The sequence below is a fragment of the Pteropus alecto genome, unplaced genomic scaffold (genome assembly GCF_000325575.1).
Source record: "Pteropus alecto unplaced genomic scaffold, ASM32557v1 scaffold20, whole genome shotgun sequence".
NCBI classification, from domain to species: domain Eukaryota; kingdom Metazoa; phylum Chordata; class Mammalia; order Chiroptera; family Pteropodidae; genus Pteropus; species Pteropus alecto.
Genome location: NW_006436298.1, coordinates 32,416,102 through 32,488,190, shown reverse-complemented (window position 1 = coordinate 32,488,190; position 72,089 = coordinate 32,416,102).

Below are 72,089 nucleotides of genomic sequence, written 5' to 3'. Positions count from 1 at the left end.
TTTTGGAAATAAAGTAGTGTTTTAATAAATATTTCTTGAATTAAATAATAATCATATTGTTCCCTCATTAGTTATAAAAATTATTGGTAAATATTTGAGTTGGTAAAATGCTTGATTGTTAACATCAGATTTTGTTCATAATTTTTTATCATTCTTCTGACAATGTGATATTATTTTCCAAATTATTTTAATTTTAATTAATTTTGTTGCAGTGGATTTGTTACCAGTTCTGAGGAGGCCTGGAATTCCTGGACCTCGGTTCTTGGCATTCAGCTGACAAAAATTGAAGGCAGATGCCCAGCAGTTTGTAAGCAAGCTGGTTTTATAGAAAGCAAAAGTAACGCTTCTCAGGTGGGAGAGCATGCTGCCAAAAGCGGTCAGTCCTGAAGTACAAGCAAAAGTGCACTCTCAGATGCAAGAGCGGGCAGGCTCAAGAGAGAGCTGCTGCATCGTTCCATTGTAGGTTTGGGGATTTTATCCATTAATCTAACTAAGAGATGGAACATTCATGATTTGGGGTGGTCCCCTCGTGGAACGAAGGGGATTTCTTCTGGAATCAGGGAGACACCCCTTTTGTTGCCATGTTTGGGATTTTTGGAAGTCATAGCATTTAGCTGCACGATAGGTACAGCCTTAACTGTAATGTTAATTTATTATAATGATTATATAATGCAAAAGTGAATTCTAGGTCACACTAGCTGTCCTTCTGCACATGCCTATCGTGGGGACTTTCCTATCCCCTTCATTCTACTTTAGCAGGAAGTTTTAAAACACAAAACTGTTTCACGAAGTCTATTGTTCAAAGCTGTTTTTCATTTTAGTGGCTCTGGGGAGGGGTCTTGATGTAACTCCTAGCTCAAATCGTCCTTTTTAATTTCTTAGAAAATGGAAATTTAAGACAAAATATAACTTTTCAAACACACGGTGGGAAACTCAAAGAAAGAAAGAAAAAATACCATGAGCCAGAAAGGAAAAAGAAATCCATACAAAATAACAAAACAAAACAAAACAAAACAAAACAAAAAAAACATTTGAAGTAACCCTGCAGCAACTCACTGTGGCTAACGCTCCCAAAATTTGATCCAGCAGATAAGTGTTTCCTATTTTGGGAAGAAGAATGTAGCCTTTGCTGCAGAAAGTAGAATTGCTAAAACTCCAAGTGATGGTTGTTAAAGATACTTCTCGATCAAACTCTAATCAGGCTCCTCTAAGCCTTTTTCACTAGGACTTTACTTATTAAAATCTATTGCAGAAAATTGGCATGCGCGCACACACACGCACAGACTTGAAAAAAATCAACATAGTTTCTAACAGTTCAAGGCTTCATCTCTAGCATGACCCCTACTCCCCTTAAAATGCTTGCCCGAGAAAGCTCAAGGCTGCCTAAAAAATTTTCTGTTTTCTCCAGCCAACACTTAAACATATAGGGCCCCTGTCTTCCTGTTTCTGTGCTAGAGTAACATTTAAGTTCCATCAGTACCAGTTAGCAAACCCAGGTGCCCTAGCACATGTGTTATCCTCGGGGCCGATTTGAACTTCCCTTGTTGCCCCAACATCACGGAGGAGGGCATAACAGCACAGAAGTGTAGTTAGCATTTTTCCTTCGTTATTCCTCATTGACACAGTGAAGAATCACACAGGTCACAATTCTACTACCATTGAGGTGTTCTTTGGCCTGACTCTAGGCTGGGCGCCTATTCCTTTGTTCCTCTGTTGCTCAGACATGAGCAACAGAGGAACAAAGGAATAGCTACCTAACAAGACTACTCATAGCTACCTAACAAGACTACTCATAGCTACCTAACAAGACTATTCATTTTTTTGTAAGCATTATTTCCTCATTTTCCTTTCAAATAGAAATTCTATTTTATTTTTTCAAATATTCGCTATTCTTCTACCTAGTTAACTTCCTCATAGGACGCTGATTCAAGCCAACTGCCAAGGTTAAGTCTTATTAGTACAAGACAAATCCCACTATATAGCTAATGATTAGTTCTGGAATAGGAATATATCATAATTAGGCTCAAGGAGATCAGTGGGAAAAAAATTACATGCTCCTAAAATAAAAAAAGATTATCTTCTTAAATTAAATTATGTTGTGTGTGGATACTCTGCCTATATATTAAAGATAACATATATTTATATAATATAATATAATAACACAACATAAATATTTTGCATTATATATTAGTATACATTATATATTAGCATACATTAATCTATCAGGAGAACTATAGATGCATAGGAAATGGCAGCACAAAGAAATAGAAAAGAATTTGATACTGAAGACATGAACTAAATTGTGTAATAAACCTATCTTGGAGGCTACATGATCTCTAGACTTTTTATTATGCAAGGTTTTTTATTATGCTTTTTCGTTACCCACAAGCTATCTCTTCTTAACTGATATATTGAAATTTAAAACTCCTCAGATAGGTTAATAAAATCACATTAGGTAAACTAAAGAGAGTATAAAGATGATGAGAAAGAAAATAGAAACGGATTATCATCACAAGTTAAAATATATAAATGATATTTTACTATATATTACTTTTATATATTATTCCCTTCCTATATTTATATTTATAGAGACTCATATGCAATGTACATGAATGTATACATGTACATACACACATGCATATATAATTATCTACATATAGAAATGCCAAACACATTCACAACAGAAATAAGGGGAATGAACAATTGAAACAAAATGAAGTAGCAAATTTTTACTTATGGATATATTATCAATTTGTACTTTCTTTGCAAAGTATCCTCAAAATTCAAAGCAAAAATTATACCTTGTTTTTTTCAATTAATTTATCCTTCCCTAATCAATGTCTCACAAACCAACAATAGTATATGCCACTTATTTTATCATTTAAAATAAAATAAATGTTGTTTGACAATGGAATATATTCCAACTGATAGGAAATCTACTTTATTATTTAAATTGCCATATAGTATTTCATTGTATAAATATGCCTATTCCTATGATTGGTGAATAAAATCTATATTCTCTAACGTAGATCAGTATGAAAAAATTATTAGGTGAGAAGATTTGCATAGATTCAGTATAAAATCATTTCTACAAAATAAATATGTGTTTATATATTATTTTCAGCAATGGGTATATATCTGATATTAAAACATGGATGGTGATATTTTACATTAAATTCATAAATATAATTACTCTAGGGAGTAATTTAGACAATGGAATTCAAAAGGAAAGCAAAAAGGTATTTGTAATTTTTATTTTATATATAAATATGTGCATAAAGAATAAAGATTTCAGCCTTTAAATATTCTGGCTGATGGATATATAAGTATTCATGACATCATTTTCTATTATTTTCTTCATAATAAATATTGTCAAACAAAAATAAATAAATTTAAAAAGTTACAGTTCTGTTACACAAGTAAATTCTGAGGCCTCATTGGCTTCCTAGTGTACTAGATAGCAGAGTTGCATGGTTGATAGCATACAAATACATTAGAGGTGGAAAGAAGTTATGTAGCTAACTTCAGACAAATAATTTAATATTTCCAAATCTCTGACTCATTATTAATAAAAATGAGTTAATAACAGTGCTTGTCTTATATAGTTATTTATGAAACAACATATGTAAAGTTCAAGAAATATAGAAGGAAATAAACAAATGTTAGTTCTTCTCCCATCAATAAATATCGTTTCTTTTAAGACTCATTCCAGAGGAAAGGAACAGTTTTGCTTGCTTCTATCCTTAGTCATCTGCTTAATCAATTATTCTAAAGATATTCTATGATACTCTGATTTTCTGAGTAAGCACTATTATACTTTAGAATTTTTAAAAAGCCACATTAACATGAATTCAAGAATAATGATATTTAAAATATTTGTTATATTGTATATGACTAGGGTTTCGGTATATTAACTTTTTTGTGGGTGGTAGTATTTGAATACTGTATATCTTTATCTGTTTGTATTCATTCTAGAAATGTTACTTTTATTTAAATTATATTTAAATTGTTAATATTTCTGCTTGTACTATAAATTACATACCTCCTCTTAAAATGAATAATTAAAAAGTAAACAGGGTTTTTGATATTGGGCAGGTTTGTTATGGTAACTTTTTTTCCTGTGAAATGTTGAAGTTAGGGCTTTATGGAATGCCAATAATATTCAATAAGGCAAGCTGGCTTTGAAAATAGCTTTCCCTTGAGAATTTGTCCTTTTTCAGTCTGATATTCTTTGACTGATATTTAATAATATGTTGCCATGGTAGGAGATAAGCGGTAGAAAGTATGTAAGAAGTGGGATCCAATATTGCATATTAAGTTATTTTTTATTCTTATAGACCAATTTTTATTTATGGTTTGGTATATAACTGTCACATCATATATCTTTCAAAAGAGGTAATATTTTGACAAGGCAGGAAATTGCATACCAAAATATATTTTACCCACATACACATACATATACACATACACACTCTGTCTCTTCTTTACTTGAAAATTGATCACTTAGAGAAGAATACTTAATTTTCAAACATTTCTATTAGATGCCGCCAAATAAGTAGAATTTTAAATACAAAATATACGCTGTATTTGGGAAATTTAGAATTGTAAATTCACTTCCTAATGTTTTAACACTCACTGTAGTCTGTATCCCATGGCTTTCTAATAATTGTAATCTGCTTTGCCCCCTGTGTTAGAGATATAATTATGTTAACAGCTTTTCTACACAGGAACCATACATTGCTATTATAAAGCTAACTTCATTTAATTAGCATCATGTAGTAAATTAGCAGTTATAAGGACTGCTGGGTACAAAGGAATCTCGATTTTCTCACCATTTACTTAATCCTCAGTCAATGTTAAGAGTAATACTCTCTTAATTTCCATAGCAAAATCACTATCATCCTCCTTAGATGCTGTGATTCAGCATTTGTATAGATTTGGAACAAACAGTTTCTCCGGATGCCCCAAAGTTAGGATTATTGAAACCCCAATCCTGCTCCTTGTTGGAAAGACACAAGAATGCAGAGAGACGATGCCCATGTGAATAGTCTTTCTTCCTTCAAAGAAACTTTTTTTTTTTTTAAAACAACTTGATAAAAATAGTAGTATTAGCTAGGGAGGAAATGGAAAGTTAGAATGATTCCTTTTAAAAGGAAATTCTCAAATTTATCAGCATTTTTGTAAGAAAACTTTTTTATAATTACTGCTCATATGTGTGGTCAAATAATTTTCGACAAGGGTACCAAAACCATTCAATGGAAAAAGTCAGTTCAGTTTTTTCAACAATATGCTGGAAAAACAATGTGCACATGCAAAAGAATAAAGCTGGACTCTCATGTAGTACCATATATAAAAATTAACTCAAAATGTATCAAATACCTACATGTAAACCTAAAACTATAAAACTCTTAATAGAAAACATAAGGCAACATTTAACCACATTGGATTTCGCAGTGATTTTTTAGATATGACACCAAAGGTAGAGGCAACAGTAGGAAATATAGACAAATAAAACTTCATAAATTTTTTTTAAAGTGTACATCAAAAAAACACTATGAACTGAGTAAAAAATGCAACACAGAGAATTGAGAAAAATAATTTGCATAGCATATAACTGATAAAATATTAATATCTAATTTCTAAAACTTAATATCAAAAAGCAAATAACCTGATTCAAAAGTGAAGAAAGGACTTGAAAAGACCTTCAAACAAGATATGCAAGTGGCCAACAAGTACATAAAAAGATATTCAGCATCACTAATCATTTGGGAAATGTAAATCAAAACTACAACGAGATATCATCTCACACCCATTAGAATGCTTACTATTAAAAAGAAAAAAAAAAAACAGAAAACAAATGCTATTGAGCATGTGGAAAATTTTAACCCTTATACACTGTTGATGGGAATGTAAAATGGTATAGCTGCTATAGAAAACAATATGGTAGTTTAAAAAATAAACATAGAATTATCATATGGTTCAGCAATTTCATTTCCAGGTATATACTCATAAGAAGTTAATTCAGGGTCTCAAATAGATATTTATATATCCATGTTTTCATAGCGGCATTATTCACAATAGCTAAAATGTGGAAGCACCCAAGTGTCCATCAATGGATGAATAAATAAGATGTGCCATATACATAAAATAGAATACTATTCAGTCTTAAAAAGGAAGGAAATTCTGACATATACTACAACATGGATGAATTTGAGGACATTATGCTAAGTGAAATAATCCAGCCACAAATACAGAGACTATATAATGCCAGTTTATGAAAAATTTACCATAGTTCAAATAATAGAGATATAAAGTAAAATGGGGCATGCCTGGGCTAGAGAATGAGAGAAATGGGAGTTATTGTTTAGTGAGACAGAGTTTCAGAGTTTCAGTTTTCAGTTTAAGATGAAAAGTTCTGAAGAATGATGGCGGTGTTGGTTGCACGAGAATACAAATATATTTAATTAACTGTACACTTAAAAATTGTTAGGATAATTAATTTTATGTCACGTGCAGTTTACCACAATTAAAAAATGAAAAGAATATGTGAGGCATATATGAAGCAGAAATTGTTATAAGCACCTTATAATTAACTAATAGGGAGAGTGGTAAAACTTGCCCAAATTCACACAGCTGGTACATGAGAAAGCTTGACTTGAACCCAAGCAGTGATCATAGAACCTACACTCTTATCCATAGTATCTTTTCTTGACAGTGTAGGTAAGGACAAAATGCCCTTATATAAAGTTTAATTTTTAATTTTTGATAAGGGGAAGTAGAACAGTAGAGCTTAAATCTTTTATCAAGATGTCTCCTTGTAACCAGAAGAGATTTGAGCTGTTCTCAAAATTGCTAGAAAGGTTCAGGAATGGACATTTAAGATGAAGAGACTGGTAAGAAATGGATGAGCAGTGATGAGTAGCCAGAATAATGGTTGTGGAATGAGTTGGCCCTATGCTTTCAGATGGAGTATTGATTGACACATGAATCTAGGATTTACATCTGAATCCCTATCCGAAGTCTGGATCTGCTTTGTGCCAGCTTGGTGCTCAGTGCTTTCATAAGTGTAACTTAAACTTCATCTCACAGTGATTCTGTGTTAGAGAAATCATTATCTATTTATTAAGGTTGTTTTATATGATCAAGAATATTCCAATTTCAACATTTTCTCAAAACCATTTTTACTTTTTTATATTGCTAAGTAAAAGGCAAAGCATTGTCAATTTTGTTGAACTTACCTTTTCTGCTTTTATTTGGATAAATTTGAGTAAGAAATGATTTTTTCCTGAAATTTTGATCGATTTAACTCAATTAATTAAAGAGAATATATATTTATAATTAATTATTTTTCTTTATCATTATACCTTATTCTAATTTCTATCTTCTCACAGGAAATCCTCTTAATAAATCTATACCATATCTTTTAATTTGTACATGTTCTTATAAAAAATGCAATATTTTTTCTGTGCATGCATTTTTCTCTCTGGAAACAATTTTCATTTAGTTACAGAAAACAGAAATATTCTTTACAGAAGTAAGAGGCTGGACAGGGTTTATAGCAAGTTACTTACATCTTGGTAAACCTAGTTTACCTATCTTCATTCTATATAGCTCATAAAGTGTGCTGTTTTTCCATTGATGGGCCACCTGGTATTTATTACTGTGGTCAGTCTGACACCTTTCCTCTTAGCCTGTCATTCTTACCCAGAATCTGTCAGTGTATGCCTGGTATTTGTAAAGCTTATTTTTCTTCTTCAGGTACCATTAATGTGCTTGCTTTTATTCAACAAGTCAAATAACTAAAACAATAATAATTGATACATTTAAATTTGAAATTTTCATCAATCTGTGTAAATGTTTGCCTACCATTTGTCATGATCAGTGTGCACAGGAGCTAGAGGGAAAATTGTTCAATCATCACAATTAATATAATACTATTAAGCCACTGTCATATTTGAGTTTGTAGTATGCTGACTCTCAGAAGAATAATTATCTGTAAAATCTATGCAAGAAAAAAAGAATAGCACATTACTACTGGATTCATGCTGACCTTCTACATTAGAATAAAATAGGCTTATGATTTATTTCAATACCAATTAACCAGAACTTATGAGAAACTGCTAGCCAATTAGGAAAATATAGAAAAGTGACCTTAAAGGCTATTCTTGTTCTTCAGATATAACTCAAAATACTGTTGATAATTTATAAAAATCTGTTTTATGATGTAGTTAATTTAAGTTTCAAGGTGAAGTATAAAATGGAAATTATCAGTCGTACCATTCCGATATAATGCCTTACTTTTAAACTACCTTTGTAAATTGATTTTTTCTGATTAAATAGTACTTTATAGTAAACATGTTATTATATTTTATATTTCTTAATTTTAAAGATACAGTAATACATCATAAGGTGAATTACTTGCAAATGACACAATTTTGTTAAGCTCCATTGACAGAAACACCATAACATTGTTATCAATTAAGTATTGAATTCGAATTTTGATTTAAACTTTTAAGTCCAAAGAATTAATAATATTTCTATTAAATAAGTAAAAATATCCCTATCAAATTGAATAAAGAATATTTGTTTCCTATTAGAAATAAATTTAGAAGTAATAAAAGTGCAGTAAAATATTTCCTCTATATATCTCTAACTCAGTTTAACAAATGTGGCTGATAATGGTTTATAATATTACCTGCATCAGTATGGGCTTATCTAAATCATATAAATAATTGTAAAGGTAGATTCTGTCATCAGCTAGAAACATGATAAAAATCCCTAAAGGGCAGAAGAGTTTCAGAAACTTCACTTATATAAGGAAACTTTGATTTCATCTTAAATACATCCTTTTCATTTATAAAGTGTTGGGGGTAGAATTTTAAAATTTTTACATAAAATATTAATCTTGGAAATATAATTACTACATTTATTTTCTTGTAGTTGAAATATGAGCATTTTGGAAAGATTATGTGATAACCAAAATATTGATTTATGTATTTAGGGCTTTCTCATTTATACTAGTAATCTGATACCACTAGAATCTCATCAATACCCTGATAGTAACAATAAGATTTTTAATGCCCAAAACCTATTTGATCACTTCCTATATTTATCTTCCCTTCTCTTCCCTATTGTCTCTTACCCTTCTTTCTCCTTTCCTCTTCTCTCCTGACCTCCCCTCCCCTTCTCTCTCTCTCTCTGTAGCTAAGACTTTTTAACTGCTGTTTCTCCTAATTCAACTCTTGAGAGCCTAATCTCTAAAACACGTATTGAAATTCTCACAGCTCAAATTTTGACGTATTTATAAAGCTTTAAATAGATATAAAAATATTTCCCTCACTTTCAATAGATTTCCCTACCTCTAGCATAATAAGCATTGAATTTTGCTCAATTATTTATATATGTGCCTATTCCTATCCCCTAAGAGACCTCTTGGAAGACAGGGCTAATTTTCTAGTTATGATTGTATCCTTAACCTTAGAACAATTTACTGTACTTAATACTCTATACTTAGTATGAGTGCTTATTTTGTAAATGATCACTTGTATTTTTTGGCCAATTTTTTCAATTGTTCAAATAAGTTAATCTTGTTCTGTGTGTGGGACCTTCAAAAGTAATAAAATAGGGTTTTATAGACCAAAAAAAAAAATGCATTTTATCCTTTAGAGATGCCTAGTCCAGGTGGGAAGATAATATATCTAGGAGATGCTTTCCAACACATATTTATCTGAACCAAGAATCTCAGAATTACATTTGTCTTCCCAAACTGGGGACCTTGGGAATCTCTTATGTGCCACAATAGTACCAGGGAGGTATCTGAAATTAAGTCTATCTTCTCTCACATATCTCCTGACATAGGTGAAATGCCACTGAATTATTTTCATCTGCGAGTAAAGATATAAAATATCAGACCATATAATGAGAATAATAGCAACTATGATAACAACAAAAGTAGCAAACAAAAATAAGATTTATTGATGGCCTTCCATAACTAAAGTTGCTGACAGACATTAAGCATTTCTTGGGATCATGATTTATTTTTCTTTGTGTGTGTGTAAATCCCACATTCAAGCAAAATTCTTGACAGCTTTGTATGAGTATCAAATTTTACATGGTTAATTTATAAGAAACACTACAGGGAATCTGCTTGGTCTTATTTGAGGATCATGAACAATAAACACATAGCTAAAATTTACATTCCAAAGGTAAAATAGTTTTGATAATAATTATCAATGAAGCATAGTAGGAAGTGAAAGTAGGTTTTAAATGGAGTGATAGAGAAATAGCCATCAGATTCTATTTATCAATTATTTGTTGCCTGTCATTCAATGTACTAAGTATTAACCTTTTAAAACATTTCTCATTTATATCACTTTATACTCTATGAAGAAATATTATTATCATGCCCATTTTATATAAGAAGAACTAGGTAAACAAGGCTAAGAAACCTCTACCTTGTGACTCAGCAAGTAGATCTCTGGATTAAATTCAAACCCAGTTCTGTCTGCCTGATTTAAAAAGCTATGCTATTAATTACTAACTCTTCCACTTTTAGCAGTAAGGTGCCTTCTTCACTACTATGCCAGAAGTATTTGCTCTGTACTTCCCCCCTCACTGGGAATTTGGCTGTTCTACATTTATTAGTTGCGTAATTTTTTGGGAAAGAATTTGAAAGGTAATTGCAATTTTGTGAGAGGACAGAGGAATATCTCTGTTGGAAAGGAGATAAGAATATATGAAGACTTTTTTCCTTTTCTTATTTATTATCTGAATCGTATTCTTTATTTGAATCATATTCTTTATCTGAATAGGAAAACAATCTAGAAATAACAGCTACCGCATATTTATCACTCACTGTGTGCCAAAAATTGTGTTAAGTACGTTAAATATATTATCTCCAATTGTTAAAACGCTGCCTCAAAGTAAATGTCACTTTCTTGTTTTACAAATAAAGGAAACGAGGCTCATAGAAACTAAATGATCTGCCTAACAATGTTAGAACTAGGATTAATAGTTGTCAGACATTGCATATAAACACATATAAAGAATAAAATGCTCATGTACTCTCTGGCAAGGTAGAGGAAGAAAGACAGACAATATTGAGAGATGGAGGAATCTCATGTAGAGGTAGTTTATCACTATTATAAACTAATGCTGTAGAAATGACAATGTTTCTCCTTGAATTCGGAGTTTCTATTGATGATGCAGTGACTCATTTTAAGGGATGATACTAATACACCAATTGACAGTAATTCCTACCAGTTAGTGAACACTTAGATTATATTCTTTACAGCATACTCTCCATTCTTTAATAAGTCTTGTGAGGTAGGAGAGGAATGCATTTCTAACTGTGGGTTATAGAGAGAGTAACAGAGACTTAGAAAATTTCAAGATCTTGCCAAAAGTAACGCAGTTAATTTGTGAATAGAGTAAAGATTTAAATGCATCACTGGTTAATACCTTGCCCTATACTCTTATCTAAGGAAAACATCCTGTTGATATCCTGTTAATAACATTCCAAAAGGTAAATGCAAGTTAGACCCAAAGTAACATGTCTGGCCAGAATATAGAGACTTTAGAAACTAAATGAAGAGTATCTAACCCGAGCTAAACAGATTTCAGTTGTACTCAAGAGCTGTCACAGACATTAAGATCCTGTGACCAAGACAAAAGCTGTATCTCTTGGAAATCACTGGTAAGTTAAGAAGGACGAGCCAAATGATTTTGTGACTGACCACCAAGAACACTGCTTAGCCCTGCAGCACATGGATCAGAGAAACTGCTAGCTCTAGACCAACTTTTAGGTCTAAGAATGTCTCCTATTAGTGACTTGGATCGTGACATTAGAGGCCACCCTTTCCATATTTGTGAATGATGAGTTTAGGAGAATTACCTAATATAGTTCATGACAGTGGCAGAGTTAAAATATTTGATAGGCTTGACAGATAGACTAAAATCAGTAAAGAAGAATTCGATAGAAATAAATATAAGATTATAAGAGTGTCCATTTAGATTAAAAACAGGTTACATACATGTGAGTTCAGAGTTCTATTTTGAAAGTAGCTCAGTGAAAAAGACTGATTATGTTGGTGACAAAAGCCAACAATGAGACACATAAAACTTCAAAAAAAAATTTCTAGGATGCTTTAATAGCCCTGTTAAATGTATATGGCAGTGTTTTTCAAGATGGGAATCCACATCCATTATTGAGTCTTGAATCAATTAGTAGGTCCTAAAACTTGTTTTATTTCTTATAACTAAAAATAAAACAATAGGATAGAATAGATGAATGGAATAAAAAAAACACAATATTGCATTGTTCATACAAATAATTAAGAAACAGAAAGAGGGAGAGGGAAGGGGAAAAGAGAAGGAGGAGAGAGGGAGCAGAAAGGAGGAAGAGAGAGAGATTAGATTATTAACTTTATGGAGGATTTTTAGTTCCAATTACTTCTGAATGCCCAGTACATAGTTGAACACATGGCACACTAAACAAATTTAATACACTGAATTATGGTAAAATTTTTTTACAGTAGATATTGTTTAAAATATTTAAGAGCCATACCTTTCTGTCAGCTCTGCATGATCAAGACACTGGGGCACCTGAAGACTTTGTAAGATATATTAACAAATTATGGAAGCTCTAGATGATGGAACCATCTAATTTAGAAACCATACCATTTCAAACATTATAGAAGTATTGACATTTAGCTGGAAAATAGTCTGGGACCGTGACAGATGTTTTACATACATAAAGGGCTTTCAAATGAAACAATAAACATTTAAACAGATATTACACTAGGAAGCACACTTTAAAAAATGTATTTATATTCTAAATATTGTGGAAATACCAAAAAATAAATTTTTACAAAAAATATTTCCAAGAGGGAAGTTGCTCTCAATACTTTCAGTAATTGAATATCTTGATACTGACATTTTTAAAGCACGTAAAGTCCTTCATTTGCAAGGAAGACAGATACTGTAATTTTTTACCAAGTTTACTTAATATTTAGTTCTACTTTTCTTGACAAAAAGATAATTTCCATATTTTTAAAAAATAATGAATTAAAACAATTGGTTAGTTTCTTGATTGTGCTGGGAAGTGTCACTGGTAGTGAAAAGGAATTCAGAAGACAATTGCATTACGGTAATAACATATTAACGATATTAATGTAACCAACTTTTGTTCTCTCTGAGAGAGATAGAAAAATGGTCCAAAAGTCTTAATTGTAAGGATCATATTTATAATGGAATGCCACTTATTTTCTTTTAAACAGAATCAATTACTCTTTGTGCGATAGCTTACATTAAATTAGACGTTCTTTTTAAAATCAACCCAAATTCTAATTATATGGTCAGTGAAATAGCTAAGCTTATTCTGGTCATTAGAATATAAGACAGCCACAAAATTGAGTGATATTCCTGGGATGACTAATAGATCTAAAATTCAACAGCTGCAACTCCAATGATAAACTATTTTGCAAGTAAACATAAGATTTATTTTGGAGTCAGAATTATATTTTATTATCATCATTTATTAGAGTATATATTTTATCATCGATTTTTACAAAAACCAAACTAATACTTTTTAATGTTTTGAGAATTTAGATTTTCTTTTCTTATTATAAAGGCAATATGCAGTTTTTGTAGATAATTCAAAAATAGAAAAAGTTAAAAGGATAAAAATAAATTATTTATATCATTATTCAAAGCAAACTCATTAACTTTTCAGTTTATAGTCTTCGGTTGTTTTTTACACATGGATTTTTTAAAATTTGGGATTATATTAAAATTAGTTTCTTACATATGTACTCTGTTCCATTGACCTGATAGATAATTTTAAAAATACTATTTTTGTAACTTTATAACATATGCACTATTATTTTTAGTAGGGGAAGTTTTACATTATTACTATTTTTTTCTAAATACAGTTAATCTATCTCTTCTATCAGATGAAATTTAGCATTATTTTGGCAAGTTATTAAAACAACCTCTTTGATATTTTACAGGAATCTCATCTGTAATCTGTGGGGGGAGGGTATCTTTATTTTTTTTATTTCTATCCATAATTATAGTGTTCTATCTCAGATATGTTAAAATAAATTTGTTCCTTAAAATGATATACATGTCCAAAAGAATCTCTCATTATATTTCTTGATAAGTTTATTTGTCAACAAAATATGACAAGATCATATATTATTAAAAATCTAATTTTCCCTCAAGAGGAAAAAAAAGAAAAATTAAAGTACCGTTATAAGATAAGTAATTAGATCTAAATATTTTGAAAACTATGCACAACTTTTGGCTAGATAAACCCCTTTAGGAATTTATTACTCTGTAAAATGTAAATGATAAAAGAAGGTATAAAATTTATTATAGTCTGAAAATCAACTTGAGATATAGACCACTTTTACTTATAACTTTTACTGCTATATTGTCATCTAATTTTTTTATTATTATATATTTTTTAATTTCTATTTAAAGTGATCTTTAGTGTGATGTAACATTTTTAAATTAGACATTATTATATATCAAACACAGCTGAATATTAACGACAATATATTGCTCAATATATTAGGTGAAAACAGTGATATTGTGGTTTGCAAATATTAAATTATAATTTCAAGAAATCACAGAAGAAGACACTTTTAAAAAGATTTGAAAAGAAATTCACTAAAACTACTCATAAATTAATTTTAGTACAGTACAGGGCTTTGAAAATGAGTAGCAATATACCTTACTGAATTTAAATAGAATTGAAAATCATATATTGTTCATAAGCAGAATTGCTTTGAAATAAAATTAGGATAAAGGACAAGATTATTAAAATGAGAATAAAGAATAGTGCTTTTTAAAAAAGTAATTCATAAATATTTAAATGTATATATAACAAAATACTAAGTATGGTGAGTTCAATAGAGTTATGTATTAATTGTCAATATCTCAAATAGTTTTGGATAGACTCAACAAGCAAAATAAAGGACTGAGCAACAGAAGACATCAATTTCTCATTTTAACAGGGTTTACACCTGGAATTTCAAGAAAGCAAATGGTAAGGCATGCCTGGCATTATTTAGTAGAGCAACATGTTGCAACAGAGGTGAAAAGGAGCTCAGAACATGGTCTTGACTGACTAATGTACTCAGAAACTTCTGCATGAAAAGAACAAATATATGGCGATCTGTAATGCCAACGGGATGATAATTCAATAGTGAGGAGAACCAGATATACTACATCTAAATTAGTACGTACAACACTAATAAAAAAGAAAAAAAGTAAATATGATGAAATTTCAGAGACTGGGCTATGAGAAAATGTTTGCTTAGTATGTCTTCTATGCTAAGCATTGTTTTAAGAGCAGGGGATACAGTAATAAATGAGATAGCGAAAGTCCCTATTCTCATGGAAATATTTTTGGGCAGGCATGGGTCTGTGGAATGTGGAGGGATTTGAGAGTGGAGAATATAGCTAATAAACTACTAAATTACTACTTCAAAGATGAAACAAACAAACAAAACAAAAAGATGCAAGATAATTTTATTTTTCTTCCTTTTTTATTAATATTTTATTTTTCAATTATAGTTGGCAAACAATATTATGTTTCAGGTGTACAACATAGTGATTAGATATTTATATAACTTATGAAATGATCACCCCAATGAACCTATTAGGCACCATACATAATTATTACAATATTGTTGACTATATTCCTTATGCTATAATTTATATCACCATAACTATCTTGCAACTATGAATTCATACCACTTAATCTCTTCCACCTTTTCACCTACCCTCTCCCAACCCCACTCCCATCTGGCAACCAACAAAATATTCTCTGTATCTATGAGTTTGTTTCTGTTTTGTTTATTTTGTTCTTTAGATTCTACATGTAACTGAAATCATAGGGCATTTGTCTTTCCTAGTCTGATTTACTCTGCTCAGCACAATACCCTCTAGGTCCATCCATGCTGTTGCAGATGGCAAGATTTTATTCTTTTTCTATGACTGAATAGTATTCCATTGTATATATGTATATCACCTCTTCTTCATCCATTCATCCATTGATGGACACCCAGGTTGCCTCCATATCTTGGCTATTGTAAATAATGCTACAATGAACACACGGATTCATGTTTCCCTTCAAAGTAGTGTTTTGGGTTTCTTCAGATAAATACCCAGAAATGGGACTACTGAGTCCTTCTTTGTCTCTTGTTATAGCCTTTGTTTTAAAGTATATTTTACCTGATATAAGTGTTGTTACTCCAACTTTTTTTTCATTTCCATTTTCATGAAATGTCTTGTTCTATTCCTTTATTTTCAGTCTGTGTGTGTCTTTTGATGTGAAGTGAGTCTATTGTAGGCCGCAATATAAGGGTCATGTTTTCTTATCCATTCAGCCACCTTATATCTTTAGATTGGAGCATTTTAATTCATTTATACTTAAAGTGATTGTTGATAAATAATGTAATTATTGCCATTTTGTTATTTATATTTTTAATCTTTCTTCTTCAACAACTTTCTTCTTCTTCTTCTTCTTCTCCTTCTCCTTCTCCTCCTCCTCCTCCCCCTCCTCCCTGTCCTCCTTCTCTTTGTCCTCCTCCTCCTTCTCCTCCTCTCCGTCCTCCTCCTCCTCCTCCTCCTCTCCGTCCTTCTCCTCCTCCTCGTCCTCCTCCTCCTCCTATTCCTTCTCCTCCTCCTCCTCTTTCTCCTTCTCCTCCTCCTCCTTTTTCGATAAGTCCCTCTAACATTTCTTGCAATACTAGTTTGGTGTTGATAAACTCCTTCAACTTTTTCTTGTCTGGGAAGCTCTATGTTTCTCCTTTGATTCTAAATGTTAGCTTTGCTGGGTAATCTTGATCTAAGGTCCTTGCTTTTCATCACTTTGAATATTTTGTGCCAATCCCTTCTGGCCTGCAAAGTTTCTATTGAGAAATCAATTAAAAGTCTTATGAGAGCTCCCTCCTAAGTAACTAATACTAATTGCTTTTCTCCAGGTGCTTTTAAGATTCTCTGTATTTAACTTTTGGAATTTTAATTATGATGTATCTTGGTCTGGGCCTCTTTGGATTCATCTTGTTTGGGACTGTTTGCACCTGGTGGACTTGTATGTCTATTTCCTTTGTTGGGTTACAGAAGTTTTCAGTCATTATTTCTTCAAATAGATTTTTAATCCTTTGCTTTCTCTCTTCTTCTTCTGGTACCCCTATAATGTGAATGTTGTTATATTTGATGTTGTCCAAAAGGCCATTTAAACTATTCTTATTTATCTATTTATTTATTTATTTGGATATTTTTTTCTTTGTTGCTGTTCAGATTGGGTGTTTTCTGATACATTAGCTTCTAAATTGCTGATTCAGTTCTCTGCTTCATCTAATCTACTGTTGATTCCTTCTAATATATTTCCTTTAAGTTATTGTATTCTTCATTTCTGACTGGTTCTTTTTTTGTTTTCTATCTCCATTTTTATGTTTTCTATCTTTTTGTTAAAGTTCTCACTGAGTTCATCTACTCTCCCCATAAGTCCATTAAGCATTCTTATAACCAGTGTTTTGACTTCTGTATCTGGTAAATTGCTTATCTCTATTTTGATTAGTTATTTTTTAAGAGATTTATTCTTTTCTTTTATTTGGAAATGTTTCTTTGCCTCTCCATTTTGTCTGCCTCCCTGTGTTTGTTTCTATGTTCTAGGTAGGGATGCTATGTCTCCTGGTCTTGGTAGAGTGGTCTTATGTAGTACGTGCCCTATGGAGTCCAGTGGTGCAATGTCCCTGGTGCTCCAGGTGTGTCCTCTGTATGGGTTGTGTGTGGCCTCCTGTGGTAGTTGAGCTTTGTTTTCTGTTTGTAGGTCAATGGGAGGGATTGACCCATGGCCTGATTGTTTGTAAGGACTGGGCAGTGTTCTGGGAGTAAATTAAAGTTGTGACAGTAAATAGTGAACTGAGTCATAGACTATATACTGAGCCTTCTCAGATGAGTATTTAAGTATATTATGTATTATAGTTGTAGTAATTCTTCAGAATATATTATGTAGAGTCAGGGGCATATGGAAAGAGAGACACTTGAAGTTTTGTTGAATCTAATAATAAACATGTTAAAATATTAGATTTAAAATATCATCGATCAATGACCTTATTTTAAATATTTCCATTTTTTAATAAATCAACTTAATACATATTCCTCCTTAGTATGATCTAGGCACTAAGGTTCTTCAAAAACACAATGGCACGAAAGCTCTTAGGGAATTCATAAATCACTAGATGTGAATGATTGCTAATGTTACAAAAAAAAAAAGTAGACACCAAGAGATAAATATATATAGTATCTCAGGTTTTTAAGTGAGTCATGATAAAAGGAATCTAAAATATTTCATATTTGTTTAGAATGGAATATGACTTCTAAAACATTTTCAAAGTGGGATATATGGACAATTAGGAAACACACTAAAAGTTAAGCATAAGTTTTTGAAAGATTCATAAAAATCAGTCACGAATGCTTAACTTTGATATGTGAACATGCACATCAAATCAGCATCCACAATATGACTTTTAAAGCCCCTATATATTTTATAAAATTGATTTATAAAATCATTTATAAAAATGATTTATGAAGTTATACTTGTTACTAAAAGTAAAGCATAAACATAGACATTGTAGATGCCAATTACTAATACATCTTAACTTTTACTTAATTATATGTTCTAATTATGCAATTTTATGTTCAGTATTTTTACTAATTAGATAATTAGAATATGACTAGAACTTGCTTCTATTTAATAAATGGCCTTAATTTATTTTAGACATAAAAAATGTATAATCATTTAAGCTTTTCCTAAATAAGGATAATGATATCTTAGAAAGAGATTAAATAATATGATAAAAGTAATTGTCAAATTACCAATTAAAGGTAATATTTTCCAAGGAATCTGGATCCAATTTCTGTAGAAACACAATGATTAACTGTACTCCAAATGCATACAACATAGAAATTCTTACATTCTCTGTAATATTATCAGTGATATTATCTCTGTAAAGATTATCAGTCACTTTGTTGTATTCTCTTGGAAACATATTATCAAAATTGTGATGGATCAGACCTCTGAAGTCAAGAAAGAAGATAATGAAACAAAATAACGCTTTACATTTTCTTATACAGATAAGTCGATTTGTTACTAATATACCTCCTTTCCTCCACTAGTTAAATTCCTGGAAAGTATGGATAAGTTAATTTTCATGGAACACTGAACAGTGTTAAATATGATAATAGAAGAAGCTCCTGAAATGTAGTTTCAAATTATTTAGGCAACTGTTATCAACTGCTGGTGAATTCATCAGGTTAATTGTTGATCAGATACTTTATATTAGATGGATCAGGCTGACAGCTCCTGAATCTAATAATCATTCTTAAAATCACTAAAATTGAGACAACCACACACCATGTATTATTCAAAGTGATACAATACAAATTACACACACTATAATATATTCTTGGGGGAAAGAAAATAACAACCTGAATCTAACTACCAGTGTATAGGCAATAAGGAAGATAAAGATTATTGTTAAACTATGCTATGAAGTTGTAATTAGCCATATCCAGAGTTTGAACAATTCAAAGGAGTACACAAGTAACCTCAGCTAGTAAATGACATAAAAAAAACATAAATGAGAAATGGTTATAGAGTAAAGGAGATTTAAGACACATATTAACAAAATAGAACATGCAAAACTTATTTTGATCTGATTCATCATCAATTGTAGAAGACATTTAAAAATATTTAGGAGACATTATCAATAGATTAAGTATTAGATGATATTATATAGAATTATTATTTTGTAAAGTATTATTTTGGTTATGTTTAAGCAAAATGTCATTTTCTCTTGAGATACATACAGAAATATCTATTGGTAGAGCGATGTGAAGTCTGAGATTGCTAAAAAAGAAAACTGAAGCAAACAAACATATAACAAAAACAAAATTTGTGTATATGTGTAGAGGGATAAAAAGGATAGATAGAATAATGGCAAAATGTTAATAATTGTAGTAGATATAGGAGGCAGAAATAAAATTGACCCTGTATCACCATCACTAAAATGTGGTCCAGGTCTTAATTCTAGAAACTTGTGAATATCTTGTTATATGGCAAGGAATAGTTAAGGCTGCAGATAGAGCTTTGCTCATCAACTGACCCTGAGATGGAAAAATGATCTTGGAAGACCCTGCAGAGGTAGCAGGTGGGGAGGATAGAGGACACAAGATATGGGAGTGAATCAATGTACAGTTGGTCCTTGAATAATGTCCTTTCATTATAACTTTGATCAGATGTATTAGGAACTTAATTCTTGTTTATATCAATTAACCTATGGTAAAATTGGTTTCATTATGTACTGTTTCATTTAAAGTTGCAGATCTATCAAGGACATGAAGTGAGGACTTACTGTAATCCTTATAAATAAAAAAGGAAGGCAGAAGAGGGAGAACTGGGGAGATGGCAATATGAAAAAGACTTGGCCTGATGTTGCTGGCTTTGAAGACAGAAGAATAACACCATAAGGCTGTAGACAACCTCTAGAAACTTGAAAGGCAAAAGAGATTCTCTTTCAGAGTCTCTAAAAATAGAATACAGCCCTTATTTTAGCTGAATAGGATCAATTTCTGACTTATGAACTCTAGAACTATAAAATAATAAAACTGTGCTGTTTTAAATCACCAGTTTTGTGTTTTTGTTTTTGTTTTTGTTTTTTTACAGCAGCAATAGAAAAATAATGTACTAGGTTATGGGTATATAGGTTTCTTTATTCTTCCTACTTTGTGTTTTTTTTTGAACTTTCTGTATTAAAACTTTAAAAAATATATTAAGATTCTGAAAAGAATTTTTTATTATCAATTTTTTAATTAAAGTCCAATAGCAAACCTTACTTTAGGAACACATAAAACTTAAGTAATGTGACTGATTATAAAAATGCCCTTCATATATAATCAGAGATGTTATAATGTGATGTAATCATTTCAGTAATATGGTATTGTTAAAGAATAGGAAAAAAAGTGGGCAGTAACTTCATGACAAATTTGTGATGCACATTTGTATAGGCAAATATATCAAACTGTATTGAAAAACCACATAATGAGATAATCAATTAATAGATCAGAGGAGATGGTACGTATTTTTTATGCCATTTTTTAAAAAATTGAGCATTCACTGTTAATTTTGGAATTTTGGAAGCGAGGCATAGTTAAAACAATAAATTCCTCTATAAAAACCACATTTTTAGACCAAGAAATTAAAGGGTGATACTTATTATTTTCTTAAGCTGCAATTTAATGCTACAATATTTTATTTAATGGAATTATAGTCTCGTGAATATTTTTATCTGTCATAAGGAAAATTGTGACTTTTTTGAAAAGCGAGGATTTTTTTTTATGATCTGAAAAACAGTTCCCTATGTTCTCAAAGAAAATTAATTTGATTTTAATGCACTTTAAAAAAAGACTTCATAGTACAATTCAATGAAATTTGCAAAGGGCATAATATTTCTTTTACCTTAATACCTCCATTTCACATTTCGTGTAGGAGAGGAAAAGAGGTGAAAAGAGATCATTTCGATTTCAGTCATGAAAAATTGATATGGCACACTTCTCATTAGTATTGTAGAATTTGGTGAGACTTTTATGACAAAATTTCTTTTATGGCAAAAATTAGAAAATGGTTAATAATTACATTGAGCAGGTAGGTAATTCCCTCACCAATGAGGTAAAGAATCAACTTGGGTTATTTCATACCGGTGTCTTCATAACTTGTACACTATGCTGATGGCAACAAATGCAAGTGAAGTGATATTGCCATTATTTCTAACATTCTTTGTAATTAAGGTTTAAGGGTGGAGATAAATATGTGAGTGGCTACCTCACAAAAAATATTTAATGCTTGTTTTTATGTCTGCACTAATTCTGTCCTGTACTTATCTTTTCTAGGGAATTGCTGGAGAATTGAATTACTTTGCTTCTGAAATTAACCCTGAAGGGCTACACAATTCTTGGGCAGGACTGGCTGGTAGCTTATTAGCATAGAAAAAGATATCCATCGAAAGAAACTTCAATTTGCAAATAAATCACTGATGAATGAAGCTATAAAATGGTGAGAAAGGCTACTTCCTATCCATGGGGAAACACTAGGGCCAAGTGTGCTGAAGTTTTATGCTAATATAAAATTGGTTCCGGTAAAGTACCCAGTTTTATAGCCTAACAAATTGGTGCTAACTTATTTAAACAGTCTAACAGCAGAAAAAAAAAGTGAAAACCGTTCAAGGAACATCTGTTTAGAAGAAAAGTCTGGAATCTTTAAAAATGCATTCCACATAAGATGATGAGTAGGAATGAAATCAACATTGACTTGCCCTCAGAGGTATGATTTTAACGAAAGTGGCAATAAACAGTGACTTGTAAATAAGTGTTCTCAAAGATAACCAAAAGAAAGACAACTGCCCTGAAATCTAGCAACAGTGGTAATATTAGGTAGCTAGTCAGACATGAGCGACAAGGAGGAACAAAGGAATAGGGGCCCAGCCTAGAGAATGCCCAAAGAACACTCCAATGGTAGTAGAGTTCTGGGTACACACATGCGCAGTAGGCAAAGTCATTGCATAGTGTCATTCTGGCGTCAATCAAAATGACCTCACTTGCCAATCACCTAGGCATGCCTTTGGAACCACCTATCACGGGCCAAATATAAGGCAGACATTTCTACTTCCAGGAGCTTTTTTGCCCTTCTGGACTTCCCTGTCTTTTGTTCTTTTGGGTTCCCCTTTTTGCCCCTTTTGACCTTCTGGGTTCTCTCTCTTTTTGGTGGCCTTTTTACCCTTTTGCAGCCATTTTGGCCCCTTTCTGTTGGTTACAGTGCTGGGACCATGTGCCTCCTTGGGCATACTTTGTCTTTCTCCATGTGCCTCCTTAGGACATTCTTTGTCTTTCTAAAATATACTTTTAATAAAACTATTAAATCTCAATGACCTGTGATTCTTCACTGCATCATTTGAGGAAGAGCTGAGGAAAAATGCTAACTACACATTTGTGCCATCATTATCCCTCACCCTACCCCCTGCCGTTGGGGTCACATTGAACTCCAATCGGCCCCAAGGGTGACAGCAGGATCCTAACAGCAAATGGAATGCAACCCACACTTCTATTTGGCCATATTTTTGGAGGCCTCAACCTGATATTTGCCAAACCAAGTTCTCAGAACACAAATGAAAACAAACAAAACAGCAATAGCTGACACTGGGAGAAGAAGGATCAATAACTAAATTTCTTTTTCTTTCTCTTTTTCTTTTTTTCTCCGCCAATCTCAATTTGAATAAAAAGAGACAACATAAAATTTTACCCTCTTCTCTTGACCAGGCACCACGGAGATCTGAGAGAGATACTTTCATCCTTTGCTGGCTTCTGCCAGTTTTGCCAGGTTCCCACCTACAGGCTTCGGGGAGTGGAGAGTCTGTCCCAGAGGGTCTCATTCTAGTTATCAGAAACTGCGGAGAAGGAAAAATAAGTTTCTAAACTCTTTACACTAAGTGCTTGGCTGAGACTCCTTTTTTTTAGGGCACCTCATAAACAAATAAGCTTACCTAATACAGTTAAAATTTCTCCACTATGGCCACTGTAATTAGAGATTATCTTTGATAAATTTAACCTACCTGTTCAGACTTAAAATAAAATTTTGTTCTCCTGAAGCTTTGCACTGAAATTAGTCCAGTTTACAAAAGACCCAGTCTGACCCCAGAATCAGTCCATTTTCTAAGTGAAAACCAGTCTGACCCCGGAACCAGTCGGATTTCTAAATCGTACCCAGTCCAATTCAGGGAACAGTCCAACTTCTAAGTCATTTCTAATCGGACCCAGTCCAATCTTGGAAACATCTGGTTTTAATGTCTGACCCAGTCTAACTTTGGTGGTTTCTGAACCCTGTCTGGAAAAATAAATGCTCAAATAAAGTCTGAAAACTCTTAACGCTAAAGCTGCAGAGCGCAGTGCTTAGATCCAAGAAGGAATTACCCACCATCTCCAGAGGCAGTGAGAAAATGATGAACTCATGCATTCTAAAGGTAATTAAGCCTGGGGGCAATCAGGGGCCTTCTTTGGTCGCGCTTTTGATACCAGAACTGTAAAAAGATAAACTGAGGAATATTAAAAAATTTGAGTTCATTTGAGCAAAATTCTTTTTGAATTCGGCAGCACTAAACTGGAAGTGGTTAAGAGTGCACCACGGACAGATGCTGGGGGAGACACTATTACAGAGAAAAGTCAGAAACAAAGTAAGAAAATTATAGCTTCATTATAGCTTAAAGCCTACTTGACTGATTGTGATTGGTTATCCTTAGCATTCTACTTTTATAACCTTGAGGCATTTACAGGCTTAGACTTTCTTTTGCTTACGTTGTAGGCCGTCAGGGCATTAGAGCCATCTCAGTCTAATGGCCTCCTTGTTTAATTAATTTAACAGACCAAATTCTACATTAGTTCCCCATCACTGACTTTCAGAGCAAGATTCAGATTTTTGCTGCAGGCAATTCTAGTCTGAGTAAATTTGTAGCAAGCAGCTGAGGTAAAAAAATTTTAAATATCTGGATAGGTGATTATAGTGGCTATATTTATTTTTTGTTGTTGTTGTTTTCTGAATTTGGTCATCTTTTAAGAAACAAACAAAAAGTTAAAAAAAGATCTGAGTCCAAAACAAAACAAAAAAAACAGTACTTTTATTATAATTGTCTCGGTTGATATGTCGTAATTGGGACTTCTCGTGAGTGAAATTAAAACAGATCATTTAAAATTGCATTCTTAACTAGTTTATTTCACAAGAATAGAACATCTCATTAATAGAGAGCAGAGGAAGAGAAAATATTTTTAAAACTGGTACTATCAATGTGCTAGTATTACTTATTCAATTTTTAACAAGAAATCCCATATCTAGGCTTTACACAGTAGCAGTCAAAATGATTCTAAAGAAGCAAACAATGATTTTTCTCAAAAAATATGACTGACACACATATAAAGAATGTTGTGATCTTTAATTTTATAATTGCTTTTATATAATAGAGGAGTATTTTAATATCCACAATGAAGGCTGTCTTTGTTGAAGGTAAATTTGATGCATATTCATATTCATATTCATATTCATATTCATATTCAAAAGTCTTTTGGAGTCATATCTACATTCGTGTTTCAAACAAACTGTTGTTTCAGTGTTGGCTCCATAATGGAAAAGAATGAAACTTTCTTGTTTATCTTTCAAAATACAGAAAAATTAGGAAAATAATTCAAAAATTAAAATTTATTTTCTTGTTGATTTTTATAAATTGATCAGTTGAGGTATAATATTTTTTCACAAAAATATGTTAAGATATTATAAAATTATTTAATAATAAAAGAACTGACTGATTCTTCTACATCCTTAAAAATAAGAAGATGACCATAGCTACCTAGGGAGTACAATGCATAAATGTAGAAAATATAGAAAAACTTGTTAAATCACACGGTTGCTGTCTATTTAATTATTTTTTTTTCTTTCTCTTTTTTTATCACCATATTTCTCTCTGTGTTGTTATTTTTAGGTATCATATCTTTTTATATGTAGAAAAGACCACTGTTCTTATGATGAATATTCTGTAAATTAATCTAAAAACTACTTTTTTCATTAAAAATACAGAAGGATCTTTAAAACTATAAACTCATGAAAGAGCAGATCTTTGGTTACATATTCATGCATAGATATTTTCCAACTGGAGCTCTGGATAGGCATAAATTTTTGTTATAACCCTCTACTGGCAGTAGATACTTCTCTGCTGGCATTATTTATGCATTTCAGTTTTGACTTTCCACTTTCATAGACTCTCAAGTTCTCAATTGTTGTACCCATGTAGCCATTAAGAACCAAATTCTTTGAACAGAAAGGTTGGAGAAGACTACCAGGTTAGCCACACATATGTTCAACTAATCATTTTGGGTTTTGGCTTCCTCTTTCTTTTTAGACCTTCGGAATTTTTTTTTTTACTTTCTTGTGAGGTCATTCATGTAAATTGTAAGTGGTTTAGGTAGATGAAAAAGGCAAATGGGCTTCAAATGTCATTTTGAGTTTTATTTAATAAAAAATATTGTGTCTTAATTTAGGAATACACTCTCACAAATTCTTAATGAAACCCTTGAGAGTTAGGCACTGACTATCTATGGAACAATATCTATAGAACTAAGACAAGGAGATGATTACTTGTAATTTTACCTCCCTCCCAAAATAACATAAATATAAAACCTTTTATGGATAGTACAAAAATGAGTATTTGAATTCTTCTACAGTTTCTAATTTTTATTTATTTTTTTTAATAGAGAGCCTAACCTAGGTGGGAAAGAAAGATAACATGACAAAGAATAACATCTTATAATGACTACATAAAATTTCCCCAAGCATTTTTTAATTTTCTATTTTATTTCCGTTTTCTCTTAAATCGCTAATCATTTAATTTTCAAAAGTCACACTTGATCGATACTGAAGTCATTTACTAGCCTGATAGTCTGAATATCACATGCCACATTATACAACTATATATGCCAATATAATGAAAATCTTAATAAAACCCAATTAAGCTGTCTGTGCTGTAACTCTTCAGGTATCTTGTCTCTATTTTAAAAGTCAATCTCATTTGTTAAGCATTTATAAATTTGAAATAAACCAATAATATTTAGATAGTAGGTATTTTATTGAGATCCTGGGAAAATAAATCAATTCTTTTCTCTATATTCTTAATCTTTTTCCTATTCCCCCACACCCCCCTCCCTTTTTATTTTTTTTAATGCACTACCCTCTGTTGCATAAATTTAGTTAGGTTATTTTTTACTATTGTCTGAAATATGATATTCACACAACAATATGTAAAACATATGTGTAGTTTAAATAATAAGTATTAATGAATATCTATGTAACCATTACCCTGTTCAAAAAAGAACATTTCTAGCACCCTTGAAGCTTCTGTATGTTTCCTCCCAAAATATTTCTTCTTGCAGAAATGATCACTCTTCTGAGCTGTTATAATAATTTCCTTGCTTATCTTCTTTATTTTATTATGCATTTGTTAACACGATTTTTTTAGTTTGCTTGGTTTTAGTCTCTACATAATTAACCCACACTATGTATAATTGTGTGCCTTGCTCCTATGCAAATATTGTGATTATATTTCATGTTGTTGCATACTGTTTGTCAGTGTTCTCCAGAGAAACAAAAACAGTAATATATATTTATACACACACATATATATATACATACATATATATATGTTTATATATATTCTTTATCTAGATCTAGCTCAGTATATAGAGAAAAGATATATAAATTCTATTGCATTTGTTTCTCTAAGATCTCAATATTGGCAGTATGTAACAATATTAAAAATATAAATATCTGTAGTTTGCACCTACGGTATCCACATTTTCATCCACACTTAGCATTTTTAGATCTGTTTATATGTTTGCTAATCTAGTGGGTTTTAAATAAATCTAATTATGGTTTTAATTTACTTTTCTCTGATTACTAAATGAGTTGAAACATTTTTCACATATGTTTGAGAGATTTTGTTTTCTTTTTTTTCTGTAATTCCTAGTCTTAAAAATTTTTATCTTTATAAAGAATATTTGATAAAGCATATTTGGTCAAATTAAACTTGCCTTTCAAATAGAATCAATCTATAGAGTTTGCAGGCTTATTTCTGCTTGCTCTCAGAAAATTTGTTAATAAATTTGAACTGATATTCCATATACTTAATGGATAAAAATATTGAAGAGTTTGTGTAGAATAAGAGATTTATCTAAGTAAACTGAAGCTATTTTGTGAAATTTTCATGGTAGATGTATATTTTAATTTAGACTTGAATCTTCTAGTAAATAAAAAAAAATATTTTTTATTTAATATTAGCCAGGTACCCAGGACCATTTGAAGTAGTTGGTAAACTATGAAAAAAGTCCTAAGACCCTGGTCTTGTTATTCAGTGTGCTAAAAGAGATGAGATTATCACAGACAATTACAGTGAATCATAAAATAATAGTAGAAAATATTTTAACTTTTAAATATGTCCTGTGAGTATTATAGTATTTCAGAGAAATGTTTTCTCTGTGGGCAAAAAAGATAAGATGGTAGATGTCTTTCTCTTTAAGGAGGGGTAAGATGTAGACTGTCAAAAGAATATCAAAAAGAGTGAATAGTATAGGTGGATAAAGATGAGGCAAGAGAGATTTTGGTAGAGGAGAAACATTTACTAAATATTCCTTCAAAGCAAATGCTAAGCTTGACATTCATGGCATATACATGAATCCTAGTTCTTAAAGTATTTTAAATGCTGTTAATTTTACTTGGGGAAATAATGGTGTTAGATAAATGTTCGTCTTTAGCATAAGGTTTGATAATACTATAGCTGGAATATTATCTCTAATGTTTTAAAACTAAATATCTACTTTTTATGCTTAACACAGATTTTACAAATTATTTTCTTATGTTCATACAATCCATTATGAAGGAAAATAGTGGCAATTATTAAGTTTGTTCAATGAATCTAGTTAATTAAAGTAGCAAAGTCTGTGTGACTAGAATTTTTTGGTGTTTCCTCATTAAAAAAAAATGGCATTTTCATTGTATAAGCAAAAGTTTTGATGTGATAACCAGCAACTTCAAATTCTCAGTGATTTACGACAACGATGTTTTTTTGAATTTTTTTTTTTCCTGGTTGTTTCCCCTGCAGAAATGTACCCTAGTCAAGAGAGCAACTCTATTCATTGGAACTTGAGTCATAAGTGGACTCAGGCTGATAGGGCAAACACAATTTGGAATATTGTTGGTCACTTTGTCAGAGAAAAAAAAGAAAGCACTGGAGACTTGTATAACCAATTAAATATTTGTCCAAGAAGTGTTACAAATCGTTTACCCACAAAATTTGTTGGCCAGAACTCCTCAATTGGCCCCAAGCAATGATAAGCATCAAGGAATTGTACTATGTGCCTGAAAGATTTCTGAGAGTCAGAAACATTCAGTGAGTGACACTAAACTTCACCCATTTTAATTGCTACAACTTTACAGTATATAACAGATATCTTTAATAATAGATAACTTTTCTAGTTATTCTCTTTCATTTATCAAAATTTCATAAGCAATTAAACTTTGGAAACATTGTTATTAAGTAAACTCCACGCATTATGTGGATTTCCCTTGTTTCTCTCGTATGCCCTTTTTTCTGTTCAGGATCCCATCCAGGATACTACATTACATTTAATCTTTGTTTGTTTAGATTCCCGTTTTCTATGACAGTTTTCAAACCTTCCTTCTTATGTTGATGTTTAATTTTTTTTTTTTTTCGTAAAATGACCCTTAGTTTGAGTTAGTCTGATGTTTTCTGTCTCCCTAGACTGAGGCAATGGGGTTTTAGGGAGAATACAAGTGTGAAGTGCCATTGTCATCACATGTCCTCAAAAATTTGCACGATCAAAATAATTTATCACTGAAAATGTTAGCCTTGATCATCTAGTTAAGGGAGTGTCTTCCATGTTTCTCCACTATAGTTATACTGCTCCTGCTTTTTCTATACTGTACACTTTGGAAAACTCATGGAGATTTAAAAGAAGTTTTTTCTTCAGAGGTTTAGAAAAAAAAAGCATGATGTCTAAGTCCTTAAAGCACAGAATAAAGCAATTAAGTTATAAATATTAAAGTCAAATTCTTACCAAAGGGCAAAGTGTACTTTCTCAGCTTGGAAAAGAAATAGTGCCAGTTTTATATCTTAAATGGAGGGTTGTCTTTGTTTCATTGAATGTTCATTATTTCTGTTAAGATTTAGTTTGTTATGTCTTAATAAAACTAATTGCTACACTTAAAGGACATTTAAAATTTTAGTGAAAGTGTTCTGGAAACATTCACTGAAAATTATTGAGGGAGAGATTAAAAGAAATTATTACATAGAAGAGCCAAAACAGTAAAAAATAAATAAATGTATTCTAAAAAGGCAAGTCATTTAAAGATCAAAGAACTACAGAGGTAACTATTTTAGTGTGTGAATAGAGAGATGAATTATATTACTAGAATTAAGTTTGCTTGAACAAATAAATATAAACCACCTAAGAATCTCAATTCTTTGGTTCTCCTAGAAAGCTTTTTATAAGCTCTTCATCCCAGGTAATCAGAACATTTTTAACTGACTTGAATAGCAAAGACTGATAGGTATGCAAGAATAAAGACAGACAAATTAGTTAAGTAACCCTAGAAATTGATACGATTTCTTTCTTGGGATAATAACATTTTTCAATTCAGAGATTCCTATTCTGATTAATTAGGAGAATATTTTGAGTGGATTCTGGCAGATTAATTGCTAATTAGTTTGGCTCAGTAAAACTTGCCACCTAGTACAGGATATAGTGACAGCCTTTATATGGGGTTATAATCATTAGGAGAGTAAAATCGGTGGATTAGGTCTCTGCTTAAATGAATATTTTTAAGTAAATTTTTCTCCATTTTATCACATGTTCTGTTTAAATAGGAATGGCAATGTGAATTAAAAATGGTAACTGCATGTTGGGCTTTATTACTTTATATAAAGTATTCCAAACATTTGTCCATCCTCCTCATATAAATTAATTAAAAGAGCTGTGCATTTGTATTTATTAATTATATTCTATTAAAATGGATCTATATTTGCCTATAGCATATTTCAAGTTAAAACAACATTGAAACTTTAATTTTATTTTTTCAGAATCATGGTAGAAACTAAATTAACATTTGTAGTGAAATCAGGAAAAAGAATTTATTTATTTAAAAAATGCTAATAATATTTCAAAAAGATGATTTTTGAAAGAAAATGGCCATGATCTTAGTTTAATCCTATATTTGTCGCACTTGGTCTCCCTGCTGTCGGCACCACTCAATGTCAATCTATTTCCCATCAGTTCTGTTGTTTTAAATCCCTCATCTGATCATACCACATCTAGACCAAAAAAAAAAAGTATATGTATATGTATGTATGTCTATACACACACATACCTACATACACATACATACATACATACATACATACATGCATACATACATATATATTCAAATGCATTCTAACTGCTGAAGAATAATTTGAATCTTATAGTATATTTTACAAGGCTGACCAGTCTGGAACTCAGTTCTTCCTAGGTGAAAACTAGGCTTTGATTATGCCAATGTATTTACTGTGTCCTGTTTTTCTCATGCTCATTGTGCTTGCGTCGATGTCGTCTACACTCACAGTATCTGTTTATTCTTCATTCTTTAAGATCCTCTTAGGCACCTCCTCTATAAATTCTTCCCATATTCCCTAGGCACACCTTTTTGGTATGTGAACTCAACTGGTTTCTAATTAATGTGCACCCTATTGTTTGGGTCCTGCTTGTTTCATCATTTTTCTTTTATGCCAGAATGTGTAAGGAATTTTGAATTTTGCATTCCTCAGCTCAAGTGACTAGCATAGTCCTTGCCAAAGAGTAAACCACTCAATAAATATTGACAGAAGAAAGAGATGTGTAGCGATTTTAATTGTGGTGAGGAAAATAAATACCATCAAGAAATACCTAAATAATTTCATCTTATTAATAGTGTAAGAAAGATTTTTTCTCAATTATTTAATATGATAGATACTGATATGTGTGACATTGTCCCTTTAAAAATTTTCCTTTTGCTAGCCAGAATATTGCAAGAGAGAAATCCTTATCTGTGGATTTATTTCCTCTTTTTTCTCATTTTGGAGAAGTCAGTTAACAACTGGTGCCTACATGCCTAAGAACTGATGTTACAAGAGCATTTAATGTAATACTAAATAGAATACTAGACTATAAAAAGAACAGAGGTATCAGCATTATCTCTTTTAAATTATGAATTCCTAAACAATACTTCCTGGAACCTATTAGAACCATCAAATCTCGATATGTGAATTCCCTTTTTGAGCTGCTACTTCGAGTTTCTTCTTCTCATTGCCATCCTGACATATACTTGGAATTCAGGATGTTTTCCAGAGGCCAATTTTGAGTCTCTCGTTATGACTGGATGTATACTGAGGATGGTAAGGATCATGTGTTAGTCAAAGAAAATCTGTTGCTGAAAATTCTAATTCCAATCACCCCATAATTGCCTCACCACAGCTTAGAAAACAACTAGTCTACTCTTTGGGAATTAGAAGGATGGTTAGTGTCTAAGCTTTAATACAGAGTATGGCTTTATAAATGTAATTATGAAGGAGAGAGAGAGAGAGAGAGAGAGAGAGAGAGAGAGAGAGAGAAAGAAGTATCTTAAAAAGGCTTATAGGCTTGACTATTGACATGTGGACTGAAAGCAAGTAGAAAAAAATTAACTCAAGCTGCAGAACTTCTAGTCAAAAGAGAAAGACTGCAAAATTTAAAATGATATTTGAGTACCTCTACAAGCCAGAGGCAGACCGAAGTGAGTATATTCTTCACTGCTGTTTCCAGACATGGCTCAAGAGCATAGGAGAGGAGGAAGGACCTATCAGAGGGCAAAACTAAGGGCCATGGAGAACAATAAGCTTTGGGGTGACCTTTAGGAAGTAGAAAAGTTGAGTTAATCAAAGACTATTCTCTCTCCCCCAAATTTAGCATTATCATTGCTATAGAAGAGCAACTGTTTTTTGTCTCTAATCTTTTGCTCTCTGAAGGAAGATTGGTTGTATGCTTTATTGGTTCCTATTCCACTATTGTACAGTGTGTATGTGTTGGAAGTCTGTGTGTATGCTTTTTAAAATGTAGATCTCTGTATCAAGAAGATTCTCATCTGGAACAAATGCAAAGTCTGTATCAGGATCCTGGACTTTGAGCCTTATGCCATGATTTGATAAGACTTTTTGGTGTCTCCTTAGGAAGCAAATGAGGATATTTTACCTAGAGAAGAACAAGAAGTGAACATTTGTGGTGAAAAGTTTTGCCTATGTTAATTACAATATTTTTTAAAGATAATATTGTTTTTATTTTTCACTTATAGTTAGAATACAATAGTATATTAGTTTCAAGTGTACAACATAGTGATTAGACATCTATGTAACTCACAAAGTAATCACCCCAATAAATCTACTGTGCCACTAACGCCAATTATTGCGATATTTTTGGCTATATTCCTTATGCTATACTTTCTATCTCTGTGACTGTTAGTAACTACCAATTTGTACTTCTTAATCTCCTTCCCCTTTATCACTGACTCCATCAAACCCCCTTCCATCTGGTAACCCTCAAAAAGTTCTCTGTATCTATGAGTATGTTTCTGTTTGTTTATTTTGTTTTTTACATTCCACAAATACATGCAATCATATGGCATTTGTCTTTATCTAACTTACTTCACTTAGCACACTACCCTCTAGGTCCACATGCAATACCTTTTCCCATCTCCTTGCTTTTTGTCTGTGAGTGTCTTTTAATCTGAAGTGAGTATCTTGTTGGCAGCATATGTAAGGGTCTTGTTTTCTTGTCCATTCAGCCACCCTCTCTATTGAGCACTTGAGTACTTAATTCTTTTTCATTTGAAGTACTTGTTAATAAAAATGTAGTTATTGTCATTCTTTATTCATATTTTTGCTACATATTTTTTCTTCTTTCTGAAGTCCCTCCAACATTTCCTGTAATGATGGCTTGGTGATGATGAACTCCTTTAGCATTTTCCTGTCTGGAAAGCTCATATCTGTCCTTTGACTCTAAATGATGACTTTACTGGATAGAGTAATCTCGGTTGTAGATCCTGGGTTTTCATCGCTTTGAATATTTTGTGCCAAGTCCTTCTGTTCTGCAAAGTTTGTTTTGAGAAATCAGCTGCCAGTCTTATGGGAGCTCCCTCATAGGTAAGTAACTGCTTTTCTCTTGATGCTTTTAAGATTCTCTTTTTGTATTTAACCTTTGGCATTTTAATTATGATGTGTCTTGGTGTGGGCATCTTTGGGTTCATATTTTTGAGAACTCTCTGAGCTTCCTGGGGTTGTATGTTTATTTTCTTCACCAAGTTAGGGAAGTTCTGCATCATTATTTCTTCAAATAGGTTTTCAACTTCTTGCTCTTCTCCTTCTGGTATACCTATGAGGAGAATGTCTTTACATTTGATGTTATCCCATAGGCTCCTTATATTATCTTCATTATTTTGGATTCTCTTTTTCTTGTTGCCATTCTGAGTGGGTGTCTTCTGCTATTCCATCAGTGATTTGATCCTCCACTTCCTCCACTCTCTTGGTTCCCTCTAATATACTCTTCATATAAGATTTTGTATACCTCATTTCCGACTGGTTCCCTTTTATAATTTTTATTTCCATTTTATGTTTTTTACCTCTTTGTTAAAGTTCTCACTGAATTCATCTGCTCTTCTCCTGAGTTCCTTGAGCATCCTTATAACCAGTGTTTTGAACTCTGTATCTAGTATATTGCTTTCTTCATTTTGGTGAATTCTTTTTCTGAAGCTTTGTTCTGTTCTTTCATGTTTTTTGTCTCCCTATTTTGGCTGCCTCCTTGTGTCTGTTTCTATGTATTAGGTAGGGCTCCTAAGTCTCCCAGTCTTAGTAGAGTGACTCTATGTAGTAGGTGTGCTGTGGGGCCTCTTGGCACAGACCTGAGAGGCGTCCAGCTGTAGGCCAAGCTCAGTCGTAGCCTGAGTATCTCCAGGGCCACCTGGTAATAATCACCAAACAAGCCACATATGGCTGCCATCGTGCTAGGCTTACAGGTGCCTCAAGTGGTCAAATCTGAAACTGAGGCCAGCTGTCACTAATGCAGGGTTTGGGGCTGCTCAGAAAGAGGATCAGGGCACAGAGGCCAGACACTTCTTCTTTGGGTTTTGTGAGCTTTTGAGAGGTTTTAGGGCCAAGATAGTCTGTTCGTATGGAATAAGACACTGGAAGCGGCTTGGGTGGGCCCACAAGTTGGGAGAGGTGGAGTTTCAGGGAATATCCTGGGCAGAGCGACCTGTGTTATCCTGGTTGATGGCACCTGCGTCTGCAGGCTGGGACAGGGGTAGGCTCAACAAAGAAACAATGGCTTCTGCTTATACCTCCGTCCAGAAGCGGTCTGCCCCTCCAGTCCTTGCCCTGAAGTCGGACAGCTCAGCGCCTCCCCATATGTTTCTGGCACCCCTCGAGCAGCTGCCCCAGTGCTAGTACTGGAACTGAGAGCGAGTAAATCCGTCAGCAAGTAAGTCTTGCCATGGGCCCTTTAAGAGGAAGGTCTCTGCTTCCTGCAGTCCTCTGCAACCTCTGCTGGTTTTCACAGTCAAGAGGTTGTGGAGACTTCTCTTCCCAGCACTAGAACCCTGAGCTGGGGAGCCCAATGTGTGGCCAGGACCCCTTGCTCCTCAGGTGGGGGTGGGGGCTCTGCAGCCAAGATAGCCCTCCTGATTCTCGATGGCCACTCGCGGTTGTGTGACTGGGCCATTTCGCTCTCCACCCTACCTACAGTTTTGAGGTGACCTGTTATTAAGGTGACCTAGCGGTAGGGCTTCTGTTTAGCCAGAACTCTGGTGACTCTGCAAACTGGTTGCTCTGTAGTTTTGTTATAATTTTGGTGTGGTCACTAGAGGAGGTGTGTATAGCGTTTATCTTCTACGCCATCTTGAATTCTCGATCAGATTATAATATTTTTTCCAATTTCTTACTGTACTTTTTATAAGAGGATTGTATGACTCTCTCCATTGCCAGGTGAGGTATAATACCTCCCTATGGAAGAAGCATATTGCCTCACCCCACTGACTTCTGGTTTTACAGTGTTACTTATTCTGGACAGTAAGTAGGATGTGTGCAGAAGTTATCAGTACACTAAACAGAAAAAATAATTTGAGAGTGACAGTATGGTTCAGCACTCCTCCCTTTTCCCTTTTGTCATGAGTATACATACTCCAAATGTAGGCTATTGCCTGGTGCTAAAATGGAAAAGACCATTGAAGACGACCAGGTGGAGACATAATTGATTGCAGCTGCTACCGTTTTTATGTAACATCAACAACAAGAAAGTAACCGTTGTTGTTTCAAACTATTAAGATTTCGATGTTGTTTATTCCAAAGCATAACCTACCAACAGCTGAGCACCGTCTTTGACATGTAGTACCTGTCACAGTTAGATACAAAGTTCCTACTAAACAAATACTTAATATGTGCCCGGATGAAAGGTATGCAGATGTCTAGTCATTCATCATAAAGCATCTTGTTTGAGAAAAGCCTCATTATAAATGAAATTTGTCTTCAATACCTACATGAGTATTCAGGTGACTTCAGGAACCAAATCTTTTAGAGAACTAGAATTCTTTTGATGGAAAATCAAGGTTGCAAAAATAAAGATGCATTTGAAATGTAGATATCAATTATTCCAACCATATGTCTGAATGGATGAGAATTCATATCAATGCAAAATGTCTAATAATTTATCTCCTATAAATCAATAAGGCAAAGGTCAACCATTTCATAGAAAAAAATGGCAAAAAGACTTAAAAGGACTTAAAAGTTACATAAAAATAAAAATAAAAATTTAGAAGATATGTTTTCAAATATTAACAAATTTAACATATATAACAAATTGTGATAATCCACTTCACTGGCAAGCATTAGAATAAATAGGCAAACTCATATATTGCTGATAGAACTTTTCAGGATTGTATTTAGCAATGTCCATCAAAATTAAAAAAACAAAAACAAAAACATAGCTTCTAAGCCAACAATTCTAACTCCAACAATTCGTCATACAGATATACTTACATAAAAGTAAAATGACTTGTATATAAGGATGTTAATTACAATATTATCTGAAATAGTAAAAGAATGGAAATAATCTAAATTTCTATCAACAGGAGAGGTAATGATATATCCATGTAGATATTATAAAGAATTAGTAATTTTATGGTTTATCATCTGGAAATATACCCAAAACATATTGTGTGAAAAAAAAAGATGAAGAGGAGTGTGCAGTATGATGTCCTATAGATCAAATTAAAATACACATTTACCCGAATATATATGATATATACTTAGGGTGACCACATTTTAGTTTGCCCAGTATATTTCTGATTTTTGCTTGTCCTGGTATAATTAACACTTGCATACCCTTTCACTCTCAAAAGAGTCTCAGTTTGACAGATAAATTAAGATATACATCTTATGTTTAGGGGTCATATACCTAAAATATTTTCTGAAGTATGCAAAGAATTACAGTGAGGGCAGCCACCAGGACGGCTGTGAGTCTGGGTTGGAAAGAACATTTAATTCATTCTATATATCTTTTATGTAATCTGTTATAACCATGTGCATAGATTGCCAATTCATAAGTTAGTATAAAAAATTTTGAAACTAATTTCTCAAATTGATCTCTAAAAGATTGTGTAGAAAGTAAAATTATTGAGAAATATAGGAATACTGATTAAAATTACAATACAAAATCATACTGTGTAATGTGAAGAGAAAGAAGCAAATGGAATTATCATTAGACTATTTATGGGAACAACGATCGAGAATTGCATTCTGCTGCTACAATGCCAAGTTGTGGCCCTAAAGCAGAGTATAATTTTCTCACTGACCTCTTGATGTTTTACAAAAATAAGATGTGTGAGATAGTTATAATGAATTCCAGTAATTAAATAGACTGCTTACTCATAAATAAATCTTATATATTTTCTGTCCTCACCAAGACATAGTATCTATTTTAACATGATGACAAAGCTCAGAGGACTTTTTTCTCAAAATCCAATCTATTTTTTTCTTCAGATCAGAAGACTATCATAAAAGCAAGTATTGTGAGACAAGCTTCACTAATTGTTTGTTAGAATATAAGCTCTGTTATGGAAGCAATTCTTCTTGGCTGGTTCACTGTGATGCCCCATTAGCTATAGTTGTGCCTTGCATATTGTCAGTATGTAATAATTATCTGTTGAATAAATGAATAGATGGATTAATTAAGAAAAGATTATAGTTTCACAAGTATTCTTATACTGTAATATTGGTGTGTAAATTGCATAAACTTTTTTTAGGGTGAGGCAGAATGACCAAATTTAAAATCGGTATACTTTTGAACCAGCAATTTTATTTCTAGAAATTTATACTGTAGAGATACTGATGCAATGCACTAGAATTTACACACACAGATACACACTCAAAGAGACATTACTAGAAATTATAAAAATGACATAAATTTTTAGTCATTTTTAGGGAAATAGAGTCAATTATTTTAATTTTAATTCATTTTATAAATGAAATATGTAGACAATGAAATAAAGTAGATATATATGTATGTGATTGAATTAATTTATAAGAAAGAAAAGTGGCACAGAGAGAGGGAGGATGGGAGGAGGCTATCAGCAAATGATCCCGATTACCACAATAGAATATGAAAACATAGCAATGAAATCAATTAAATATCTTTTATAAGTATGACTTAAAAGTTAACTATAAATTTTACACACATTTCTAAAATGATTATCCATACAATATGTATGTTTATTTGGTCATACATGTGTTTCCTTATTACTAAGCTCCACAAAAACTGGTACCCTGATTTTTGTGTTCACTTCTTTGCCACTTGTTCCAATTCATATTAAACACTCAACAATTATGTGTTTTTTGGATGATGTATCTAAAACTAAGATATCAAGAAATATGTCAAAGTTAAAGATCAGATATGGAATAATATCATATATTCTCTGTCATATGAACTAGATAGATTTAAAATAAGAGGGTTGAACAAGTTTCTCCTAATAGGTCTACACATTTAAAAATATTTTGCTATGCCTTATAATTAGGAAGAGGCTCATGGCTCAGTATTTTGCTGACATTTGAACTTCTGCTGCTTTATTTTGTACATATGGAAAGGTACAGGTAGACTTCAGCTTCTTTTGTGCTCTTAACACTTCCTCTGGCAATCTAAACAGCACAGCTATAGCTATCTCCATGCCCTGTGTATTAGGTAATGCTATTGACTATGATCATTATACAGATGTGTGAGTGTGCAAAAATCAATATCTAACAAACATCTTCTGTTTCCTGCCTCATGAACATAAAATGACTTATTTGGTTGGACAGTGCAACTCTTATTTATGCACACTATGTATAATTCTGTTTATTTGTCTCATTTTATTAAGTAGAACTTACATTTCAAACTACTGATATCCACACCTCTTTACTGTAATGTAATGTAAGGCATAAGTTCAATTTGCTTTTCAAACTATTTATCATGTCCCTGAACTTGGTAGTGATTGTGACTTTATAACTGATTTTTAAAAATAGTTTCTTTGAAAAAAAAAAAAATCCCTAAAATGCTTTTTGGTGATATTGTTAAATTAGTAAAGATCTTGAAGTAGTTTTAGAACTAAAATGTTGCATAGCTTTTATATAAGATTATTTGTGGGGACTAAATTTCACTTTACTGACATTTATACAAACAATATTTCCTAGAGTTCTTCTGCTGGAATACACAGAAAACAATGAGTGACTCAAAAAGCCAGAAGCTAACCAGAAAAATAAGAGCCTTGAGTGATCATCCAGCTTTCTGAGCCAGTGCTTCCGGAACAGCCATGGTGAATTGACAGATGATAAAGGTATGATTGGGTTAAAAGTAACCCAAGTGACATTTTCCCACTATTTTTAAAGCCTTAGAAGACCTAAAGCAGAGTATAATTTTCTCACTGACCTCTCGAATTGAAATATTTATTTAAAAATTTTTGAACTCTCTGAGTGAGAAGAAAATATAATTTAAATATTCCTTGACCTGCTGCTTTCAAACAGGTTAAAAAAGCACACCAATATTAAGGTGAAAATCTATTTCCAAATAATTATAGTCCTTGGGCTTGTGAGAGGGTAATATCTGGGAAAGCATTAACTATAATAGGGGTGCAACTGCCATTTGACTGACACTCAGATAAGACTTGAAGGACTTTTTCAAGGGTAGAAGATTCTATTTCATAAAAAGTTGGATGCCCCCAAAGGAGGAAAGAGTAAATGTTCCTGAGAAGATATTTATTTGAATATATTTTCAGTAGGGAATTATAAGAGAAATCATCACCCTATTAAAATTAACTCTATACAATAAAAATAATATAGAGTTTTTACAATTTTTCAGGCATTTTGTACATATAAAATCTTTTAATTCTCTGGAAAACCATATGATATAATTTTACAAATAAAATGACTAGGGCTTAGAAAGTTAAGAAATTCCCGAAGAGTCTACCTCTAGTAAATAGTAAGGCTCAGATTCAAATACAGGCAATTGGATGGAGCACAGAAAGTTATAAAAACTAAAAACTTTTTAAAGTTATAAAAACTAAAAACTTTTCTACTAAAAGAATTTTATTTAAAATTCTGAATATGTAAGTGAAATTTAAAAATATTGAGTTCCTATTTTACCTATTTTTTGAAGTTTTCACAATTATAAGAGGCATTTATTTTGATGATAAAGTATTATTAATGACACATCAGTGAAGACAATTCCAAATTATCATGTATTTCACCTCTTAAGAGGTATACAGTCATTAATCCTGAAATACAGGAAGCTGGTTGATTAAACAGATGTTTTTGTAATATGTTCTATGCACAATTTTTCATAATTTGTGCTGTAGTTAATAAAAAAATCAAACATTAGATATAGTAAGGGCAGGTTTTTATGTTTTGTACGTAATAAAAACTAATTACTTAAGGAAAAAAACCAGCATCCTGACTGATATACTTAACATAGTACTTGCTGTATAGAATTTGGTTAGTACATGATTATTTTTTACTATACAAATTAAATCTAAGTTTGCATAGGCATAGATATAGCTATAAGGTGTTTAAAAATAAAACTATGCTTTGAGACATTATACGAAAGTAGGACAACTAAGCCTGATGTTCATATGAGGTAAAGTAAGTATTTTTAAGAAAATTTTTCTGCACATTATATTTTAAATTTACTTTATGACATTATCATTTTGAATATTGATTTTGTTTTATATTAATCACTTATTTGTAATATGAAACTATCTTTGAACTAAAAGATGCAAAAAGAGTTTGGTAAATCAAATGCTCTATCATAGTTGACAAATACATGAAGAAATATATAGAAGTCAAGGTACAGGGCTCACCTCTGCTAATCAAAGAATATATTAGAATATATATCCTAGTGGAAACTATTTGGGGAGAAAAAAGAAATATATATGTACACATATATACATATAGATAGATCGATCGATCGATCAATAGATAAATTAGACTCTTTAGAGGTTTATGGAAGCTATAAGTGATTTGTGAGATATTAGTTCTGGAGAGACACACACAGGGAGACAGGGACCTGGTCATAAAGATGTCTATTTGTTAGAAGGTGACAATTAGTTAAAAGAAAAACAAAATAGATTAAAATGGCAAGATATTATGACAATTATTATGAAAAAGGTAAGTGACTTCCTGTGTTAAGATAGAGAATAGCTCTGTGGACGTGAGAAGACCCATGAAAGCAATACATCAAGAAGATGTTGAGGTAAGATTAAGTTGTTGGTACTTTCTTACATTTCTTTTTCATATGCATAACCTACTACATAAGAATTTTTATAAGCTGCATAGTTATGGAAGAAAAGAAGACCATATGAAAGTTTAATTGAAGGGGGTTTTAATAAGCCTTGAAAATGGTGCTTAATTTCTCCATATACTTGACTTGTATCCTCATGTAAAAGCACAGATTCCTAGTCATGTCAATGTTTTAGAAACTCAATATATTATGTAATGGATTATAAGGATATAAATAATATCATAAATAAAACCAATCTAATTATATCACAACAGAGGCTAAGAATCCATTTGTAAACTACCAAAAGATCCAGCTGAAGAGACATATGTTTTCCTTAAAATAATGAAGTATAGAATGTGTGAAATTTATTTTGCAAGCAAGCCTGAGATTTTATGTATGTCAAACTTGGGAAAGGCTATGTTTTTCATGAGAGATATAAAGAATTTCTTTTAAAAAAATTAGAAGCAGGAAAGTTTTAAACTTATTTTAGTCATGAGTATGCCATAGCTAAATTAAAATTCATAGTTTTATATCTGGTATTCAGAAAGAATGTTTCAAATTGAAGGACTTTGAACTATTTGTTTAAGCATGGATCTTAAATCACTCAGATTTTCTTGGGTAATGTAAAACATAATAGAATTTACAGATGTTAGCCTGAAAATTAGTAACTGTCTATCCTATTAATAATGAGAACATTTGATGACCTAGATTCCACTCAATGAGAAAATAAAAGAAGCAATGAAAACTAGATTTACCCCTTGCCTATGCTTTATGTAAATACGATTCACATTACCCAGAACTTCAAACTCTTTTACAAAGGAAAACTAGGATTGGATCTATTTTGTAAGCAGTAACACAGGTAGCAGGGTTAAATCTAGAAGTATTAACCTGTGTGTGTTTCCTATATTTCCCTTCCTATCTCCCAGCATTTCATTGGAACCTTAAACTGTTTTCATCCTCTTACCATATAAGAAACAAAAAATAAATACTTAGAGGAAGCATCAGTCTAAGTGATAAACTGAAAGATTCTAACATGTACTTGGAAAGCGAGTTTTTCTCCATCCAAAGATCACAGGAATTCTAAATTAAATACAATATTTACCCATTAAATAAATTAAATATTACAGCGTTTATTATTTTTTTTTTCGGTCCATCTAGAAAAAAATAGTTTAGTGAGGGGAAGGAGACTCTTGGCATAGGGGAGATGCAGAATGCAAGAGTCACTTTACATGATAAAGGACACAAGTTCCAGAATGTTGTTGATTCTGGATTCCTATTTATTCACAGCCTCTGGACTAGTTGCCATCTAACAGTTTGAGCCACTAAGCTCATTTGAATACGAGTAGGTGGGCCTGGATATTCTGTATAGCAGTAGGATATGGGAGAAATATTTTTCTAATTTCATTCCAAGGAGAAATTGAGTGAACTAGTTTGTAATTTCCCTGTAAGCTAGGTCAGTATTGGACCCTCTGCTATTTAATATATACTGTTTAAATTACCTTTTAGTTGTAAACATGTGTGACCTTCATTTCACCACAGTGTTCAAATGTATTTTTTAAAAATATAGTTTAATTTTCTAGGCGATCTGTCATACTCTAGTCCTCTAAATACTCTCCTTAATCCTGCCCCCAAGGGGGGAACAATTAGTCTCTTAAAAAAATACCTAAACTCATTCTTGTGAATAAAAATTAGCAAAGGACTCTTATTTAATATTTTTATGGCATTCACTATTGGTTTGAGACTTTCACAATGTAAAGTATCAGCTTTGAAAAATCATATGAGAATGCTACTAGAAGATGAGTTACTTTTTCAGTTACTGTTATTGATATTTAAAATGATAGTATATTTATGTATGTTCAGCTCTTTGGACTAATGATACTTATATTGTCCAGGGAAGTTAAGAAGGAGCATTTGTAAGTTTTTATAATTGGCTCTAAATTTCACTTGTAGAAGAATTTTACACTTAGGCATGTTTTATTTAACATCTCAGAATGGCAAGTGAGTGAGTATTCCTGTATCACTAAGATATCAATGGATCTTATTAATTTATAGCCACATACAGAGAGGAGTGACTTTGGACAGACTTTAGGTAGTAGGAAATGAAGAATGAATTTTAATAGCAACTTAAATATCATACAGGATTTAGTCTTTAGTTATTATTAGTATAGGAAAATATCTTTTCTCAAGTCTTTCTATATGTAAGAAACCTGTTATTATGTTTTGGTGTGATCTTCTGAAAACAATATAGTATATGACCCTAAATTAAAATATATAATTACAGTCTCTGATTGGGTAATCTCGTTTCAAGAAATTTGATTTAAGGAAACAATTATCCAAAAGTGGAATGCTGTTTGCTCAGCAGTTTGTTCAAATTTTATTTTTAAAACAATAAAATTGAAAAATTGAAACTTTTATGCCTAAGGAAGTTTTTAAGGGTTATGATATATCAGCTAAAAGACATGTTATGTAGATATTAAAAATGACAAATATGGAGGAGAAAGGAAAATGTTTATGTAAAAGCACAGAATTAGACTTTTTAAAAATTGGTATTTTTAGCATTTACATAAGGTTATAGTGATATAAAAAGACAAACATATTTGAATAAAGCCAGCAAAATGGTATTGAATATGAATTGTATTTGATTGTATTAAATATTATTGAATATATTGTCCTATATTGAACACATATGATTTGAGACTAAAACAAATTTATGTCGATTTCACCCCTTTGGAAGTAAGTCTAGCAGTAGTGTTAGAATAACTATTATTGGTATCTCAGTTTTTTCAAAAATATTTTAATGTGTATTCAAAATGTTATTTTATATTTAAATAATAAATTCTAAATTTAATATTTATCCATTAAATAAATTTAATATTATAATATTTAATTATTACTTTTTTCTTCTGTCCATCTAAAAAAATACAATTTTATACATCTGGCTTAAATCTTTTGTTCTTAAAGAGGCTAGGCATGCAGTAGGAAACTGATAAAGATCTTGTTGACAAATAGAAATTGCTAGGAATTAAAATTAGCCCACTTATACTAATCAATACTTAGAAGACATTGAGGTATACACATTCATTAGAAAATCATTACTGCACATAAAAGATGTATTTGAAGCCACACTAATATAAAACTTTAAAAGATATGTTTATTGCACATCTTAATAGGTGAAGAGAGATAAGGAAGGAGTCGTTAGAGTAGTATTTGTACCGTGTGGTAAATAAACCATTTTAGTCTCTTTGGTCTATCACATTTTCTGCAGATGGAGCTGCTTCTGTTTGTGGTCAGGTAAGGGGAAGAGAGAAGAAACAATTTTCTTTATCTATGGTTCCCAAATTTGAAATTAGAAATGTATGATTCACTTAGATTTTTGTTCAACCTTGTTGTATTCTTAACAATCTCTTAACAATGATGTTTCACACCATTACTTTTTGTTGTTTACATTTAAGAATTCATAATGTATCACATTTTACTGCTATTACCCTTATTTAAGATATAAATCAATGGCTCAAAAATGCTTTATTTCAGTTAAGGGGACAAAGTAGTGTGAAAAATATATTTAGAATAATGTATGTAGATACTGAGCACATATTTAGAATGTGCAGACCATGTGCTGGAAAAACTTCAATTTCATAGAAACAGCCATCAAATATAATTTTAAAAAATAGGAAGTTTAAGGCTGAATATTTTAAAACTGAATTTTATTGGGCAATTTCATTATGTCTTAAAAATGTTTCTCAAAGAATAAAATAAAACCACTACAGATTTTTCATCATTTTTCCTTACATTCAAATGATTTCTCTGGACTACAGTTGATATTTATCCAACAAACAACAAATAATATTTTCTAGTGTATAGATTGGCATATTCTATGTTTGTAAGGAGGTCTTATATATTACATAAGTTTACAATAATATAATTATTCCAAATTACATAAATTTTGTGATTCTGCTACTTTTTATTGAAAAACAAATGATTAATAATAAGTCATTAAATGGGGAAAAGAGACAAAATTACAGACATTTTATAAACAGTTTTACTCTTTGGAGGGAAAAGAGATTGAAAATCATATTTTTTGCAGCAAAATATATAAGGCCAATTCTAAAATTGGTTACAAATACTACACTCAGAAAGAAACGAGTAGCCATTGGAAAACATTACAATATTGACAGTGTTATAAATCAATGACATATGATGTGAAAAACATTTACTGTTATATCATCTATTTGCTTTATTTTTAGATGATTGATATCACTAAAGTACTAAGTGTGTGTGCACACAAAGCATATCTATGTGTCATATGTATATACTTATGCATATATTAATGCATATATCTATATTTGAAGAAGTATTCTACCCATTAATGTAATTCTATACCTTAAAAAGAATTGGGTTTTCATTATTAACCTATGTAGTAAATTGAAAGAGAATAAAAAAATGATAGAGTTGTATGAGTAGTAAAGAAGCATTTAAATGTATAGGGAGGGTTTCTCAGTATTCTAAGTATTTTTCTTTTAGAAAATTAAGTAAACCTTACCACCCCACATCATTTGATAGCTATTTCCATATAGGTCATTATTTGGCAATTCATGATAAACTTCTACAAAGAGATGGTGATATTCATGCTCTTTATTTCTTCACCTGATCTTATACCTCCACTAATTCAATTTTGCTTCAGGCACTGTATTGCCTCTGAAACAATTCTTGATAAGGAAACCAATAAAATTCATTATTCTAAACCCGTCAGGGATTTTTCAGCATTTATTTGAATTCTTCATAGCATTTGAAAATACTCAGCCATTTTTTACCTTCTTAAATAGTATTTATTTGCTTCTCACTGAAAATCTTTCACTCCTAATTTCTTAGTATATTGTCATATTTTAATGCTTTTAATTTTTTTTTTATTTAGCAATTTTATCTCTTTTAGTTAATGAGGGAATATCAACTAATTTGCTGTTCCCACCAAAAGAGGTTTCACTGTTATTCACTATATCCTTTATGAAAATTACTTTATTAAAAATTGGCTTTCATGAAACATCATTATCCTCATTTTCTATTTTTATCATTTGCTATGTCCTGGCTTTTTTGTTGGCAAATACTTCTTTCTCCACTCATTTGTTTTTTTTAGTACTTGAAATTTTGTCTTAAATTATCTTCTCTTTCATTCTATTTGGTCTTTCTAAGATATTTCATCTAAGCTCATAGCCTTGTTACTTATATACAGATGACTCAAAAGTATCTCCAGCCCAGCCTTCATTTTCTGCTCTAGAACTGTACATCCAATGGCTAACTGCATTTTTAGGTAACAAGTCAGCATATCCCAAAATGAACCCATGACCACTCTTAACCCATAAAATTCTTTACCTTATTCCTTAAAACAATAATATGAACTACTATCTGTGTCATTAGGATAGTGAAGAATCTAAGAGGTACCCCATATTGTTTCTTCTTTCATATCCCAATATCTAATTTATCACTTTGCTCTGTAATATCTCTTAAATAGCTCTCACATTTCTGTTTTTCTTCAACTTTATTTCCTTCACAATTCAAGTTGGTTTACTGAAGTACTTATTTAGACTTGTCCTTATAGACATTCTTGCCTTGTCAAAGACATTTGCCATATTACAGAGTAATAGTTTCAAAGCAAATCTGTTTATGTTGCTTTTTTTCCTGCTTAACCCCATTATTCATCTAATAGTTTTTATTGAGTGCCAGGTATGTGCTAAGTATTGCTCTAGGTACAAAGGACACCTAGGTGAACAACAACAAAAACTCTCAGCTTAATAGAGCTTACATTCTAAAAATGAACACATAAATATAAAGTAAAATGTCAGGTAACAGTACATATTTTGAAGAAAAATTAAGCGAGGTATATGGGAAAAGAGCAAGAAGTGTCGCTATTTTATTTCTGGGGGCTTCTCTGTTAAGGCAGACTTTGATAAGACTGACACTGAAGTGAGAAGATAATAAGGAAGAGTGTCTCAGACAGGGAGAAAAAAAAACAAAAAACTGCCAGCCCATATGATTGGAGTAAAAAATATAACAGAGTAGGAGTTTAGGTCTTAGAGAGCAAAGGATGAGGGAGGATGGTACAGGTCATGTAGGGTTTTTTAAGCACAATGTTTTAAACCAATGCAGTGTGAAATCCTGATTGATTGAGAATGGGGAGCAGCAACTTCTTGTTGATATTTTTTTAAGCAGTCTCTTTGACTGTTTATAGATCAAAGATAATAGGAACACAAGAATGAAAGCAGTGAAACAAGTTAGGAGGGTATGCAATAATCCAGATAGAGAAGATACAGATTTGACATAGGTCGGATCCATGGAAGTGATAAAAAGGTGGATGGATTCAGGATATACAAATTCTGACAGTGAAGTGCATAGGATTCACTAATGTAATAAATGTGTGCTGTGATTGAAGGAGAGGAGGCAAGAATGACTATAGAAACTTTTTCAGAGCAATCAAGTGAATTATTATAAAATTTCTTGAGATCGGAGTAAAACATAGTTGGGGAAAGATTTAATAGTTTTGTATTGAAAATGCTGTTTAAGATACCTAGTAGACATGCAAGGTGAATTGTTGAATATGTAATTATGCTTATTCATGTAGAGCTCAAGAACGAGGCTGAAATTAGAGACCTAAATTTGGCAGTAAATAGCAAATAGTATTTCAAGCCATGGAACTAGATGTGATCACACATAAAATCCAAACATATAGTAAAGAAGATGTCACAAGACTAATTTAGCAGGAGCAGCCAGGTAGGTAGCAGGAAAGAAGACTTTTAGTGCTTTCCTAATATGTACCCATCGAATGAATACATAAACAAATTAGTTTGCATTAAATTGTAATCCACAGTGAGATTTGTCAAAGAGAACAAGACCTGTTTCTCAATTTTTTGTTCCCTATTTTAATGAAAGACACCACTACTGATCCAAGTTAGCAAACCAGAAACTTAGGACATCACCCTCTCAGATGAAGTCCTGCAACCTTCCCTAAAGGGGAAATCTTTCCATAATATCTCTGTCCACATTGGATCCATATATATAACTATTTGACAGAGACACTGAATACGTGTATCCATTCCAAGTAAGACATGACATATAATTATGAGTTAGGATTTTATATGATAAGAAATTATCTGGACATACAAACTTTCCTATAACTATAGCTATTTATCATTAAATTAGAGCCGAATGCATTGTCATGCAATGAAAACCACACTATTCCTATTACTAACTTGGAACTAATATTAATATTAACTATTTTAATATTTTGTGTTCCACTGTAATAAATCACCTTTTTCTTAATTTACCTAAATGTTATGGTCCATGTGTGTTTCAATGGTCTATTCAATGGTCTACAGAAGCCAAGAGTTTGAAAAATACTGCATTAATGAGTAGCCTGAATTTATAAACCAACTATTTCAATACATCCTAGTAGTTGGTATTTAAAATATTATTTATCTGTTCTGTTGGCATATACTCTTTGATCTTGGAAAAAAAGCAGTGTATGTTAGTTGAGGAAGATCAATGACTCTTTTTCAGGGCCCAAAGCCATGTGTACCTTCTATCTAATGCTAGATACAGTTGATTGCAAAAAATAACAGGTCACAGCTGAATCATGAAGATTATTATAACAGTTATTCCTGTTCCATCAAAACATATTTTTAATATAAATATATTTTAAAAGTTACTCTAAAAGGTGTCAAAGCCTCTTTTAAAATATCTTGTATGTAGTAATTTTCCCCCTCTGTGAGAAAGAAGTTTGTTTTGTTTTTAAACACGAAAAATCGTAGACTTATTTCTGTAACATTAAGAAAAATGAGAATAAAAAGTCAAAGAAAATATTCACATATATTTGGATTCAGAGTCTCTTCCTTCCTTAAAAACAATCATAAGAATGGTCATGAAAAAAATTTCACCTGAGCTTCTTTGATAGCATGCTTTAATGTATTGAAGTCATATCCATTTTTTAACTTATAAGCTGTTTTTGATTAAGCAGGCTTGGAATTTTTTTTAAATAAAACATATCTTCAGATCTTTCTATTCTTAAAGCTGAAAAGAAATATCGACAGTAACTGAAGAGGGACATGCAGCCCTATAAACTGCTAAATATTTTATTGGATTTTTATGTGATAAGAAAAATGGTGGGCATGATAAGCAAACAGAAAGAAGCTGCATCACATTCTCTGTTCAATTTAGTAATAAGTATGTTTAGGAAAGCAGTATGAAAGAGAGTCTCTCAATTTATGCAACTGATTTACATCTTCCCTAAAAAGGCTTCCTAAGGACAGAATCTTTTTCTTTCATTTTTGGTGCCTTCATGACTCTGCCAGGCCTGCTTTAGATTAGGTTTACAAAGATAAAAGCATATTACCTTAATTGTCAGACACAAAGGAAGAATGAAAGCAGGAATTCAGTTTCTTACATTCTCCTATATAGAGGATCCAGGCAGCTGCTAATCATTATATTTCAAGTACTGGAGAGAGGGAAAGAAAGGAAGGAAAGGAAGGAAAGGAAGGAAAGGAAGGAAAGGAAGGAAAGGAAGGAAAGGAAGGAAAGAAAAAAGAAAAGAAAGAAGAGAGAGGGAGGGAGAAAGGGAGACAAGGGAAGAAGAAAGGAAACAAGGAAGGAGGGAAGGAAGAGAAGGAAGGAATAGAAAAAATATAATTAAGGAAAAAATCATAGCTCTAGCTTGTCTGGTTCATTATAATTATCTCTTCACTGGAGTCTCCTGGTTAAAATAGATGTCAGATTAAATCTATTGAGCTTCTTATATCTATTATATTATTAACCATTCCTCTTCTGTTGGCTAATTTAGAATTTCACTGAAGGATCTACAAATAAGGCTCTAGATCTAAGTGATAATAATTCTAAACTGCATTAGGGACCTAATCTGCTTACTCTCACTTCTTGGCTTAATAGTAATTTTAAAAAGTGACTTTAACTTCAGAAATGGATTCTTAAATTTAAAAAGCAATGGTTACCACCAATAGAATAGCTTTTGGATAAGTGGATAATTATAATCTTTCTAGGAACTAAATTAATTAGCTGCCACAGTTTCCTAAGGAGAAGGCTTTGTACTTGCACATTAGAAATTTATTTGACAGAAGAGCCATAACTAAGCAAGTTAGGCTACTTGGGATCATTTAACGTGATGTAATAAAATAGAACCATGCAGTGATCGACTGATTTCTTCATGTTAGAAACGGAATTCTGAAACTACAAGAGGAATAGAGTTTGAAAGGATACAGGGCTTAATATTCCTACTAAATTCATTTTACTTCATTTAGTGGAAAAAGTAATTTCAAAATTTGTTCAAAATAATATGAAAATTTAATTGTTAATAGGTAAAGACGAAGCAACATTCATATTTTGAAGAACAAAGACATCAATGCAAGTGAAACACTCTCCGTGGCAGCTCTATAGCCTAGGCTTTCAAAATCTTCATTGTAGTATGTAAGATTGGGTTGAAGAATTTTATAACACTCTGTAAGAATACTTCCAGTCCCCATGTGATACATATTCGGCAAACACACATATTAATTTGAAATAATTTAGTTTAGAATTTAGTTTAATTTAGTTTAGAATTTCAGGATTAAATAGTCCTTTTAAAGTATAACTATGGGATTGTAGAGCTGCTTCATTTTTGAACAGTGATTCTAGAGGCCAAGTGATAGATTGTCTAGAGACTTTAAGAGAAGTGAAATGATTTGACTCCTCATAAACTTCATAACAATAGTTTATTAATGTGATTTTGCATCTGTCTGTGGAGTATCTAGTGTGACTTGACACAATCACTTACCAGCTGTGACCTTAAGAAAATTACTATACTTCAGTATTCTTTTATAAATAGAAATGATGATGGTACCAATTTACTGTGCTGTAAGGATTCAATAAATTAATACATGGAATTGCTTAGAATCAATCTTAATACATGGAAAGCACTTAAAAATATGTAACATACTATTGTTATTATTTTGTTTGAATATATATATGTGTGTGTGTGTGTGCGCGTGTGTGTGTGTGACTCATATTTTAGAGAAAAAAAACACTTGAAGCTTTGTAGTTATACTTGTGATTACAGTTTCTGTTGTGTTTGGGGGGCAAATCTGGCACTGGTCCTTTTTTCCCCTCTTTTTCACTCAGTCTGTTTCTTGCTTAAAATGGAACCATTTTTTAAAACAAAACAAAACAACAAACAAAAAATATCATTTCTAAAACTTTTATGTATAAAGGATGGGAGAATGTAAACGAATATTTTGTGAGACCCCTATGATCCAGGCTCTGAGTGTATCTCTTTGGATATTGAAGTACCATCAGTCTATAGAAGATATGCATGTATCTTCGTCCTTCGTTATCTCTCTCACAGATAAGTTTTATCATCTGAAGCTTTACTTCCCTATTGATTCATTTTCACGAAGTTGTTTGTCTTCTCTGTTAAGCAAACCTTTATGTAGCTATAGCTAATCAGACTCATTTGCAAACAGCATTCCAGCAATTTTCTACTTTCTATTTGAATTTCAAAACTATTTCTTAGGTCTTTATCAACTATGAGTCTAGAAATTAAGGCTTACATTACATTTTGAAATTGCCCTTTAGTATATATTTTTCTTCATTAAAATGTTTTCTTCATAATATTGGCCTCAGGAGATGGCACATATTTTACTTAACCAGACCCAAGGGGGAAAATAAGCAATATGGTGCATGTCAGCTATATCATATTAAATTTTATAACTTAACTGGAATCTCTTTACTAAAACTATTGCCACTATTCAATTCATTCACACTACTACACTAAAAACTAATTCTAATGTTTAAATGATAAATTTTGTACATTTTATTATACTATTAAAATTAAGATAATCTCTGGATTAAACTAGCAAAAAGCCTTTAAATTACATTATAAGAAATCAATTCACGGATGGCACATGCCAAAACTGTTAGCGTAATATTGAAATTATATTATTTTGATTTTATCAAAAACTAATAATTTTTTACCATGTTATAGAACTATGGTCTACTCAAGGACAATTTTTATGTAGATTGTGAAAGTACTATTTTAAGAAAAGTTATATTACAACTTTTTCTTAAGTTAAAAATTATTAAAATATCCTGCTGGACAACTGTATTTTCAAAAGTTCCTAATTTTTAAAATGCTACCTGGGCTCATTTTAGCACATTTCAAATCTTTTGACTTAAAGTAGTCAGAATATTTTGAAAAACATGTTTAATTTCCAAAGTAAATGCATTAAGATATTATTAGGGCGGCAATCATTTACATTTTTTTATCTTATTTGTTAATTATTATGTTATACTTTATTTTTACCATTTCTCTTACATATAAATAAGTTATACTTTTATAAGGCTAATCCATTTGGGAAATTTAAAAATAAGAAACAAAAATTCAGCTGGTTTTAAAATGAATATAATGAGAAAGATATCGAAGATAAATTAAAAGAAAAGCAAAATCTAATCTATTCAAAATCTTGTTACAAAGACCACAATTGTTGGTCTTTATCCTAACATCACTAAGAAACCAACAGAAATACTTAAGCAATGAGTTAGTTGCCTTTTTTAGAACTGTGTTAAAATATTACTATTATATGTCAATGGTTGATTAGAAGGATCCAAGAGGATATACAAGGACAGTCTTTAGATCTCTCTATTCTTAAAATGGAGAAGAAAAAGTGACAATAATTGAAGGGGAGCATGTTATTGACATTGATATACATTCAAATTATTTAATGAGTGCTTTTGTGTTTTAGGTCCTATTCTAATCACTTAGAAGTGAGATGAAAATGACATGATGTACCAAAAACTCAGTAATCAATCAAAAAATAGCCAATTCTAATTTCTACAAGTGAAAAAAAATATATATGATGGGATAAAGAACAGTAGCTTTGTATGAGGATACTTTATGTGGTGAAGTCAGGGTCAGGGAAGGAATTTTTGAAGAGATGTCTGTTGATCTGAGATTCAAATTCCCCAAACTTGAAGTGTTAATAATTTATGGATAATTCTCTAGAAATATCAAATATATAGGTTTTGTTAATTATTTTGGCATATTCTGGTATCGAAATAATGCCATTGTGTCTTGAGTTAAGTGAATAAAATCATCAAAGTATAAAAATGGAAGTTAAGCAAAAGCTAAATGTTCTCTAATTTTCTAGATAGGACAGATAATTCCCTACAGACCATGAACACAGAAGTCTTCATTTTAGTCTAGGAAGGTAAGGTTTTAATGGAAATATAATGTTTGATATATTTTTAAAAGATCACTCTGTCCAATCAATGGAAAATGAGAAGATTGGGGTGTGCATTGATATAAACAAGGAATAATGAAATTAGGAAAATGAGTTGGAGCCTTATAAGCAGTACAAGTAAAGTAAGATAAGTCAAATTCTTAGAATAGGTTAGTAGTATTAGAGAAGATAGGAAATTATAACTTCTCATATCTTTTGGAATTAGTATCAATAGAATATATTCATACAGTGATTATTTAACTACATCAGGGGGAAAGATTTGATTGGACCTGGTAATTTGTGCCTATGGGAGACTTTCCTGAATAAGGAATTGGTGTGCTATTTGCTAAGACAGGAAATACTAAGGTAGGGATTCTGATGTCAGTTTCAGATATACTGAGTTTTAAATTCAAGAAGAGATTCTACATAGGCAGTTAGATGAAACCTAATTAGAGATACATATTTGGAAGTGTTTGGCATATGGTTGGTAATTTAGAGCATTTTAGTAAAGAATATTGATTGAAAAAAAAAAGATCACCTGGGCTCAAGCCCTGAAGCAGTCGATCATATCAAACACTGGTAGAGGACTTGGAGACAACAAAAGCGCCTGAGATATTTTGGGCAGAAGAGTGGATGGCATACTAGAAGAAGTAGTATAGAGTTATGGAAACCAGTAGGAGAAAATGAAATGAGTGGGCAGCTCTTCTTCTTGTTGCTGAGTGGTCAAGTGAAAGAAAGCAGAGCCTAGTGTGAAGATTAGCTTTTGATAGGAGGAGGGGACTATTGCAATTGTATCAGATGGGTAGGAGGAAAGAAGAATTCCAAATGCAGTTCAATTTGTAGGTACTGTAGAAAGAAGTAGTTTCAGTCCAATGTCTTTTATGTTCTCAAAAAAGTGAGGTCAATTAATGTAAGCATATTGGAAGTATAGTGTTAGAGAAACTAGGAAAGAGAAGGTCTGACATATTTTTAGAAAAATAAGGACAATCTGATTAGAGAAACCGAATTTTCAGAATTCATTTTGGTGTTCAGTAAGTTTAACAGTCATGACTTTATGGTAGAAGTAAAAATGAGAATATTTTTTTATCCAATCAATAAGCCATCACAAAAATTTCATTTAGCTTCATTAATTTAGAGTCTGATAAAAGTACAATGGATGAAGGAGTTTTTTGAAATCAGCAACAGTGTTCAACCATTTAATATAATTTAGCAGAAGTTAAAGATGGAGAATGCATTGATAAGGGAGTTTAGTGTATTTGAAAAATAGTAATTGAAATTAGTATCTATGTATTATTAGAAAATTGAAACATGAGGTGTATGACTGTTGAAAGAGAATGAATTCAATAGAATATGAGTATCAAAGAGGTAAAAGATGTAATGGTAATACTTGAACAAAAAAGCTAGTAGAATAATGTGATGTCAATAATCTTTGAGTGAAATGACTATATTAGAGTATGAAAGCATTCCTAGATTATAACATTTCCATAGAACCTAAGGAATAAGATCTCAAATTTTAGTTCTGTAGGGGTTCTATACATACAATTGTTCATATCACTTTTTTAATTGATATTTTTGAGATAATTGTAAATTCACATGCACTTGTAAGAAAAAATAGAGAAATATTGTGTATACTTTACCCAGTTTCTTATCAGTGATAATGCTGTAAAACTATAGTATAATATCATGACTATGATATTGATATTACATAATCCACAAATCTTATTTAGAATTTGACAGTTTTACATGTAGTCATTCGTGTCAGTTTGTGTGTCTATTTAGCTTTCTACAACTTTATCATATATGTAGTTTTGTATATCCAACACTGTAGTCAAGATAGTGACAGTTCCATCACCACAACACTACCTTCTCATGGTCTTAAGCCCTGTCAACCTCTAAAATTTTGTCTTTTCAAAATGTTATAATAAAGAAAAATACAGTATGTAACCTTTGAGAACAGGATTTTTGGAGTTAATATTAATTTCCCATCGATTAATCTACATAGTTGTTAGGTATCAATAATTTGTTTCCCTTTTATTGTTGAGTAGTATTTATGATCATTATAAATCATAGTTTGTTTAACTGTTCACCTTTATTCACCATTATTTGTGTATAATAATTTCATCAGAAGATAATGTAAGTCATTTTTTCCTGTTTTTTTTTTTTATTATACTAATTACTTATTTTTCAGTGCTTTAATTCTTTGACTTAAACCTTCCGTATATAAAGTAGAAGTATTGAAAGCAAGCATTCTTACTTTATTTCCTTAGAGGAAGAGTTACAGTAATTTGTCATTAAGTATGATATTAAGTATGTTTGGTAGATATTATTTATTATATCAAGGAGTTCTTTTTGTTTCTAATAAGCAAAGGTTTGTTGTTTTTGTTGTGATTTCATACTAAAATTTATTTAATGCTTTCCTTCTTTTGTTGAGATGATAATATAATTTCTCTTTTCTTATTTGGTTAATATGTTTAATTATATTGATTGATTTTCTATCACCCTTACGTTGCTGGAATAAATGTCACTTAGTCATGACTTAATATACTTTTGGTATTTTTCTGGTTTGATTTGTGATCTTGCTTTTAGAATTTTTGCACATATTCAAAAATTTTTATCATATTGTAAAGTCCTGGTTGTGGTTATTATCAAGGATATAGAACAGAGAAAGAGGAAATATTTTCCAACATCCTGCCCTAAAGCCAGAGCTACAAATTCAGGGTTTTGTTAAAAACTTTCACCTAGGTACCAATTTTACAGTTAATCATCTAGTGTCATACTAATATTACCTAGCACACACCACAAAAATCTCAGTGGAATACCGTAATCAAGATTCCTTTAGGGATTTTGGGTCTGTGTATTGGCAGCAGAATCTGCTAGGCTAGTTTGATATACTACAGATATTTTAACCTCAGGCCAAGGTATATTGGCTACCTTGAATATGTTCTGATCTTGATCTATGTGAGAAACTCTCAAAAGAGATTTGGAAAATATCTTGAGGAGATTGTACATTTGAGATTGGAAAGGTTTCTAAGTTCAACTCTCAAGTCTTGCAAAACCACCAAAATCTTGGCTGTCATCTTTTTACATCTGTAGTGGCACTCTTAACAAGTAAAGCCTAGATTACTGGCTTTCTGCCAATACCTAAATCAGTAGCTACCCCCAGAGAAAAATCAGTTGCAGAAAGGCTGCTCTGTGGTTCTCCTATCTCTGGACTGTTATGTCTTCTAGCCCTCATTGCTTTAGTAGCTCATTGATGGCTTTTTATAGTTTCTGTTTCTTAATCTAATTTTTCTGTTTATTTTTACAAATAGATAGTCCCTTATTTATGGAAATGGGACTCCCCCAATTGTTTTTTTAAATAAATAAATTAGTATTATTTTTGAAACCCTTTTGAAATCTGATGTTTGCTTTTTTACTCAATAGATATCACTATTGAAGTTTATTGGTCATTCCCATTTTTGTTGTTGAGAAACAATTTTGCACAGTATCACTATACATTTTCTATAAGTTTTTGGACCATACTATCTTTTCAAGGATGTTTCTATAACAAACAGCCTGAGAAGATAGAGATAGAGTCCCCTCCAGGGCATAGGACAGATAATAAAATTAATGTCTAATCAGTAATAAAATTAATGTCTCCTTCTGGGGAAAATGTTGAGTAAGTTAATTAGTTTCTAAAATCTGGGTTCTGAGCTGTGAGGGACACCCACTGTGTACATTGCTTTCATTTCCATAGGAAGTGTTGGGCCAGAAGAACCAAGGCAAAAATAAATTTCAAGCTACTTGCTGTGCCATGAGTAATAAAATCTTTTTTCTCTAAATGTTGTATCTTCTACTAGCATCCATGTAACTGGGACATAATAAATTGTCATCTACAAGAAGAGTAAAATCTCAGACCAACCCTTCAGTTTTATACTTTACTACATATACATGTCCACTTTTTTTGCATATATTAAATTTTAAATAAAAGATATCATTTACATGAAAATATTGTCAGTTTTACTTTTTTTGCTTATTAAACACAAATTACACTGATTACAGATGAAGTTGAACAACTTTTCATATATTTAATTACTTTTCACATCAGCTTGTCTTTAAATTACCTGTTTATATAATTTTGCCCATTTTATTTTATTTTACTTTTTAAAAATTTATTTGTAGGAATTAGTTTTTGTTCATAGTATTGAAACTGCAAACTATTTCTTTATTAGTAATATGTTTTATAAATACTATCTCCAAGGCAATATTTTGCATTTAACTATCTTCGCAGTTTTCTTTATTTTAAGAAATGTACATATTGAATTTATTGATTGATTTTTCAGATTATGAATTTATTAGTTTATAATTTTTTAAAAATTGGTCTTTATTATGATTTGTGCCTTTTGTAACTTATTTAAGCACTTGTGTTTACATAATATTTTATTCATATATTTTAATTTTAAAATATTGAATATTTGAAGAATTTTTTAAAAAGAAATTGTTTTATATAATTTCTTTCCATATTGCTAGCAGTTGTGTAATGTTAATCTTTTACATTCATATTTGGAAAAATATATGAATATTAAAGTAACAATTGAATAGTCAAATTTTTTAAACCACTGCTGTTACTAGGTTTTCTTAATTGGTTTCTTTCAGTGTTCTGTACTTTACACATATAGTCTACCTGCACCAAATTTCAATGTTTTTATAGTTGTAAAATATGGCTTAATATCTCGTATTTTTCTAGGAGTAAATATTTCTCTTTTCTACTATTTAGTATTTTCTTCATAAACTTATTAGCTATTCATTGCTCTATGATGTTTTTATTTTGATTTTTATGATCACGTTTCCAAGTTATCAAAAAGTATCAGAATTTTAATTTAAAACACATTATATATCTATATACTCACACATATATATGTATAGAAATAAGCTATTGTTACTATAGCTTTTTCTCCCAGTCATAAACATGGTATATTAACTGCTGTTTTATTAGTTTCTAAGTATTTAAGACAATTTCTTTTAATAATTAAAAATTTCAGAACAGTGATTACCTGGCATTGCTGGAGAATTATGAAGGGTATTGTTAATGATTTATTATTTCAGTATAGTATTGATTTTTGTATGTTTGAAAACTTACATATATATTCATGCATTCATTAATATGAAAGAACACACATAGTTAACAAGATAGAGAGTGGCAGATGATGTGAGAACCACAGTTTTTGTGTATATAGAAAATCAATTATTTGAATTATCTGAATTTTACAATGGACACATGATACGTTTGAGTTTGAAAAATTTAATAAAGATTAAGAGAAAAAGTCATCATAAATTTTAATTTTTCCATAAAATTTCTAACCATTTTTAAATTTAGTTCAATAACCTCACATTTTAGTTGTTAATGCCAGCAGGATATTTTAAAAATCAATTTCTTGTTTGCTTATTACTAGCGTACAAGTATACTTTTAATTGTGCATGTTGATTGTGTATCCAGAACAGTGGCTAACTCTCTAATTTATTCTAACACATAAAATAAAGAATTCTGGAATTTTATATAGACAGTCATATCACTGCAAATAAAGAAAAGTGCATTCCTTTCATTGTATTTATTTATATAATTTAGTTATTAGTTTGGAATTCAAATGTAATTTTTGTTCCAGTAAGCCTGAACATCTATTTTCTTTCAATGTCTAGTGGAATGCGATGCACATTTTAAAGAAATATAATATTTTATTTAGGCTTAGTTTTGTAAATGAACTTGATACATCTAATGTAAGATATGAATAATGTTTTAATTTTGGATATTTAACTAAAAAATAATTAGATTTTGGTGACATTTTTTCCCCTTCAGCATTTTGTGGATATTATTATCGAACTCTAAAAACCAGTCTCAAAGTCATGAAAATGAACACCGAACTCAGAATACATTATGAACAGATAGTTTATTAGAGAGAGAGAGAGAGGCTGGCAGGCAGGCAGGCAGACAGACAGACAGACACACACACGCACACACACAAGGGAGCATGAAGAAAAAAAAAACATGCTACCTGAAGGCTTTTTGTGACAAGATTATATAGGCCATCAAAAAGTGGGAAGGGGTTCAGGAATGAGGATGTGATTCCTCATCCCATGATGTCTGCCTTAGTCATCAGTTTAAAGGTAGTCACAAGATTTCATGGTTAATAATCCCTGAAGAGGTCCTGCAAAACAAAGGATTATGTAATCGTGTTGGTTAGCCTTTTGTATTTTAAATGACCAGTCCTAAATCACAGATTTAAAATATCATTTCCCCCCCACCCCCTACATGGGTGCTGAGTTAAATCTTAATCAGAATATCAGTAAAGAGAGAAGGAGACAAACCACAATAAAAAATGTAGTCTCTGTATTCCACGAGATGGAATCTCTCTTCTTATAGCTATTTCATATTAAATCAATATTATTCCATTTTCTAGAATGCATTACTGTTGATGAAAAGTCTACTGTCAGTCCGATTGCTTTTCCAATTGCAGAAATTTTTCTTTCTGATAACTTCTTAGCATTTGCTTTTTGTCTTTTATGTTCTATCATTTCATCACTAGTCGAAGATCCATTTTATTTAAAGACTTGTGTTTCTTCAACCTTGCAACTGTTTCAGCACTTATCTCATTGTATATTATTTACCCCACTGTTCTCTTTTCTTAAGATATTCTTATTAGATGTGAAATACCCTTTCTCATTTTCTATTACATATCTTTTATCCTCTCTTTCACATTTTTATCATTTTAATTTTGCTTGCATTTGAGTTTCACTTAAATCTACCTTCCAGATGTCAACCTTCTAATTTCCTAATCTGCTATTTAATGTCTTATAGTTATTAATTTAAATGTTTTTGTTGATTTTTAGGAGTTCTATTTGATTTTTCCCCAAATATTTTCATTTATTTTATGCTTATATTCTGAGTCCCTAACTCATCTCATATATTTATTTTAAATGTAATTATTTCATATTATTTTTCAGATTATTGTTCTCTTATCTGAGATTCTTTGGGTTTGTTAGGTATATGGACTCTCATCTAGGATTTTTCCCCTTGTTTTATTTACTTATCTATTTATTTACTTTTATTGCTATGTCATATCTAGTGGGGGATACTTTTGTCTGTGGGAGTTCCATATGTCTCGATTATGAAAGTACTCTTGATACAGGGATTTCTGACATTTCTTTGTTGACCTTATGGATTTCTATGAAACTGTCTGATTCTTTATGCTTATTTCTTGGTTTTGAGTATTCTCGCTTTTCAGATATTTAGAGTTTATAACTCACAAACTAAAGGGACTCAACCATAGGATTTTAAATATTTAAAAATGGATTTTTCTCCTCTTTTCCCATAGATCTTTCAAGCATCCATTTTATTTTGAGCTTTATGCAGGGTACACTATTCCAAACTCCTTTATCACTCACCCACTGGCTGTGTCTTCCATCCTAGTGTGTTTGTCAGAAACCCAACGTCAGCAATCAGTACATATATCTAAGTCCCATGGATGCCTCTATCTTAATTTATATTTAATTCTCTGCTTTTAATTTCTCATGACTTGCTTATTCTCAAGACCACATATATCTTAAAAAAATAATGTATGTGGGTGCTGGTATGAGGTACAGAGTAGGGGAAAGAAGCCCATAGCAGTTTAGTTTTCATATTACAGAAGCCTCTAAAAGTGATTTTTGTATGTAAATATATGTCTCTCCTTTATCTGGATGAAACTCTTAAACATATTAGTGACTAAATTTTGAATATCTTAAATAATAGTACAATAGAATAAAGCACATTTAAATGTGTACCCTAATTATATTTTAAACATGTATGACTAAATAGTATTTGGTAAATTAAAATTTATATAAAATGTATATAGATCTATGTTCTGAAATAAAATGTTCTGTAGAAAGAATGTAGATGAAGAAATTTCTTAGCATTCATAAAAAAAATTTTTTATGTCTATCATAAGTTCCTACTTAATTAAAAGGACCTATGATACCTTAAAATAAAAACATACCATAAGTGATTATTTGCAAATGTCGAATGTGCTTTTCTTTACTCTAGGTAATTGAATAAAATCTTTAAGATATTTAAATTGGCAATGCCTCAAGGAAAACAGTGACTTTCAGTAAACTGGTCAAATTGTTCTGGTTACTAGAGAAATATGTTTTCATTTATTATAAAGACAAATTCTAACCCATCATTTTAAAGCAACATGTTTTTCTTTTTTAAGAAAATATTTTATTTCTTCTAAGTGATAGAAACTATAGAGTATATATTTTTAGGAGAGACTAAAGAAAATTTTGTTAATTGAAATATTTTTTATTATATTTTTTACATATCAGGTAGACTCTCTTTGTCTGAATGGAAATCAAGTAATAATTCATAAGATACCAGAGGATTTATATAGGGAAGATAGTGATATAAAAAAGAGATAAATTCGCATTTTGAAAGAATCTGACCTTTTATTAAATCTGCAAAGGAAAAGGGAGTTAAAAACTCTCCGGCAGATTTCACAGGCCTCAGTTAAGAATGGCTGTAATTATTATTACAGAACAAACAGTCAATTAGGCTTCTGGAATTTTTGCTCGATCATCCTTAGCAACCCTCTCAGACTAGTGTTCAAGTCCTGAACTAAGGCCCTCTATAACACTCTCAGCATTTAATTTTGTTTATAAAGATAAATGAATCGCAGCTGTCTCCTAAAGAGTGAAATTGCATTGTAACATGCTGAATTAGTCTATGACTAGAAGAAAAATGGGCGGGGGTGGGGGGGCGGCGGGGAAGTAAAACCTCAGATCTCCTAATATCTTCCACCATCTTTATAAATATATTACTGAAAAGGAACTAAAGAGACAATAAAATGCCCTAATTATAAAATATAGCTCCATTTTCTATGCTGGAGACCAAGTTTCTTAAGTAAAAATTATTTTCATGTATTTTACACAGTTTGTCCTACATACTCCCCCACGCCCTAAGCATACGCATTTAAAAAATTTATAAGGAAGAAACTATAACTTTTATATTTGAGTGAACAGTATTAATTTCTAGCACTGGTTAAGGTGTGATTTAAATAATGCAGTCATTTCTTATAGACTTCCTATGTAATACATTCTAATTTCTTTGTCCTTCTCAACTGGCATTTTAGTAGATTATGACCAACAATTTATTTCATGTTTAGTGGAAAAAGAATTGTTAATTTTTATTACCTAGTGGGAAAAATTTGTTAATTTGTATTACCACTGGTAGCTAGTTAGAAACAGTTATCTTTAATCAAAGATCAGCTATCCATTAAAACACTTTCTCAGAAATTCGCATCACCTAGCATGCTTATTTAACTAGAGATGCTTGGTCCCAGTTCCAGAGTTTCTGATTCAGTAGATTTGGATGGGAGCAAGAGAATTTGTGGTCTTAACAGGTTCCCTGGTGATGTTCTTATTGCTGGTCCTAGGATGACAATATGAATAAACCATTGCTATAAAGAATAATTGTTCTCATACTTTTGTCTGAAAAAAAAAAAGACTTTGGGAAGCTGTGAAATCCTATACAGAACCCTTGGTCGGCTGTGTAGACATTCAGATTCAGTAGGATCCTGATTAGTTAGATCTAAAGTTTAAATCTCTCAAAGTACTGAAGGGCCAGCTGGTATGTATATTTAGTCATTTATTCAGCAAATATTCATCTAATTTCAACCATGTACCAAGGATTCCAGGCCCCAGGGATGTCAGAGATGAATAGGACAGACTTGGTCCTTTATATTGTAGAATGTTAAGGTGGGGCAGGCAAGGAGACAATCATGCATTGCTTGTAATAGCAAAATCTTATACACACTACGTTTCAAAAATATGCTCCTAAACACTAGAATATTGTGTAGTAGATAAGTTATATATCTATATAACTTACACACACCGATGTGGAAAGATTAGGACATATTGTTGAGTGGAAAAAAGCAAGCTCCAGATCAGCACAGAAAGAATAATACAATATGTGTGAAATCACAGTTAAAATAAAACAATGTATTTCTATAAATACATTTATTCACATAAAAAGAACATTAAAAATGTTTATCAAAATGATAACAAGGATGGGAATCAGTATTAAGAATATTAATATTTTGTTATTAAGAAAAAGTATTCATATACTTTCACAAAATTAGAAATATTACAAAGTAGTGGATGAGACAATAGAAAATTGGGCATGGTGCTCTTCCTCATAAAAGAATAAAATGACAAAATAAAATGACAAAATCATAACCAAATTAGTCATCAAGGAAATGCATATTAAAATGTAAAAAAGATACTCATTTAAACATAATATTAATGCAAGGGGAAAATAGTACAGGTATTGCCTGCCTGGTTAGGAAATGATCACACAGGAAATGTCAGACCAGAATTTACAACTAGATCTTAAACAGTCCCCTGTGCTCATGATGCAGTCCATCACCTTTACAGTCTGCATCTTACTTCCTAAAGGAGATTCTAGAAGATGTTCATATGGAATTAGTTTTCAAACCAACCCTTTCCATTTTCCAGTATTAATTGCTCTTTTGACTAGGACTTGCTCTCCTGTTCTCCCAACATCTAGCTTTTCTACCATATTAGCTTGATGGGGATTCTTTTCCAGCTTCTAACTTTTAACTCTCACGAGAGGTTGCAACCCTGTCCATCGCTTTAAGTATGCCATGTCCTATTATTTGGTAAGGGATCCTCTATTTGACATGACTCACAGGAGGCAATAAATGTAAATTCTCTCTTCACCTTCCCTTTATATTGAAATCTATTTATAATTAAGATACAGAGACAGACATATAGAAATGAAAATATTGATTCATTTGATAATGCAAAATAGAAAATTTTAGATGTCACTAAAGCTGCTTGCTAATATTTCGACCCAAAGTAAAATTTATGCAACAGCTAGAAAATTGCACTTAAAGCAACAGTTTGCTATAGCGAATTTATTAAATTACTTAAGAGAAGATCTAATGTAACCTCCTGTGAATACACTAGCCACCAGAAAGAAGAATACTAAATAGTGGAGCTTAAAAAGCTTGTGTCTTCACTCAAATTTTCCAGCTATTAGGACATTCCTCCATTACTAAAGGAGAATTAGAAAAGTTTGAGAACCTAGCTATTCTCAAGCTTCAGGGCACATAATAATCACCCGAAGAGCTTGTTAAAACATCTAAGCCTGGACCGACACCAGAGCTGCTGCTGCTGCTGCTGCTGCAGCTGCAGCTGCAGCTGCAGCTGCAGCTGCACCATGCTGTCGGGTCCAGCATTAAGTGTTTTAGCAAGCTCCTCAGGTGATTTTGATGTGCCCTGCAGCTTGAGCACAGCTATGTTCTCAAACTTTTCCAATTCACCTCCAGTAAGGGAGGAACATCTTACCTGTTGGATAATTTGAACGAAGACACAACCACTGTGATAGCGCATTAGAATCATCTGGGAGACCTTTTAGAAAAAACTGGTGCTTCAGCTTCACCCAACCAATTACATCTCAGTACCTGAACGTGGGGCCACAATCATTGAGATCTGATAAATTTTTTCCCCCAGGGGATTCTAACGTTCGAATAGAGTTAATTGTTGCATCTAGTAGTAGTTATCTTACATAGATGCCAGAGACCATGGAAATTTGTTTTCTCTTAATTTCCTTTTAGAGTTTAAACTCACACACCTTAGTCACTGAAGATATATATTTCTGAAGACTCAAAAGGTAAAACAAGTTTATATCCATAACTTTTAAGTAACTAATGACCTGTATTTTGTATTTATTATCTCTTTGGTATTTTCATAGTATTATCACACTGTTAAATTGTTTTCCTAAGTGGATGTACAAACTGACATTCACCACAGCAGTGTATGACTGTCCTCTTTGTTTGACATCTTGCTAATCTTTGGTGGTGTTTAAGGAACTGAAAATCTTTAAAGAGCCTAATTCTTGCAGTGTTACTTTTAATAGAAGAATTTCACTCAGAAATAAGTTTATATAATAAACAAAAGAACAAACCAGTAAATATAAAGACTATTAATAACTAAAATGTTGGGGGGTAGTTTGTCTCGAGGGCCTTCAGAGTGTGTTTAGTCTGTTTGGTCTTCCATGAATATTCTCCTCTACCAACCCTTCCACTCCAAGATAGAGGTGGGTCACTTGCTTGGAAAGCAAGTTGCAAATTTCTGCCTTCCTGCAATTTAAGTTATATCAATCTAAAACTGATCACAAGAAAATAAACCTAAAGTCTGTTAAATATCGGTGGCTTACAGCAGATGGTCACTAACATTTCCATCTTAATCTTATTAACACATATTGAGGTATGAGGCTATTTTCCCATGTTTTGTGATTATTTCCCCATGTTTTGTGGGGTATTAGGGTGCTGTAAACCACTTGGAATCAAATTCAAATTGTGTAGTATGGTTTAACAATACACCTTTATAACCTCATTCTCTATATTTCAGCCTCGTTCTTTCAGTTTCTCAAACATACCATGTTTTTTTTTTTTTTTTAGCCTCTGCTTAGATAGTACATGCTGTTCTCTCTTTGTAATGATGCTCACTTTCTGAAGTACAAAAGAGTGAATGAGTGTATAATGGTGAAGTTGAACTGATATTACCTGTTACATTTGTAATGCTTTGGACTTTACCCCAGGGACCTACATGTTCCAGGTTCCTCTTAATCAGTGTCAGAGCAGGATCCATGATTCCTTTTTGGCACATCTGACATCTATAAACTCCAAAGCAGCCTCCTGCAAACTTAATGCAGTTTATTTATCTTGCCTCCCTTCTTCTATTAAAGAATCAATGCTTGTCTTTACATAGATTGCCTCCTAGTTTGGGTTTCATGCATGGAGTCATATGCACATAATATTTCTTATAACTTCTTGCCCCTTAGTGATGATATTTTGAATCTTTATGCAATTTACCAAATTTTATACCAATGCATTTATATTTTACCTTGTTAAACTTGAAAATATTAGTGGATATTATCCTGTTATATGCTTATATTTAATTTTATTTCAGGATTTGCATATTTCTGCTATATATTTTTCTTTCTTGTGTAAGAGTAAATGATGAATCTCTTATACTAATTACTTCTTAAGTGCTAGCATGGGGGTTGGTGTTTTATAGATATGATCCCAATCATTTCTTACAACTCGTAAGCCAGAAATAGTTATTTTCAATTAACACAGGAGGAAATTGACCTCACAAATTGAGTAATCTGTTTAAGATTGCACTGCTAATAAATAACCCTGGCAGGTCTGTTGATTCTAAACCAAGCTCTTGGTCACTCAGTTCTGCATTTCATTATTCTTAGAACACACACACATCCATAAATTTTATTAACATATTTTCCTTAGAGTTTTGCTTCTTTCTGATATTTTTTAGAGTCCTCTTCTCTCTTTTGTTGTGATATATCCAACTGAGAAACCAAAGTAGTATTTCCTTTTTAAATTATATGAGAGTTAGATAGACAGACAGACACAGGAGAACTCTGAGTTTCTCTGATCTGTTTGGTTTGTGATACTTCGGTTTTCATAATTTTTTAATCATTTAGACTTTGACTGAGTGGTATTTAAAATGAAGCGAGTAGACATAAGCGAAAGAACTTGTTAGGATATCTTTAGGGTATCCTAAAGGGTGCCTAAAATGAACCTACCACTCATTGTCGGCACAACAGGTTACCGGTTACACATTAAACACATTTCCTTTAAGGTCCTGCATCATAAAGCTATGATGAAGATGTATCCAAGCTGGTTAGACACAGAGAGTCTCCCTCTCTCTCCCTTCTCCCTATCACCTTATTTTCTACCCTTGTAACTATACATACTGCCTATAGGATGGATTATATACATGGTTATCTAATTAAAAAGCATATAAATTATTTAGGAAGATTTTTCCCCCTCCTAACTTTGAAATTTGTTCGAGCTTTTGTTTTATATAGAAAACATGAAGTAACATAGTAAAATGTATTTTTATATAAAGTTTTATAGAAAATGCACATGAAAATATCTTTTACATTAAACTCTGATAAAATGTGATCATCTACTATTATCTTTTTATCAAGCATTGCCCTATCTAGGAGTGTGAATCTGAAAGAGAAAGAGGAGAAAGAACTTATTTCTCAGACTCTCCTGCATGCAAGAGAGGTGTTTAAACTAAATGGTATGTTCTTTATTGCCCTTGAAACTGCTCTGCCTTTGTTGTTCACATAGTTGTTCATGGTGCTTTTTAAAAAGCACTCTGCAGGTTTTAAGATGACTATCATGGTCTGACAGTTAACCAAGTTTTCTCACACTGTGGGGCCATTCATACTTATAATTGTGTAATATATAGTTTATTTTTGAAGACTGTATCAGTACATACTCACCAGTAATTGTAAGTACTGAGCACCCTCACTGAATGTTATTTCCTTGTGAAATAAATCTTAGCTAGCACAGAACAAGAACTTAAAAGCCATTGGGTGGATCTTTTTTTTCCTAGATTCTTCTTATTAGGCTTAAGCTTAATACAGCTTGGACTTTAAATGTTGTCTTCAGAATTGGTCTCTTGTTTCTTACTAAATAGTTACAGTAATCTCCCTAATCCATGGGAGTTACATTTCAAGACTTCCATCCCATGCCTGAAACTGCATAGTATCAAACCCTGAACCCTATATAGACAATGTTTTTTACTATATATAAATGCCTATGATAAAGTTTAATTTATATATTTGGCATATTAAGAGGTTAACAATAATAATTAATAACAAAAATAAAACAATTATAACAATATACTATTACAAGAGTTATGTGAATATGGCATTATTAAGTAAAATTAGGGTTACTTGAACACAAACACCGTGACATGACAGTTGATCTGATAACCCAGAGGACTAAGTGACTAATAGGTGGATACATTGGATGAAAGGATGTTTCGTATTCTGGGCAGAACAGAGACAGATGGAGATTTTGCAACACTCCTAGGAATGGTGCAAAATTGAACACTTATGAATTGTTTATTTCTGGAATTTACCGTTTAATATTTTTGGACCACAGTTGAACATGGGTAACTGAAACCATGAAAAGCAAAACTGCAGGTAAGAAGAGTACTTTATGTGCAATTAAAACAAATATTATATGAGGCACACATCATAAGTTGGCTCATTTAGCACCCATTCCCTATTCTTTCTCCCTCACCTGGCTTTACCCTAGTAGAAAAGCAGTCTTCATCTTCTCTGGCTCTTGTGAAGCTAGATTGGCCAATGAGATATAATTTTGATCTTCTTTCTGCCCTGAATGCTGGCAAGGTGGCTAGAGCGACAAGAGCTGTCGTGCTTCCTGGTAACTGCTAGAGAAGGGCATCAGGAATCACAGATGTCCTGGCTCTCCTTCCACTGAAAACCTGACCAACGTCTTACTTAACTGCCTCCCTGAAGACTACATATTATGTAAAAAAAAAAAAAATTTTTAAGTGTATTTTTTAAACCTCTGTAATTGATAGTCTGTAGTTGAAATTACTTTTAAATGAAGTATAATCTGACTACAAACTATGGATGAATGGTGCTGCTCACCTAGTTTATTAAATAATGAAACGTTAGGTCTCTAATTATAAAAGGAAATAGGTGTTAACAGTGAATGATTTTCTATAGCCCAATTGTGAGGCAAGAAAGTTTGAATTCTTCCAAAAACTCTAAAAAGTTATTAAACTAATAATATTTTTCTTAAAAATATCCATTTGCAAGTATTAATATGTTAAATACTTGTTGGTTGATATCATATCACTTATTCCTCCTCTCCCTCTTCCTAAGAGTACTTGCAATTTCCCATCTATAATGTTTATGAAGGATGGATTATTCCACCTCTGTTTGTAGGGGTGTACTAGAATTGGCCAAGTCCAATTAACACCATCTATTTTCTTGACAAGATGATTTTTACGAGTAAGTACATAAGAAAAAGTCAGGGCAAGGTGAGCTGATGCATCTCAGTTACATTTTTATTTTGTTTATATTTTATTTTATTTTGCTGTTAGGGAAACAGACTAACTTTCCTGCTACATAGGAACATGGGAGGATTTAGTAGAAGATGCTAGCAGCCAGGTTGGAAATACAAAGACAGAGACAATCATGAAAGAAGACAAGGTTAAGGAAAAAAGTGCTGAGAGTGAACTGTGTCCTGGTTATATTGCCGGAATCTGAGATATCAGCCTATCTTGAAGCTAGAACAACCCAGTGAAAGTAACTTCGAAATTTCCTTTATTTATAAAGTTTGAATGAGGTGTATTTTCTATTACTTGAAATAGAAAGATTTCTAATATATACATTATCTGCTTGCTTTATAAATGTAAGTATCAAAATAAAGGGGATTTTAATACTTTTAATTATATTCGTCACTATTATAGTATTGCACCCCCCTCCCCAACTACATGTGACTAAATGAAGGTTTATTCTATTTTCTTGAATAATATAAATTGCTGTGTGGAGGGATACATAATAAAATGAGAACTATAATATCCTATAGATTCACTATCCTGTATATATGTTTTTAAAATTTTGGGGTCCAGAAATGTAGAGAGAAAATTTGATTCAGTTTTACACTTGCGGTTTGGATCAAGCATAGAAGGAAATTATTTTAACCCTTGAACTATTCAGTGATGTCTCCTGACAAAATTACTTCAAATGAGAGTTGAAGAAGATGGTTTCTAAATTCCTGAGAGTAAGGGCCTGCTTTGCTCACTTTTTTGTATAGCTTTTCATAGACTGAGTCCTAAGTCTATGAGACAAAATATTTGAGAACACTCCTCTTCTTTGAAGATAAAGTGCAAAATTACCTTATTGTTATAAGTCCAATATACATTGTGTCTAGGAGTAGTCCTTGGCAGATGTGTGAGCACTCTCGCACATCTACTCACACATAAACTCATTAGACTTGGTAGACTGATAGCTGTACATGGCCAGGTTTTTGATTGGTACTGTGTCTGGAGCATTTGTTTTCAAAATTGATCTATTTGTCTCATCTCTGAGAACATGCATAATCTTATGTTATCACTATGTCAGAGGCAAGACTTTTGATTCTCAAAATTTAGTGTGTGAGTATCATCCAGAAGAGCTTGTACAAAATGCAGATTCATGCATATCATTTTCCCTAGAGGTATCTGCTGAGGTGGTTGGAGAACTATAGTTGAAAATGTTAGGGTAGACATCCCCAGTTTCCAGATACTAGCAGTTTAAAACAAGATAGACTATCTAAAAACTTTAAGCTTTAACCACACTTGTCTTTAAGTACTTACAATGCATGAAGAAAGAATTCTGCCATAATCATTCCTTTCAATCAGATATAATTAGGTGAAGATTCATAAGCAGAACACTTTCCTCTCAGAATAAAGCCAAATGGACTGTCCTTTCCTTCATGCCATGGAAGCAACTCCAAAAAATGAGAGAAGTATGATACTTTTTTTTTTTCAAGAAGCTTGCATCTGCTAAAGGGAATGAGACCAGTTGCAAGTAACTATAATAAAATGGAGAAAGTTATATTTTGTAAGATAAAAACAGTTCTATGGGTTTCAAAGATAATAGAGAGCATGTTCAAACTGAAGTCCTACGAAATTGGTGTTTTGTGCAAATTCTTCTCTTTTGGTGGTCTTTTATTTGTTTTTAATAGCTATACCCTAGGAGTCAGGCAGTCAGCATGAGGTATTAGTGTGGTATCAATTTCCTTACTAAACAGAAACATTACAGAGTTTAACATTGCAAACATTCTTGAGAGCTGAATCTAATAGAGGCTAGCATCCACTTCTTGAGACTGGGATTACTACTATGTTGGTTCTCATTAAATTAATACAATCAAGTGAAAAAAATCATGAATTAGCATAGAAATTTATAAATGGTCGAATTCTTGACTGGAAGGAACAGTGGCAGGAGAAAAATAATTGAAACATTTTCATAAAGTAGAGTGAAGTGAGCAAATAAATAGGATAGACATGCCAAGCAACTATGTAGCTGATGGACCATTGGACAGCAACTCCAGCAAACAAGGTGCCATTTAAAAATAGGTAATATAGTATTCTCAAACCCTAATAACATCAAACTAAAAGTGAATAAATGGTCATGCTCAGAGTGTTCAGAACAGTGTTCTATGTGGAGAGAGAGGCAGAGACAGGGAGAGTGAGTTTGGCATAATAGTCTCTCCAGCTATACCAATATGAGTGAAAGAATTATTGCCTATAGTATCATCTTTAAAATTGAAGGATGCAGTTTTCTAGTTTTTCTATACAGATTCTCGTTTCGCTGCTTAGATTTTTAAATAGTTTATCCTCTGATTCATTACTTTATTCATTTATTAATATAATAAAGTTCATTAT